This window comes from Heterocephalus glaber, unplaced genomic scaffold (genome assembly GCF_053883595.1).
Source record: "Heterocephalus glaber isolate CG9 unplaced genomic scaffold, H.glaber_assembly_v1.0 deba00001457, whole genome shotgun sequence".
Lineage (NCBI taxonomy): Eukaryota > Metazoa > Chordata > Mammalia > Rodentia > Bathyergidae > Heterocephalus > Heterocephalus glaber.
Window position 1 is genome coordinate 2,556,288 of NW_028258305.1, and position 72,089 is coordinate 2,628,376.

The following is a 72,089-nucleotide window of genomic DNA, read 5'->3' on the forward strand; positions in this document are numbered from 1 at the left end:
ACATATGTAATATCCAATTACATTTTATAACTAAAATTTAAAAAACAGCTATTAAAAGCCTAGAAGCTCCTTCTCTAGGGGTCTCTAACTTTTTTTATTCTGTCTGGACTTGTTCAAAGAAATCCTGTAAAACAAGGAGATAGATGGGTGACCAGGTTCCCATAGCTCTGCAATTCCATGATCCCATGGTAGTTTGGGCTATGGCAAGAATTGTTTTGATTTCTAAAAGGGAACTAGGAGATTTATGCCTTTCCTGTTGGGAAATTCTACTAATTTATGACCACCATGTTTGTATATACTAAATCATAATGAAGTATATTAAATATTTTGTTTTTAAATTTTGGTTGAGCGAGGTGCTAGTCATCCAAATTAATGACTGTTCACGGGTGGCATACATTCTTAGAGGCACTGAAGTGGATGTGTAATATTTGAATGGTGGAAGCAGATTGATGATTGTTGTGTCCCATGTGAGAGTCAAGTATTCCAGCAAGTGCTCAACGCATTCACTCTCTGATCATAAACTTGAGTTGTTATGATTGTCTGTAACAGTTGTACTTTAAGCCATGAACAAGTTATTTTAAAATGATGATCCATGTTGGTCCCTAATCACTATTTTTGAAAGCCTTAAAGCTTCTATAATATCATTGTTGGGCCAGCACATGGCCATGTAAGTGATGGAAATGCTTCTATGCCACATTATCTATTTGCATAACCATCAGAGTAAATTCATTTATTATTAGAACATCTTTGCTGTCACCTCATAAAAATAATTGTTTACTTTTGGTCTTGAAAAAATTACTCCAAGATTGCCATTGTATTGTTTTCACATGAGTGAGAAGCCCCTGGCAGTAAACCATTTTTCAATTAAAATATTTTATATTAATTAGTAGATTTTACTTTACTTTCAGGGTACTACAGGATAATGTTAGATACTAGAAGTGTTGAAAAAACAGAAATGGCATATGACTTGGTTTCTACCATCTTGGGGAAAACATTTTTAATATGACAAGAAAGCTTTACACACAGGAACATTATCTTATATTTAATTTGCTCAAAAGGACCTAGGGTCGAGTCATATCTTTAGCATTTTCTGGCTGTTTAATACTGAACAAATCCTTTTTCACCCATAGAGTCTCAGTTTCCTCATCTTCAAAATAGTCATGATACAATTCACCTGCCAAGGCTGATTAAGAAGCAAATCATCTTAATGGGAAAAACGCTAGTGCTGGGAGAACTACAAAATGGCTCACAATTATCAGTCAACTGAGGCAGCAGTGGGTGAGGGGACTCCTTTGAAAGGAAAACCTTAGAAACAGCAGTTATCAAGGAACCCTCTCAAGAGGCCATAGAACAGGTCTAAGTAAGTAGGATCATGATAACTTTAACAGGTTTCTCTATTTCATTCTCTGTCTGTTAGAAGTTGTTTTCATTTGGATCTTAAATGTCCACAAAAGTCTTAGTCCCTAGTTTGTGCCACTAATGGGAGGTAGAGAACCTTTAAGAGACAAAGCTACTGGGAAAAAGTTAGGTCCCTGGGGATTTGACTTCAAAGGGAATATTAGGACCTCCATTTCTCCTCTTCTTCGTTCTTCTTCCTGGCCACCATGAGGTGAAACTCTAGTATGTGTGTCTTATCATAATGTGCTGCCTCACCACAGACCCAAAACCAAAGAGAAAAATCAACCATGGACCAAAGCCTCTAGAATCCTGGGTGGCAATAAAACTTTTGTTTTTGATTTACCTCAAGTATTTGTTACAGAAACAGAAAGCTGACTAACACGGAGGCTGTGGCCCTAGGACTAGACGGATGTTCTTCTCAGATCTGGTGAGAGAACACTGGGAAATGTGTCATTGATTGCTAGCCCTGTGAATTGAGTTATACTTTTGGGATCACTTGATTTAAGAATGTACCTATTATCACCTGATTCATTTTCATACGGTACATCATCCTTCTTAGTAAGACATAAGTTTCATGACAACAGAAACTTTTGGTTTTTCACTGATAAATCACGTGCTGAAAACAGAAACAGTATAGGTCTTAATATACATTTGAATAAATGAATCAATTTCATAAATAAATTAAAAATACATAAATTTTTAAAATGTGGTCATAAAGTAACTGTCAAGTAGTCTTTTAAAATGTTCTACACCAGGCAGCATTGTACAGTGCTTCCTCAGATAGAACAAAACCCACATCAAATTAAAAATAGAACCTATATCTTTCCACTTTTGCCAAAAAGCTAAGGAAAAATAATCTGTTGTACAGAAACTTAAAATGCAATGCCCTGTATACTTTGAGACTATAAGTACCTAATGAATGTACAAATATTGTCATTATGTCCGGTTATCAATTTTGCCTTTAAGAGGTGCTGCTATGGTCAGTGAAATAAGCTGTCTTGAGCATCTAACAGTGTAGACTTGGTTTTCTTTGTCTGTGGCCATTGCTTGGCTCCTTCATGAACAAGTAGAAAATGGTATAAGAAGAAGATAACATTCAAATGAATCACTTCTAGTTCCTGTTATTATCATCTCTAAAGAAAGGTTTGTGAGGGAGGAATATGAAACTATTGTCTAATGGGCAATATCTAATATTTAAATAGTGTAAGTGACACTCCCTTCCCCCACCCTCATCCCAGCACTGTCTAGATAATTTTCCTTCTATTTGCATTTATATCATTTATTTTCTTGAGTTATTATTCACTTTAGTTATTCATTTATTACTATCTATGCCCTCCTACTAAACTGTAAGCTCCATGAGAGCAAAAATTGTTGTCTGATCCACTACTGAACACAAGCACCCAGATGAGCATCTGATAAAGTGTAACTACATAATTAAGTATTTGTTAAAGATATAAGTGAATAGATTTTTCATTTGCATACTATAAGATAAATAGGACCCTTTATACATCCGGATTGAAATTACAAATCAAAGCTTGCAGAGTCATATTTATCTGGTATCTTCTTTTAGCTATTAAACAATGACTCGTGTGTGTGTGTACCTACTGCACTCAAGGTCTTCAGTATGCCACTTTACCACAGAGGTAAGCCTCAAGCCCTAAACAATTAATTTTTATGTAGGAAGTTTCTTCTTTTAAAATTTAGACTGGCCAAGTGTGGTTGCCCACACCTGTAATCTCAGCTTTCCCACTTGGGAGGTTGAGGCAGGAGGATTGCCACAAATTCGAGGCCAGCCAGGGCTACATAGTGAGCTGAAGTCTAGCCTGAACTACATAATGAAACCCTGTCTAAAAAAACAAAAAATAAACAAATAAAAAACAAAAATAAAAACTTATAGAGTGACTATGAAAACATATATAAGCCAGAGTAGAGTATTTTTAAAAAATATGTAGATTCACTCAGGGGATCAGGAGATAACTTTGAGATATTTTTTGGAGTACTGACTTCCTTTATACATCTAAAATTATAAAAAAGCATTTTAATGTGCACTTTTAACTATGGATGAACAATCCTTTTGGCAGAAACTAGTATCACATATTAATTAACTTTGAAAGAACTAAAATAAAAAATTGTCAGTGTTTTCAATCTATTCCCTGGAAGAAATATAAGATAGAAATACTTCAAATTTCAGGTTAAAGCTCAAAGGCACTAAAACCTGCATTAGCTTTTGTTCTGCTTTTCTGGATGGTTACTTCCTTACTTAAGAAGGTTGTGTTCTCTTGTTTAGTCTGCAGCCACTTCAATGGTTCTGTTCTCTTATGCTTTCCTCATTCTCCACTTCTGTGAGAAGATGTTGTGGTCCAGTGATCTGCAGAAAGTTAACAAGTGTTGAACAAGTGTGGAATCCATATGATTCCTTCAGTCCATTAGTTCCCCTAGAGTGAAGTATCCAGTTTCCTTCAATAACTACCATCCACTCCTTGTTCAAGGAGATGTTCCTGAGTAAAACACTGCTGCGTGGCTCACAATCAAAGAGGCTTGTTAAATAGGTTATTGAAGGGTTTTCCCGGCGAGGTGACTGCAGTGCCATATTTCCTCCACAGAAGCAGGTAGTCGACGAGGATGTTTATTCACTGGCGGTCAGGCTTTTGTATTATGAAACTTCTAGCAGATGTGATAAGCAGTAAATTGCATATCTATCATTTTTCCCCCAGAAAGTGCGCGCGTGTATGAAATCAGCAGAATGGTGCCTCTCTGTGATTTATGGCCCACTTTTGACCACTTCTTATCAGGTTCCCACAAGCCCTTTTCTGATGCTGCTCATGTCTGAATGACAATAGACAAACTGGTGCCATTATGCACCAAAATCTCCCTCTGCATTCTAGACACCAAGATTACATCTAGGGTATTGATTTATTGCTGCCTCCACCTCCCCCCCCCCCACAGAGACCAGTTTGTTCAGCCTGAACAAGATTGACTATTATTAAACAGAGCCAACAACTGTATGTGAACTTGGTAAAGGAATAATCATCTGCTCCCACCTTTCTAACAACCCGGGTGTATGAAGAACTGTGTGTGTTTAAATATTTACACTGTTTATTTGTCTCTACTTGTCTCTTTTTTAAGTATGCAAAAATAAGATAAAACAAGCCTTTTGAGGAAGGGAATCTTTGCAGTTTCTCAGATGTGAAGCACAATGTGCTTCTTTTTATGAACCACACTGAAATGATTACAAATCTCTGCTTTGGTGTGTATTTCTGAAACACCTACTGTATCTGTAGCAATGCGGTTTTATGACAGCTTTAACAGTTTCTGCAAAATTTATATGTTCCACCAGTAGATCATTTTGGGGAGAGATATAAATTTTACAGCACATCAGAGTTTTATATCACCTACAAACGTCTGATGTAGGATTCACATTAAATAGGCCCCACATCCACTCACAGTTTTCTATTCTTCAGGGTATTTATGTTTGCCTGGCAAAAGGGCCCTTCAACACTTTTCTCTTTACAAATGATCATTCCTCCTCCCTCGTTACTTTTCAGTTTAACATCATTCTGACTGACTATTTGTCTATGGGAGATTCACCCACACTCTCATCAATTTACATAGCAGACAATCTCTACACAATCCCTGCTCTCTAACTCCCACATGTGGGGAGGGTGGTGTTTCTGGAGTCACCAAAGATCTGAATGAGATAAATGAAAGTCAAAGAAGGGAATCTTTTTATGTAGGGTTCTTATTTTTTGGACCTGCACTTGTTTCTGGTAGTCTGACAAGTAGCCCTGGAACAAAATATTTAAATTTATAGCTGCCTTAAGAAATAGGGACATATTGTTGCTCAGATGATGAGTAAATACTGGGACCATATTCACAAACACTTAAACTAAAATTAGGAAAAGAGCAAGTTAATTAAGAATCAAAGACATAATTGCTTCTTTGTTGAGGATCTTATCAGAAAGTTACTTAGGAGACAAAAGATAACAAAATGCTGGCAAAGATGTTGAGAAGGAGGGTCTGTTATATACTGCTGGTGGGAGTGTAAATTACTATATAGCCATTATGGAAAATAGTATAGAGGTTTCTCAAAAAATGAAAAACAGAACTATCATATGATCCGGTAATTATGGCAATGGGTACACAATCAAAGATATGAAATCAGTGTTTTCAAAAAATATCTGCACTTCTATGTTCTCTGCAGCATTACCCAAAGTAGCCAAGATGTGGGATCAAACTAAGTCTCCATAAATGGATGAATAGATGAAGAAAATGTGGTATATACACACCATGGAATACTTTTTGGACATAAAAAGAATGAAATCCTATCATTTCTGATAACAAATGAACTTGGATTATATAATGTTCAGTGAAATAAGCAAGGCATAGAAAGACAATACTGCATGGTTTTATTCATATGTCACATCTGAAAAAGCTGATATCACAGAAATAGAGAGTAGAACACTAGTGAAGATAGGAAAAGGAGACCAGAGGGAGAAGGATTGGTTGGGTCATGGGTACAAAATCATCACATAGGAAGAATAACTTTTGATGCACTATTTTATAGAATGATGATTATAGCTAATGATATTGAATCATGTATTTCAAAATCAAGAGGGTATTTTGAATCTTGTTACCACAAAGATATGATAAATATTTGAGATGATGGATAAGCTAAATATTACAATTTTATCATTAGATAATATATGCATGTATCAAAATATACTGTACATTTATTATGTGTTGATTTAAAAAATGTTTAAAGCCACTTTCTAAAAAATGTTTGCCTCTTGTCCTCACTGAGTTAAGAACTTCTGTCTTTGACATTCTTATGAGCTCTATTCTTGGTGCCTGATACTGAGTCATAATGGATTTTTTTAAAAAGTAAGGGTCGAAAAATTCTTATAGATTAGAATTAAAATGTCCCCCAAAGTCTCTTGTGTTTGGAAGGTGGTTGCATTATAGGCATGCTATACTCTTCAGGTAATTCATTCATAAATAATTAGTTGAGTAGCTGAATATGCTGTTACGAAGCAGGACTTTGTTAGAGGTGAATTACTGGAGGCGTGACCTGGAAGGGAGTATTCTTGTTCCACCTTCCTCTTTTCTCTTTCTGCTTCCTGGTACTATGGATTGAGCACCTTTTCTCCACCATGCCCCTCTGCCATCCTGTTTCTGAACTGGAGCCAGCTGACCAATGGACTGAATCAATTGAAACTGTGAGCCAAAATAAACCTCTCCTTTAATTTACAGATGTCAGATGTTTTGTCCCAGCAACAAAAAAGCTTACTATTATAGAAGCATAGTGACAATGTATTGTTCATCTATTTCACTGCAAAACTGTCCTCACTCTCACCCCCTTCCTGAAAGGTTTCCTACTTAATCTTTTTGGCTTGAGTAAGATCAGGCATAGAACCTCAACCCAAGGCAATGGATAATCTGTCTTAAATCTAGGCTGTCATTCTCCTTGTGTTGATGGCATCATAATCTTTGCAAATACCATCGTCTCAGGGCAACCAGTGGCCGTCTTTGAACCATATGGAGAGAGCTCATTTGAGACTAAAACCAACAAAGCTCAGAAATGGAGACAAAGTTCTAAAACATGTATGGGATCTCTTAACACACCTCTGCCAAAACATGGTCCAACTCTTAAGAGTATTAATTTGGGGCAGTGAATGTATACCTCCTTTTGACTTAAGTCAACACAAGGAGAAGAGTAGATAATAACACAGGAGGAGTCAACTGAGATAAACCACATTATACTTTGGGCACCTCATGGCTCATTGATCTGATGTGTCATGTGTGTGTGTGTGTGTGTGTGTGTGTGTGTGTGTGTTTCTTGTTTTGTGTGACACAGTAACTTTCCAAATAGCTTGTTAACAATTTGATGGTAGTATTAATCTTATGTATTGATATTTTCTTTGAATTTAGTAATAATAGCTAATATTTATTAAGTATTTTCTAGGTTACCTGTCCGATCTTAAGCATGTGTATTTCATGTCATCCAATCAATCTCAATAATGTCAATGGAATTAGTATTTCTGTTTCATATATGGCCAATTTAAATCTTGGGGAGATTATGTTACTTACTCAAAAATCACACAGTTAGGTGGTATAGCTGAGATTTACACAAACATCACCATTAACCTCTATACGATATTCCCTCATGCAATTGCTTGTATGTAGTATGCTCAATAAATGGAGGGCTCATTGATTGTAATCATGCATGAGACTACAGGGATGGAAACTCATACCCTTAGTGTAGAATTAGGCCTGACTATTAGCCATGTCCTACTTCCCTTCTATTTTCCATGTGGTGGAGCACTTGTGAGCAGGCCTACCATCAAGTATTAGACACAAAACTACAGTGGAAGCTCAATTATCCAAACAAATCAGGCCTCAAAGGTGTTCAGGCATACAATGTGTTTGACTAATACAGTTTGAAGATTTAAAAAAAAAAGACACAGAACAATCAGAGAAATTTTCAATTTCAGCATGTCAGGGCATAAAAGGTAAAGGAAAATGGCTTTAGGAAGTAATTTGAATAATGACTCTGTCCAAATAAAGGATCTTCAGATTACTGAGTTTGTACAGCACTTAATCTACCATAGAGAGCTGTACTCTAGAGCATTTACTTCAGCAGTAGATGCCCCCTCTCAAAATTCAGTTCAGTAATACTCACTCTCTAGCTTCCTGTATCTCATCTTTAGTCCTGAGGCTCTTAAATATTTTTGTCTTTTTCTAGATGTGGAAACCCTTTGAGTTTTCTTTTTCTCAGCATGCTAAATTCTATAGTAGCTAAGAATGAAATCTGTGGCACTTAATCTCCTTCTCTAGGTTGAAGACATTTTGTATCTTCTTTTCTATAGAAGGTCTAGGAACAGTAACAAGAACAATTAGTTTGCTTGTGAAGTTCCCCTACAGTGCCTCAGCATCCCATCAAGTGACATACTTGAAGGTCATGATGCTGATGTGACCCGAGTCTATCACAGGGAAGGACAAGAATATTGGAAAAGACCACTCTGGCTTTCCTGACATGGAAGTCTGTGATTTGCTTTATCCCTGTCCTGTCCTGTTCCACTTTGGAGGCATGATATAAGCCATATTTAGGGTAACAAAGGAGGGAATTTGGTCAGTCCTTACTTTGAGGACTATGTAGAGATTACTCTAACATAGAATAATTTGTCAGGGTGGAATATCTGATTGTACTGGAAATATTGCACTACAGAATTTGAATAGAGTCATGTACCACATAACAACATTTCAATCAATAACAGACCCTATACAATGTTGGTGACATAAAATCATGAAGCAGCTTAAAAATTCTTATCACCTTGTGCCACCGTAGTTGTAGTAACACTGTAGCACAACCTATTACTCGTATGTTTGTGGTGAGTCAAGTGAAAAGAGATCTACTGTGTTCCCAGTTGTACAAAAATTAGTATATACAATTGTGTGTACTATGTAATACTTGATAATAAACATCTGCTACTGATTTATGCATTTACTATATTATACTTTTATTATTATTTTAGAGTGTACTCAATTTATTAAGCAGTTTATTAAAAAGCAAAATGTTAACATTGGCAGATTCATACATCTTATGCTTACCATTCTTTGACTACTTCATTTTCTCCTGTAATTGATTTAATCTTGTGTTGTTTATCATGGCGCTAGAAGCAATAAATTATTAGACATATATACACGCACACACAAACATACAGGCACACATAGAGGCTAGGTATATGACTTTCTTTGCAGACTTTTGTAAGGTGTGTCTATGATATCCACACATGATGAAATCACCAAATATGTGTTTTATAGAAGAAATGGAGTCATTAAGTAATGCATTGTAGGGAACAGGGAAAGGGAACATTACCAGAACCCCTGCAGTCAGTTCTGGTCTCTTGTGAGACACGACAACACAAATCAAATTAAGAATAAAGATAGGAAACAAAACTTAGAGAAGAAACTGGGCTCTGGGTCTGATCATTGCTGCTCTGTGAAGCAAAGATGAAAGCACCTCAACCTTGCCACTATTTACTGGGTTCATAGGGAGTAACCAATGACTCAGAGGGTGGTGAAAATCCAAAATTGACAAGGATCTTATAATTAGATAAAGTATTAGATACCTTGGAGGGTGGTGGTAATCCAATGACCATGAGGATCATATGCTGATGAAGATCTTATGTTGATTAGGTCAGTGAGATGAGCAAAGACATTCTTTTTTTATTAAATTATTTTATTGGTACATTGTAGGTATACGACACAATTACATTTCTCAATGGGAATTGTACCTTTACATAATGCACCTTGGTTCTTATTTTTTCCCCATTCCTAGCCCTCCCTTCACCCCCTCCACCCTTCCCTATTTACAAAGATTTTATTTCCATTTTTTTCATTTCTCAGCATTTTTCCTTTCCCTTTATTCCTTTCCCCTGCCCCTCCCACTACCTCTACCGCTTTGGACCTTTTCTTCCTATTTTGCATTATCGGTTATTCATTCTAATCATTGGTACATTTTAGGTATACAATATAATGACATTCATCATTGGAAATTTGCACCTTTACATAGTCTCTCTTGGTTCTTATTTTTCACCCTTGCCCAGCCCTCCCTTCAACACCTCCAGTCCTCCCTATTTACAAAGATTTTGTTTCTATTTTTCCATTTTCTCATATTAATCCCATTCCCTTCTATCCTTTCCCCTAGCCCTCCCACTTCCTTCCCCTTTGCCCCTTTTCTTCCTATTTCACATTACCTATTATACATTTAGTCCCTATTTACACTTTCAGTTTCTCACATCAGAGAAACTATTCGGTATTTATTCATGTGTGTCTTATTTATTTCACTGAAGAGTATTGCCTCAATGTGCATCCACTTAGCTATAAATGTCTCTAATTTCTCATTTTTTATGGCTGAGTAGTACTCCATTTTATAAAAAAAAACACATTTTCTTTATCCAGTCTCCAGTTGATGGGCATTTGGGCTATTTCCAAGTTTTAGCTATTACAAACTGTGCTGCTATGAACATGGGCACACATATATCACTCTGGTATGATTCTTTTAATTCTTTGGAGAAGATCCCCAGCAGTGGAATAGCAGGGTCAAATGGGACTTCCAGTCCTAGTTCTTTGAGGTATCTCCATACTGATTTCCACAGTGCTTGCCCCAGTCTACACTCCCACCAGCAGTGGAGTAGGGTTCCTCTTTCCCCACAGCCCTGCCAGCATTTGTTATTGGTTGATTTCATGATAGCAGCCATTCTTTCTGGAGTGAAGTGGAATCTCAGCATTGTTTTCATTTGCATCTCCCGAATGACCAGTGATATTGAACATTTTTTCATGTATTTATTTGCTATTTCTACTTTGTCTGAGAAATGTCTGTTCATTTCAGATGCCCATTTTTGGATTGGGTCTTTAAATTTGGGAGGTCTGATCTTTTTAAGTTCTTTATAGATTCGAGATAGTGACCTTTGTCTGAGGAAGAGCAGGCAAAGATTTTTTCCTACATTGTGGGTTGTCTCTTCACACTGCTGGTGGTTTCTCTTGCTGTTCAGAAGCCTTTTAATAAAAAGAGATCCCACTTGTTGATTGTTTGTGCTAGTTCACGGGCAACTGAGGTTTTGTTCATAAAATCTTTTCCTACACCGATGTCTTCAAGGGTTTTACCTAAACTCTGTTCCAACTGGTTCAGAGTTTCTATTTTAATATTTAGATCTTTAATCCATTTTGATTTTAGTTTAGTGCATGGTGAGAGATACAGGTCTAGTTTTAATCTTTGGCAAGTTGAAGCCCAATTTTTCCAGCACCATTTATTAAAGAGGCTATCTTTCCTCCAGTGAGGGTGTTTGGCTCCTTTATCAAAGATGAGATGGCTGAGTGTGTCTGGCGTTTTTTCTGCATCTTCTAATCTGTTCCACTGGTCCTCAAGTCTGTTTCTTTGCCAGTACCATGCTGTTTTTATCACAGTAGCTTTGTAGTAGAGTTACAGGTTGGGGATTGTGATACCCCCTGCCATGTCTCTGTTACCTAGAATTGCTTTTGCTATTCTGGGTCTCTTCTTGTTCCAAATGAATTTTTGGATTGTTTTCTCGAGGTCCATGAAGTATGCTGCTGGGATCTCAAGTGGAATTGCATTAAATCTATCTAGCAGTTTTGAAGTATGGCCATTTTTACTATATTAATCCTTCCTACCCAGGAGCAGGGGATGTCTGTCCATTTTCTGATATTATCTTCAATCTCTCTTTTCAGAGTGCCACAGTTTTCAGACAAGGGATCTTTGATTTCTTTCCTTAGGTTGATTCCTAGGTATTTCAGTTTTTTGGATGCTATTGTGAAAGGAATTATTTGCCCTATTTTTCTCTCAGTGAGTCTGTCATTTGTGTAGTGGAAAGCTATTGATTTTTGTGTGTTGACCTTGTAACCAGCTACTTGAGTGAATTTGGTTATTAAGTCTAGAAGACTTTTGGTGGCGTTCTTGGGGTCTTCTATATAGAGTACCATGTCATCTGCACATAATGACATTTTGACTTCTTCATTACCTATCTTTATTCCTTTTATTTCTTTGTCTTGTCTAATTGCTGTGGCTAATGTTTCCAGAACTATATTGAACAAGAGTGGTGATAGTGGACATCCTTGTCTTGTTCCCGATTTTAGTGTGAAGGATTTCAATTTTTGACCATTTAGTATGATACTGGCTGTTGGTTTTTCATAGATGGCTTTGTAAGTTTGAGGTAAAGACCATCTATTCCAATTTTTTGTAGAGTTTTTATCATAAATGTATGTTGGATTTTGTCAAATGCCTTTTCTGCATCTATTGAGGTAATCATATGGTTTTTGTCCTTGGCTCTATTGATATAGTGTATTACGTTGATTGATTTTCGTATACTGAGCCATCCCTGCATCCCTGGGATGAATCCCACTTGATCAGGGTGTGTGATCTTCTTGATGATCTCCTGCATTCTATTTGCCAGTATCTTATTAAGGATGTTTGCATCTATGTTCATTAGTGAGATTGGCCTATAGTTTTCTTTTTCAGTTTGGTCTTTCTCTGCTTTGGGGATCAAGGTGTTGCTTGCATCCAGGAATGAATTTGGGAGTATTGCTTCCTTTTCAATTTCATTAAAGAGTTTAAACAGTAGTGGCAGCAGTTCCTCTCTAAACGTCTTGTAGAATTCAGTAGTGAAGCCATCAGGGCCCGGGATTTTCTTAGTCGATAAATTTTTAATTACATTTTCAATTTCATTGGTTGATATTGGGTTGTTCAGAATATTTAGGTCTTCTTCGTTCAACTTTGGTAATTCATATGTATCTAAGAATCTGTCCATTTCTTCTGTGTTTTCCATCTTATTGGCGTATAGGTTCTGGAAGTAGGTATTGATGATCCTCTGGATTTCTGCTGGGACTGTTGTAATTTCACCCTTTTCATTCCTAATTGCATGGATTTGGGCCTTTTCTTTCCTTTTTCTGATAAGGTTAGCTAAAGGTTTGTCAATTTTGTTGGTTCTTTTGAAGAACCAACTCTTGGCTTCATTGATTTTTTTGTATCATTCTCTTAGTCTCCACTGCATTGATTTCTCCTCTGATCTTTATAATTTCCTCCCTTGTATGAGCTCTGGGGTTGTCCTGTTCTTCTTTTTCTAGAAGCTTGAGGTTCAGTATTAGGTTGTTTAATTGGTCTCATTCTGTTTTCCTAATATGCGTTTTAACAGCTATGAATTTCCCTCGTAAGACTGCTTTCATTGTATCCCATAGATTCCAATATGTTGTATTGTCATTGTCATTTAATTGAAGGAACTGTCTGATTTCTTCTTTAATTTCCTCTGTGACTCTTTGGTTATTCAGAAGTGTGTTGTTCAATTTCCACGTGTTTATGAATTTTTTGAGTTTCTTTTGCTATGGATCTCCAATTTTATCGCACTATGTTCTGATAATATACAGGGGATAACTTCAATTCCTTTGCACTTACTTAAACATGTTCTATGTGTGAGTATGTGTTTTATTTTTGAGAGTGACCCATGTGCGGCTGAGAAGAATGTGTATTCTGATTTTGTGGGATGGAAGACTCTGTAAACATCTGTTCAGTTCATTTGTTCAAGAGTTCGATTGAGTTCTAGTATTTCATTACTTATTTTTTGTCTAGTTGATCTATCTATTTGTGACAGTGGGGTGTTGAGGTCCCCCACTACAATTGTATTAGTGGATGTATGACTTTTCATGCCCATTAGTATTTGTTTTATATAGTTGGGTACACTAGTGTTTGGTGCATAGATATTTATGATTGTCATCTCTTCCTCTTGGATTGTTCCCTTTACAAGGATGTACTATCCTTCTTCATCTCTCTTAATCAGTGTTGGTTTGAAATCTACTTGATCTGCAAAGAGAATATTCACTCCTGCTTTCTTTTGGGTTCTTGTCGCATGGAGTATTGTTTTCCACCCTTTAACTTTCAGTCTATGAGTTTCCTTTTGAATTAAGTGTGTTTCTGGTATGCAGCATATTGTTAGATTTTGCTTCTTGATCCATTCTGCCAGTCTATTTCTTTTGATTGGTGAATTGCGACCATTAATGTTGATGGCTATAACTGAAACATATTGACTTGTCATTGCCATGACTTTTTCTTTTTGTTGGGTTCTCCCCCTTTACATTTAATTTCTTGTCATGACAGATGGGTTCATTCTGCTTTGCTTCCTGGGGTTGTCATCCTCAATGTCTATTCCTAGGATATTGTGTAAAATTTTTGCGAGTGATGGTTTGGTATTCATGAAGCTCCTAAGGTGCTCTTTGTCATGAAAGTATCTTATTTCTCCATCAATTTTGAAAGATAGTTTTGCAGGGTACATCAATCTGGGTTGGAGGCTGTTTTCTTTTAGGGCTTGGAATATGTCACTCCAAGCTCTTTTTGCCTTGATGGTTTGTGTTGAGAAGTCTGCTGTGGTTCTGATGGGCTTTCCTTTGTATGTGATTTGTTTCTTTTCTCTCACTGCTTGTAGAACTTTGTTCTTCTGTTGTGTTTCTGGAATCTTAACAATTATATGCCTATGTGTAGATTTTTTTTGATCAAGGCTATTTGGAGCCCTATGTGCCTCCCTTATCTGTATGTCAAGCTCTTTTCCCCTGCTTGGGAAGTTTTCTGCCATTATTTCTGTGAAGAGATTTTTGATGTCATCTCCATTCTCTCCTGTTTCTTCATTGAGCCCAATCAGTCTTCTGTTATTCTTCTTTGCATCATCTAGCAGCTGCTGGATTGATTTCTCATGTTCCCTTATAATTTTGAAGCAATTTTTCTTTTCCTGGTCACTAATTGCAATCTTATCTTCTATATCTGAAATTCTGTCCTCACATTGGCTCATTCTGCTGTGTAGACTTTCAATGGAGTTTTTCATGTCCTGGAAATCTATTTGCATCTATTTTATGGATTCCATTTGTTTCTTATGTTGGGATTCCATCATGTTCCTCAGCTCCTCTCTAGATTTATTAATCATGTCTTGCACTAGGGGCACAATTTCTCCTGTTATCTGAGCAATTATTTCTGATTTCATTTTTTCCAGGCCCCCTTTTGTTGCCATTTCAGTGGGTCCAGGTGGTTGAGTATCAGAGTGTTCCATCTCATTTCCCTTTGAGGTTGCTGTAGGTGATCTGGAAGTCTGGTTTTGAGGCTTATTTACATGTTTTCTCATTTTGACTGGGGCAGGAGGCTGTTAGCGCCTGCACGGATTACCTCCTCTGAGCTGGGAGAGGTGGGACAGTGGATGGGAGCAGCAGTAGGAATGGTGGCCCAAAAGCCCTTTCCTGTGGGCTGGGAGCAGCGGGAGGGATGGTGGCCAGGAAGCCCCTTCCTCTGGTCCAGGAGCAGTGGGATGGTGGCTCAGAAGCCCCTACCTCTGGGCCAGGAGTGGTGGGAGGGATGGTGGCCGGGAAGCCCCTTCCTCTGGACCAGGAGCAGTGGGACGGCGGCTCAGAAGCCCCTACCTCTCGGCCGGGACCAGTGGGACTCCTTACCGTGGTCTAGTGTTCTGGTGTCCTCTGCGGAGCAAAGACATTCTTAAAACTGGATGTGGGGTGAGTCAAGCAAGACCATTGAGGTCCATCTGTGTCCAGAGGCAGAAATGGAGTTATGTTTTGGCATATCATAGCCTGCCCCCAGGCAAGAAGACTAGGCCTAATCATAATTTAATTGTGAAAAGATTTTTCCCAAAAATTATGTAGAATCACTCCCAACAATGCATAACTTTAGCTGGTCCCACTATCCAAATTAAAGGGAATGACTGAAACCTAAGAAACAAACCAAGATCCTAGAAAACAAATGAGGGAAAAAACTCTACCAGGAGCTGAAGATACAGAGGGTGTCTGGCAGGTGGATATATCCCCAAATAGGAGATTGTTCTAATCTGACTTCAAAAACAGCAAAAGCTACATGTGGGTTCCTAGAAAACTTAGGCCACAGTATCTACCCACACATACTTGTGAAAAGGAGGGCCCAATAAAGGAGAGAAGCTTTACTCTGCTGCCTACAGATTCTGTGACTTAGATGACATGGTAAGAATTGGAATTAAAAGCCTGTTTTACAGAACATTGGAGATTCCATAGCCATGTCCGAATAGGATATGTGAGAATGCCTAGTAACATATCCAGTATTTAATAAGACATAAAATGTCAGCCCAGTTTTTCTCAATGGGCTTTTCATTTTTACTCAAATGTTCAGGCTTACTCCATATATGCTTCTTGTGTATACACACATTCAATCCTTTTCTTCTATGTCCCCTCACCCTCCACACACAATGGCACAGATTTCTGGAATTAGCTTCTACATTGATTAAAAACTCAAAAAATATAGGCAGGGGCAATGAACAGTGATCATGCACAAGACTGCTTCCACAGTCTGTACTGGGATTCTTGATTCAGAGATGTGCTCCTGGACTCTTTATATGGACTAACATTCCTTCAAGAACAAAGACAAAGCAAAAGAAAAGAAAACAGAAGGAAAATAGAAGAAACAAGATATCTCACCCATGAAGTTTGTTCTGTTGAAGATAAAATACATTTTCTACTTCCCTTTCCATTTGCAAAGATTATTTAAATTTGCTCCAAGATACCTAAAGCCCTTAAAGGAAAAACAAATGTAACTCCAAAGCTTTTCCTCATTGTTTGTTACTAAAGGTGAGATTTTGGACATAGACTGCCTTATTATTATGGAAGCACGGGAATGATTCTTGTGGATATTCATTTGCAAATAGGAATTCTAGAAGTTTTTTCTAGAAAACATAAGAGAAAGACAAGAACTCTGAAGAGGTGGGAAGAAGTGGAAAGGAAGGAGAACAACTTCAGCAAAAATTGCAACTTGAAAAAAAAATTGCAATTTGTCAGATAGCTGATTCCTAGGAGAAATGGGGAATTAGGGATTAAACCTAGGAATGCTGTTATCTGCTATTGTTCCACATACCCTTATATTTGAATGAAAGTATATTTCCTATAATAGCCTGTTATGGCTTGTGTTTAGATATCCCCCCAAAGCCTCATGCAAATGAGGTGGGGTTACTTTGGAGGTGGTTGAATCCAGAGTGTATGATACTGGGATTAAGGGCGTGTAGTTACTAAACCACCGCATGTGAGTGATTGGTTTGGCAAGGCACTAATCCTGGTAATCTGAGTAAGATAAAAGGGTCAGAAAGACACTGCTAAACCTTCTTATTGCTTTTGCTGTCTTCCACACCATGAACTGTTGCCCCTCTATCACCTTGCCTTGGAGCCAGTTGATGATGTACTGAAACCTATAAGAACTGTAAGCCAAATAAACCTCTTACCCTTTAACTTTGAGTGTTGAGTGTTTTGTCTCAGCAACAAGAGAAAAGTAAATATACCCTATGTTAGTAATACTGTGGGCAGTAAATGGATGGCAAATGCTCAGTTTTGGGACAGTATAAGGAAGGGAGTTGTGGCTTTTATGCATACTTGCTTTGAATCTGGTAAGGCAGCAGCAGCAGCCATTTGAAGAAAGGCAATAGTCCTACCATTCCAGGATCCTCAGCCATCTAATTTAGGGTTAGAGTCTAATTCCCTAAAACCTGAAGTAATCTCATAGGGATCCTTGGAAATCAGTGAGAACAGAGAAGTGGGTTCTGTGTAAACTGATTATGGAAAGAAGTGCAAGATAAACTATTCTTTCTCTAAATATAAAAGCAGATGGGATGATGGAATGATAGAGCAGTAAGCTTGATCCTGCTAATATATGTGGCTTCGGACAAACCAGATGGCAGATAATTGAGTTATAATTCATCCAATAAGTGTTTATTGAGCACCTGTTATGTGGTAGGCACTGTGCCAGGTGCTAGGGATATAAAATCCAATTACGAAGACAGTATCCTCAAGAAATGTACATCTAGAGAAGAAGAAAAGCACGTGGGTCAGCAATTAACCAACAGTGAGATGAATACGATGATGATTGTAACATTGATTACAGCTATCACTTATCTGGTGTTTACTCTATCTTCAGCATTGAGCTAAGTGCCTTTCATGTTCAACAACATTTACCCTTCTTAACAACTCAATGTGCAAAGTCTTTTTAGCTGGCCTATCTTATATAAGTGGAAATGGAGATTTAGAGAACCTTAACAGTTTTGCCCAAGTTCATAATGCTTATCTATTTTCCACTTAAAATGTGAAACTTTGTCTAACCCCGGAGCCTATTCGCTCCACAGGGAGTACTGGAAATCTGGGGGAAGAGCAGATGAATCAGTTAGTCATGAAGGTTTTAAAGAAAAAGAAGTGATAAAATTTGACTTAATGTCAAAATGTGAGTTCTAGCATCCTAAAACACATCAAGGGATGGGAGTGGGAGAAGGGTACATATGCAAATTTCAAGCAGAATGAGTGACCTGTGCTGTTTAGCAGAGATGGTCACACCATGCCATGCTGAGAGCACTTTGGTTTGGAGGGTGCATAGAGATGAAGGTGAGAGTGTGTGTTGGGATGAGAAGAGGAGACCATAGGAGAAAACCTAGAACCTAGAGAGGGAAACAGGTTCTAATTGTGATGGGCCTGGGGGGCAAGTCACAGGGTTTAACATGTCGTATAATGGCTTGAAATCCATGGATGCATCTTCAAGAGTAGCATGATGTAATCAGAATCTACTGGAAATAGAAGGATGGGAGTGAGTGGAGAGAGAATAAGTCAGTCCAATTAGGAAAATGATGCTCATACTGATATGACCTGTTTGATCACATCCAAAAAATGAGACCAAAGGCTGTTTTAGAAAGCAAGAAAGTAAACCACAAGGAAGGCTGATATAGAAAATGATTCCCAGAGACTCCTACAGTTCATCGCTTTCCTTAACAATTCTCAGATCAATAAACACCTAGGAAATTTTAAAAGTGAGTGTCATCTTTTAAGCAAACTTAGAGATCTGGCTTCCTGCCTAACATGGTTCTTCATTGCTCCAATAGATCTAATTTTGAGACCAAAGAAGGAAAATGAACTTAGGCAGCTGAACTGCATACATTTGGATGCATTTGTTTGTTTGCCCTGGAGAACAAACTTTCTGCACTTAAATCCCATCCTTCTCATCCATTTACTTCTGGGCAGGTGGGTTGTTGTCATACTGTCCTTTAGTTTTCTTGTCAATAAAATGGGATTAGTAACAGTAACCACTTTGTAAGATTGATGATGATTTCTTAAAATAACAAGTACAACGCATTGAGCATATTACCCGGTAGACAGAAAAGTTTCCAAATAACTGTGGGCCTGATTTCTGGGGGTTCTCCTTTTCTTGCCAAGCATGAGAGCTGACTGTCTGTGTCTGAACCCAAAGCCCTTTGGCATAAAAAAACATTTTCCAAGAGTTCTTCAGGCTCTGCAGCCCCCTTGTTGCATTCTTCCTGCAGAAGAACAGGAAGCTCTCTCTCGGCTCCAGTGCACTTACTATTCAGGATGACTTCTCACCCTCGATGAAATCCAGGCTTTTGGAACAAGTTCAGAGAGCTTCTTTTTTTCCATGAAGCTGAACAGTTAAGCTAAATATAAGTTCATTCTGGTCAAAACAGCAAGAATAATGGAAACCTATCTTTAAAGATGTGTCCTGGACAATGGGAAATTGTTGTTTGGGTAATAAAATTCCGTGTTGCCTTCTTTTGGCTAATAAGCAGAATCAAGGAGGACTTCTAATCTGAAGGATCCATCATATTTTGTGTCTTCTTAATTTACCTGATAACCTAGGAGTTGCCCTCATGCATGGTTCATGGAGTCCTGGATTGAATGGGTCAAAAAAAGAGGTGAGTTTGAAACTCCAGAAAGGGGCTATTGAGGACTCAGATAGCTATAATCTCCAGGCATAGACACAGAATCCAGAGACTTGGAATAAAAAACCCTTAGTAAGGTTAAAAGTACACAGAGATTCTTGGAGTCCACCATGCTTACTATTTCTCTGCAGTAATTACCACTCATCTCAGGAGTATGTCCAAATTAGCTGCTACAGGTCACAAATCCTAAAGGTCCCAAGTGTTCTTTAACTCTATTTTACATCAGGGAGATCTCCAGTTCGGCCATGGGTTCTTATTTAAGTAGAGGACTTGACAGGGATAACTCAGCTTTGTATCTATTTCCCCAAGAACTGGATACTGTGAAATCAATGACATATTTGTCATTGATAAATAATCGATGGAATTTTCACCAACCAAAAATTAAGGCTTGAAGAGGCCAACTCATCAAGTGATATAAACCTTACTCTACAACCAGGAATAGGTAAGTCACCATTGGAAGCTAGGGTTGCACCAGGTGAAACAAGGATGCACATGAAATGATATCACCTCCATGATCTCTACTTCTACATCATTTTGTCCTAAGCAACAGACCAGAAGGAAAAAGAAACCCACTGGCTGGTAGCACAGGTTGGCAGAGGCTTCCTACCTGAGAAATTGTACCAAAAACCTTCTCACCAACACACTATAGCTGAATGTAGCTAACCTAAACTCAAATGAGAAACAGACAGATATCTGTTTTCTATGGAGTCTGAAATGTTCCAAAACCTTCAGGGAAATTCACTCTACCTAAAGGACTGTGCATCCCAGAAGGAGAGGCCTGCACACCATTGAAAATCATCTCTGTAGCCCATTGCAGTTTATTCAAATCTCTATGTATTCTTTAGGACCTTTGTGTGTCTTAAGTTTCAAGAGTCATCTTTTAATATCTGCTTCTAGAACATGAGTTTGCCTAGAAGTAAAGATCCTTGCTTATCGCTAGCTTCTGTGACACTCTCACCACTGCATGTTCATGTCTCCTCCCACAGTCACATTCATGTGGAAGTGGACAGCTCATCAATGATTCATCTTATTCACTATTTCATATATTTCTCTGCCATCACTCAGCATATTAAAAACTTATGTCACCTCTAAATCTCTAGCCCCTAACCTCTAACTATAGTCCATGTCACATTCCAGCACTAAGAAGCTCTTTCAATTTTTGCCTAACTTTTTAAAACACCTGTTACACGCAGGAGCAAAGCACTGGGAGTACAGAAATAAGCATGCCAACAAGCCCTAGGCAAGAGCCCTGAAGAGCCAACCATATGGCCACTGGGAAGTTACTGTACAGATTGCAACCATCTTCTGTTCAAAGCACTTTACTTCATAGCTATTCTTTTTTTTTTTGCTTAAATTCTTTTATTGGTACATTTTAGGTATACAGTATGGTTACATTTATCATTGGGTGCTTGTACCTGTACACGATGTATCTCAGTTCTTATTTTTTTCCCCATTACCTGTGTGCCCTTCACCCCCTCCACCCTTCCCTATTTACATAGACTTTATTTCCATTTTTTCCTTTTCTCATAATTTTTCCTTTCCCCTCTTTCCTTTCCCCTTCCCCTCCCTATTCTTACATCTTTACTATTTCTCTAAAATTCTCACACCACTGACATTTCAGGAGGTACCATAACAAGAGAAGCTAAAAGTCTCTCAAGACTATAGGTTGTCAATGTGCAAGAGAAGAGCATAAACATATGGCAGCTTACCTGGACTCCTTAGAAATGGCATTCAAGGGGGGACATTTACATGCTACCAGACTCTATGGAGAACCAGAAAAAGGCAAAAAAATGACCAAAACTCATCTAAAGCTGACAGTCTGTAGCTTCTAATCTAACTCAACTGCTCCAATTTACAAACTAATCTAAAATGTAATGGAACTTTACTAAAGTATTATAAATGATAATTAGTGCATTGAATTTGAGAGTTATTTAAAAGCAGTTTATGAAATCTTGAAGCTGTGTAACCTAAAATGACTAGAAAAGCCTGTTGCTGTTGCTACTGTTGTTGTTATTATTAGTATTATCATTATGTCAGCTATTCTTGAAAAGTATTAATTCATATTCCAGATTTGGGTATAGACAAAGGTTTTCTTCACCTTAGGAAACTCACAAGCTAACTGCAAAGATGTAACACACATCAAGCTCTCCACAATTCACTGTGATAGGAGTAGATGAAGCTGTGTAAAATTCTGCACACACAAGCAGGAGTGTCTACAGAGGAGTCAACGGGAGGTCACATAATCTGTCCCTAAAATGAGAAGTAGATATTCACTAGGTAGTTGAGAACATTTCAGAAAGAAAGGCAGAAACAAAGTTATGAGGACTAAAAAGGAAAAAAGTATGTATTAATAAGGGCATAAAGCTAAGCTGTTATAATAAAGAGACCAAAAAACAAAAAAAGGCGACTCAAACAAGACAGCAATGTATTTATTTCTTTGTCCAAAGTAGGCGGGCAGTCTGGAGCCAGTAGACAGTTCTACTCCATGAGGTCAGCGGGGTTTCAAATTCCTTCTTTCTTTGTTTTCTATTTTCCAGCCATCACAGGCATTAGGACTATGTGCTAGCCCATGGAAAAGGAGGAAGAGAAGAAAAAATAGGCAATTTCCTCATTAAATGGTATGACCTAGAAATTGTTCATTTGCTGAATTTAATCCCACCAAGTGTTAACAAAGTTGGAGAAATAGGGTTGCTAACTTGTTCACCATAGTCAGGTAAAACTCAAAAGATTTTTATTATGAAAAGAGGAAAGGAAATATGTATTAAATTGACAATATTTGCTGTAGTGTTTAAGTATTCCATGTAACACTTATTGTATAAACATCAAGAAATGATGTCTTTCAGTTTGTCTTGTCTAATGTAAGGAAAATACATGCTATAATCCAGGAAGTGTGAATATATGGAAAAAATAAAACTAGAGATGAGGAATTTAAAAGTGGAGACAGCAGCTTATTAGTATTGTTATCAGTACTGTATAAACCAGGTATAATGGCTTTCTAGCATCTAAGAATTATTCTCACTAGTAAAAGGAAATGAAGGTTATATTTTAAATACAATTAGTATAGAAAGATTGCCAGTTCTCAGGTTATATATTATATCAAAGTGATTATAATAGAAATCAGATTAGAATGGTTTATGTGGATTATCTATGAAGTGAAAGGAAGCTCCCACTCAGTCAAAAAAGAAGCTAAGGATGCATTATATGGCTTGCTTTGTGATGTATATTTCATATTAATAGTAAGCAAGACATCTTATCAGTTACAGTACACAAATCTTTTTTGCTTCAATTACCAATTGGATCAAACTGGGCTGATATAGCTATATTATGTAATCATAGGAAAAAAGTCAAAAATAGAAGAACATGTAAGGTGGATGAGATGTTAATTGTGTAATGAATGTGGTACATGATATAATTTCTGCTTTCCTGCAGCAAACATAGACCTTAAACTTAGGTCACACTACACCAAGATGTACTCTAATTATTTAAAGCTAGAAAATCCAACTCTTGTCAAAGAGCTACAATTATAGTCCTCAAAGGCAAAATTATCACTCTGGAGGTCTCTAGAAATATTTTTTTTGAGAAAAGCATTACTTCTGGAGTTTTCCTAGTAATTAGATAGTGCCTCCTTGCAAAGGGAATTCCAGCTAAGAAACCAGCTTGATGCTGATGGTCACCAGGGTATCTCAATCAAGTGTATTGCCACAATTTGAGTAACAGCCCCCTTGTTGGCCATAGATATATTCTGGAAATAGTGATGCTTGGAATGGTATGTGAATGTCTCTGCCTACCTCTCCCTTGTTAAATAAGGACCTACTGGAAAATTAGCTAGCAGGTGAAAATTAGGAAGTACCAGTGACACATTTTTAGCTTTATACCCAGAAGACCAGCTGCTCCACGGTGACCCTGCTTTGGCAGGCTCCACTGGCAACTGGTTAAATGTGTTGCTCTTGGCAAGAACCCACCAGCTGTTCCCACCTGTGGTCATGCAGGATCTGTCAGTTATTCGTATTAGATCTGTAAATCTGTGGGATAATCTGACCTGCTACAAAGAGCCTCATACATGGTGTATTGGTACCAAATGTAGTGAGTCTCTTTCTGGAATGTGGTTATTTCACACACAGCTTTATATTCTATTTCTCTCATACCCAAAAATCTATGTATGGCTCGGGCAAGAAACTAATTAACTGGAAAAGTTAGTCTGCAGGATAAGAAATAAGCAAGTAATAAGTAAGTTAGAAATCAGAGCACAGTCCACTACTCAAACCTGCTAAATCAAGAACCTGTTACTTTAATTCACTTGCCTCTTACCTTCTTTGCATGGCAGTTTAAACCATATAATTTGCTAGTGAAAGAGTTACGTCAGGTGCACAGAGTGAAATACTAAGAAAAGTCACCCCATTAAATAGCATCTCACATCATAGGGTCATAAAAATTAGAAGTGTAGAGGATCTATGGCATGAGGTCATTTTTGCCCAGCACTATCTTCTCTGCTTCTGCCCAAATAGGACTATTTCCTATTGTCGTCACTGGTTCTTTGTCCCCTTAAATAGGAAATAGATTAAATATGGCATTTTCTCAGTGGTCCATACAGTGTTATCATGAAAGGTCCCAAAGTAATTGACACTACCTTTCTTGAACCTGGGAGATGAATCCTCATTCATTGGCCTTTTCACTATAAATACAGAACCTGTCCCAGCTGACATCCTCATATTATTGGACAGACTTTAATCTTGGCATTATACAGACCCAAAGTTTTCCTCCGCCAAACGCTATTTGCAGTTCTGTCCCAGATGTAACAACCTAATCAAAATAGAATTTCATAGAGCACTACACTGAGGATTGGTTTCTAGGGGACTGCGCAACAGGTATCTGGATGTTTACTGCCTTCTTTTATGAAACTTGATACAATGCAATTGGCAGAGTGCACATTGAAAACTGGGACTTGACTCACAAGTAATGAATTGTAAATAATAAGGTTTAGTAGAAGCCAGAAACATTTTCACATACTCAAATGCCAGGGTTCTCAACTATAACATCATTGATGTTGAATTAACACAGCTCTTTCTACCTTTCTATGTTGTCCTTCTTAGAGACACATATCATCAACTGGACTGCATCCAGACCATGAATACTGCCATGCTTAGAGTGGCTAACAAACCTTTCGTGAGCTCCAGAAACACACAAGCTTTTCAGAGCCACAGAAATAGTCCAAGGACAAATTAGAAGTGAACAAATGCCAACATTTTGAGTTGAAATTGTTTACAGAAACCATCCACTTGGGAAACATGAATTCACAATATATTTTACAATTTTAAAGACAATGTTACCCAATTGTTTTTTTTAAAAAAAGTAAAAAGAAAAGGTTAGGTGTGGTGCTGCAGTGTGTAATCCCAGAAGTCAGGGAAGCTGAGACACAAGAATTAAAAGCTTGAGTCCAGGTTGCAGAATTTAATGTCTATAAAAAAAGGACTGGAGATATAGCTTGGTACAAAGGCCCTGGGTTCAATTTCCAACAATGCAAATACATATTTATAAACATTGAAAAATGTATATACAAATATATAATAAAAATAAAATATAAAGAAGAATGTGCAGCTTTAAATCCTCGGCCTATCACTGGCTAGTGGCATGGGTGCAGCTTAGTATCCTACTCTTCTGAGCCTCATTATATTCATTTGTTAAATTGGGTTTTACGACATCTACCTTCAGTCTTTTATCTTTTAAATGGCATTTTATAGAATCAAGTTAAAATGCTACAACCACGGAATTTTTTAAATAGTAAAATGAAAATAAATATGTTATTAGTAGCCTTCTTATTAGCATTAGATTCTAATCTAACTTTTAAATTTTATTAACCTGGAAACTGAGGCTCAAAGATTCTAGAAAATTCATTCAAGGCACCAGATAGCATGCCCTGAAGCCAAGCCATTTGCCCACTGGGTGTACTTCTTTATGTAACACAGAAGAGTCACAGTATTCAAATTTGCTTGAAGATATGTGCTAGATAAAAGTGTGGTATACTCTGCCAAGAAAACAAAAAAGCCCCAACCTTGCTCACATATCCTGGTGCTGCCATCATTTTGTCATTGCTGTAAAATATTATACTTGCAAACTGGGATGTAGCAGTTAATTGAGTTTTTGCAGCAGATGGTGGAAGTTTATGAATTGAATCAATTAATGAATAAATAAAAACAAACTGTTGCTCTCATTAGTGTTCCCAGAATATGTAAATAGCATACATTTATTTTCATAGTTCACAGATGGAGATATTGAGGCCCACTGAGGTACTGTTTACTCCTGGGCAGGTGACTAACAGACAAACTAAAAAGAAATTTCAACAGACTATTAGGGTGTTTTTCCTCTTTCTTTCTTATCCAGAGCAATACTTAGCAGAGGCTGTTTATAGTCTTTTTTCCTGTCTTCTTATCTATCATTTCATAATCCAATTTGGCCTTGGGACAGTACATGTTGCACAATCTGTAAGCAGCTTGGATAATAGTCAGGTCTGTGACCTTCCTTTTCTGAAGGGTCTCACAACCAGAAGGCCAGAGACAAAGAGAGACTGTAACCTTGGAACTAGTGCCTGAGAGAGAAGATAGATGCTTCCAAAGATTTAGCAATAACTCTCCATGTCCCCATTTCTGGTAGAATTTCTGTGAAAACAGGAGATTGCTGAGTTATTCATGGTTTAGCATTTCAAAAAATCCTAACATCTAAAGGAGCTTTCCTTCTGTCCAAGTGTAACTTTAGGAAGACCTCACAGTTACACTTGTTCCTTAGGTCACTGTGGTGGTATAGACATAGATCCAATACCAAAACATTTTATGAGACAGTTTCATGCTATATAGCATTTCATTGATGTTTAGCACCATATTAAAATGTAATTTCAGGCAATTAATATTTTATTTACAAACTCATAAATATTTATTATAAATGACCATTGAAATAGCAGCTCATGAGCAAACATATCTGTTACATTTATATTAAAAATTATTCAGAGGAATATTTAAACAAATCATTAAAAATGTCAGCTTTCTTGGGAAGTCCAGAACAACCCCAGTTAGACCTCCCTATTTATCTGAGGGGGCAAATTTGATAGGATGCCACTAAAACATGGAGAGATTCATTCTAGTTCACCGGTCTCATAGTTGGATAGATCCTGCCTTTGTGCCAGGGAAACCTAAAAGCATTTCAAAATCTTTTCTTAAAATTGTCAGAAAAGATAGACTCATTCTGGATAAATGCCCCACTCTTACCTGAAATCAAAATATGTCATGTCTCTAAATATATCTGATTAAGGATCTGCAGCTTCTTCAGCTATTTTAATCAGTTTCCAAACACACAATTGGCAACCCTATTTTTCAACCAGAAAGAAAAATGATTATTGCCTGCATTGATCTGTTGTAGAGCACATCACCTTACCTTACTCTCTTCTGAAAATATAATTAAACCATTCTATTTTGAGACCGATGGCTCACCAAAGTGTAAGTATCTAAGTGTACATTTTCCTCTTTTATGGATCTGCAGCTTAGGTTGAAAAAAAAGTAAATAGGAATGAATCATCCTAGTTGGCTATACCTGATTTCTTTCTGTTGAGAAGCATTGCAATCTCCATACATCATACATTTTCATCTCAATTACTATACTATTTGATTAGACTTCATTTAATCTCATATTTGCATTATAGCTATTGCACAAACACATTATCAGACTTGCATATGTTTGAAGGTTTAAATGTACAATGACCGATTTGAAAGAAAAGTTGCAATTGTCTCATATATTTCTATGGACTGCTCTTTGCAATATTTTGTGGTTGTCACAACAAGTCTCTCAGTTATGCGTAGTTTAATTGCTCCTGGCTTTTGGCACAAGATGAGTTCACTCTACTACATTACTGAGTGGTTTGAGACAGTATCACGATATGGAAGGGTCATCTTGTGAATTTTAAAGCCATCTAACTCCATTAGCTGCTTTTAATGATCTGAAATCTATTTTTGAAAACCTGCATTATTATTTGTAGTGGAGAATGTCATATAATGTAAAATAAGATGCACAAGATATTTTATGTAATCAAATCGAGACAGAGATGGGCAAGCATTATGGAATAGAAATGAGAAATCTGGGAAGACATGTTAGATAGTGATCTCTGATGGGCACAGCTTTGGAAGAAAATCCTAATAACCTGAGGAAATCATTTTAAAGACTTTGAGAAAAACAGACATACTAGAACAGCTAGTTCTTTGCCTGGCATGTTTTCCCCCAGAGCCATTGTAAACAATCTCGAGTGCACTTAAATGTTAACAACATTGTTTTGAAATATTTGCCATAGGATCATATGCCATAATGGCTTGTCCACTGGAAGTGAGCAGTATAATATAATTAAAAGCCACAACTTCTACATATCTGGTGCTAATTAACCACTTGTAACCTGGTTACTAATGCAAATTTGAAATACTTATCTAATTTCCTTTCTTCAACAAGAAAACCACAATTCAATATTGTTGTTTCACTTCAATAACACAAACTGCTATAATTCTCAAGGCAGTGAGACCTATCAACCTATTTCAAAAACATCTAGCCATCATACCATGAAAATTGTGCTGTTTGGCCTGTTGCTTTGATTGGAGGAGGGAGGTCTGACTTTTATTCCAGAAATGGTGCCTATATTTGAGACTCAACTTTTTTATTTTCCCTTTAATCACACCCATAATGCAATGCTTTGTAACTGTACCAATGTGTCACCTATCCTCTATTTATTACATCTTATGGTTTAAATATCACCTCTGACAAACAAAAGAAAAGCAAATGTTCCTAAATTTCCTGAAGGGCTGAAACATCAAGCCTGGATTATTATTGTTTATGTCTCAGCTTTAGCAGCTCCAGTGTCTCCATGGTCTGCTGTGTGCCGGGCTGGCAATGATGGATGGCCATTACGGCAGCTTATTGGAAATGGCTTGATTTATGACCTGTTCTCCTGCCTCAGTCTAATGGCTTCATTTCTTTCCTCCAGTGCGTGATGCCACAGCCAAGGTCATTGCGCCAATGGCCTTTTGTTGTTAGTCTGCTGATGACCAGTGTGCCCAGGAGTCAGCCTGGGGAGTGGTGAAGGTGGATAAGAAACAGGAGGGGGCAGAGGCAGGGGGTAGGGGAGTTTCAACCTTTACATTTTAATTTTTTTCATCTCAGTCTCTGATAACTGCAGTAGAACAGTAGATTAAATGCTGTCTTCTATTTGCTTCCCGTGCTTGCCAGACAAGGAGCTGCTTTATGATCCTCTGTGGGGAAGTCTATTACTCACCTCTACTTTAAATGACCAACATCAAATATATACAGCTCCCATTAAAGCTGAGATCAATAAAAATGCCATTAAGATAGTAAAAGTTGCTGATATTAGTGAAGCCCCCAAACAAAATATTTGATTTTCTTTCAGGTTGTTAGTGAGATGGAATACGAACATATAAGTGAAAGGCGAACTGGCCATGCCTATGGTCAATAATTTATCTCAGAGATTCATTCTGCCTCTCACCCAATATTTCCCTCCTGTCTATTGATTCCCCATCATTATTTGTCATAAGCTGTCCTAACTCAAGGAGAAAATATGCCCTGCTAGTCCAAGGGGAGTCATACCTGGAGAAATAGAAAGGAATTTCATTAAAAGCAAGAAAGAACTGCTGTGGCTTTGAGAAACTCCAAAAGCAAGTTGCCAAGACTTTTGTTAGAGCCCTAAAACAAATTGTAAGGCACATTCCACAGAGACATTAGGAAGGGTTGGATGCAACTTGTTCTAAAAATGGTTCAAGGGAAACAAAAGACCTTTCTTCAGGGGATTTGAGCTTCCAAAATTAGTGTGTGCATGTATGCAGACATACACAGGCACATATATTTGTATGTATGTGTTTCCTTTCATATTTCTCCTTTCATTGGAATGTTCTAAGTCAATTTCCCAACTGGGCTTTTCAAAATATACAGACTAGAACTTCAGAGATACATTAATAAAGAGTACACAATTTTATGCCAATATCATTACATCAAACTAAATCCCTCATGATATGAATAGGACTTTGGAAATGGGATTAATTTTTTTAAGCATGGCTTACTTGCTTAAAAGCTAGTTTTCATAAATGGACTATATTTTATTTTAATGGAATACATGTTTGTGATGCAATATTCAATGGAAGCCTTTGAAATTGCCTTGAATAATGCCTTGATAGCTTGCTTAATGCACCTCCAAGGGTGAATAATAAATAATTTTTAAGTGAAATCTACCAGGATTGGCTAATTCCTCTCAACAAATGCTTTTATTTTAATTTTCTCAAAATTTAAGTCAATTTATTCTGGAACATAAATTTATGGCATTTTAAAACTGAAAGGGACCTGGAGAAATACCTTGTCTTCTTCCTTTATTTGGTAATAACATGAATGCTACCTTTATGTCTAATAATTATTATTAAGCTAGTGATTACTCTGTGCCAGGAATTATACTAAACAAGTTACATATGCATGACACCTTTACGGACTGGATGATATTCCCACTTGATAGAAGCATAAAGAGCTTAAGTAACCTGCCTAAGATCATATAGTTGTTCCAGTGGCATCAAAATCCACCCCATCTTTGTTAGACTTCACAGCTAATCATAAGTGGAATAATTAAAATCAACTAGATGAACCTGACCAAGTCACCTAAACCCATACTGCAATGCCTTGAATTAGAAACTACTAACATGGATATTTGGAGATAATTTTGAGAGTACTTTTACTTTGAGATTCAATACAGAGGAGTTTGCCTTCAATTGCCCTTAAAAGTGAAAAACAGAGGGTCACATAATGGAAGTTTTAGAACTGTTTTCCTTTTATTTCCTGCAAATAAATGAAAATTATCAGTACTCATAATTCTAAATGTCAGAGCCCACAATATGCCTAGGTGTATGGCATGCTATTAGAGAGATGAAAATTATAATTTACTGGGATATTTGCTAACTTCTACCTTTTGTTTTTTTATATTAGTTAATAAATGAGAAATTACATATAATGTCTTTTCTTTCAATATTTACTCTGTCGCCCATAAAGCTATATCTTTTTTTAACAGCCTCAGCTCCAAAATTTGAGTATCCCTTTCAAACCTCCATTTAAATGCTTAGACAAAATTTACTTCTGAAGTAAAGCAAACATGGCTGTGTTTCATACTGTCAGAAAATGGGGAAAGAGGAGGGAAGGCTCAGGCAATGTACAGAGAGCCAGTTTCACCACTCTAAGTAATGAGTTGTTTTATCTACTCACCAGTCGATTATAGGGTACAGTATTTACCTAAATTCACCATATAACAAACATTAGTGATCTCTCTATTCAGTCATGTTGCTCACTTCACTCAGTTGAGTAGTTAAAAAACAATTATCAAGCAACTCCTTTTATGAGGAAACATGCATGTCAAAACCTCATTCAACATGCCATTTAATTACTGTCCATCATGACACTGAGCATGTAGGAAGATCAGTTAGATGAATGTCATTTTGCCTTACAAGGTTTCTACAAGAAAGGAAAGACAAAAAAATGGAGATACAGAAGAACAAAAGGATGAGGGAAGGAAGGAAGGAGGGAAGGAGGGAGGGAAGGAAGGAAGGAGGGAGGGAGGGAAAGAAGGAAGGGAGGGAGGAAGGAAGAAAGGAAAATGGAGAGAGGAAAGGGGGGGAGGAAAGGGAAGGGTAAGGAAGGGAATAATTATAAGAAAGTAATTCTGATATAAATTATATCCAAATAATAAGAGAGTAACAATAGTTATTACACTGTGTATTATTATCTTCAAAGGAGATACTCAGTACAAAACATAAACCAAAAAGATTCTGCAAAAAAGAAGCAGATAACACAAGCTTTCTTTTTAGTGAACTAAGATAAACTATTAATATAAATGAAACAAAGAGCATATATATTGAAATATTTTTAAAATAACAGAATATGTAGTTTGGGGAAATATTTGCTTCTCCTTTCTCTCATCTATTTTGCTCTTTATTTGTATATATCTCCACACATATACAAATATATATATTGTATTTCTCAATGTTTGTCTCTTGTGACTGGTTTATTTTACTTGGCATACTGCTCCCAAGATCCATCCATGTTGTAGCCATGACAAGACATTTTTAAGGCTGAATAATATTCCACTATATGTACGAACCATATTTTGTTTATCATTCATCTATTGATGAACGCTTCAGCATTTCAGTTGCTTCCATCTCTTGGCTATTGTGAATAATTCTGCTGTAAACACAGGTGAACAAATTTCTCTTCCAGACCCTATTTTCAATTCATGTGTGTATATATATATATAGATAGATAGATAGATAGATAGATAGATAGAGAGAATTTGTATTGATAAATCATATGGTAGTTTTATCTATAATTTTGGAGAAACTGTCATTGCATTTTCCATAGCAGTTGCAACATTTACAATCCCACCAATAGTACACAAAACTTCCAGTGTCTCCATACCCTCACTAACACTTATGCAGGTTTTCTTTTTCTTCTTTTGATAGTAGCAATCTGTGTTTGTCCAATTTTCTGTTGCTGGGACACAATCCTCAACACAAAACTTAAAGGAGGAGAAGTTTAACCTGGCTCATGGTTTCAGGAGATTCAGTTCATGGTTTGCTGGTTCCAAGGCAGAAAAATCATGGTGGAGAAATATGGAGGACAAAAATAGTTAGTTCATGGCAGGAAGGAAGCATGGCAGGGGAATAGTGCCAGAGAGAAGAGAGGCCAGTGACTATATATATTGTACTCTAATTCAGCCCTCTGTGACTCATTCAGAAAAGTGTGCTAAGCTAATCTATTTAGCATTTCTTATTCCAGTCTAGCTGACTTTAGGATGAATGATCACATTATCCTAAAAGATATGAAGTGATATCTCTTTATGTTTTGATTTGCATTTATTTATTAGTGATGTTGAACACTTCTGCCTATACCTGTTGGCCTTTTGTACAGTATATTGTTTTTAAAGAAAAATTTGTTCAATTCCTTCCCCCATTTTTAATTGGAATATTTGTTGTTGCTGTTTTGTCCAGAATTATATAGTTTTGATAGTGATCCATGAAAAGGGGTTATTTGTTGATTGTGTCTTTTAATGTACTCAAATTTTTAATTTAGGTGTAATTATAATTGCTTGATTTTGGTTTTGCTGCCTTTGTCTTTGATGTTAGATACAAGTAATCCTTATCACATCCAATGCCATGAAGCTTTTCTCCTACATTTTCTTCTGGGATTATTGGGGTTCAATATTTAGATCTTTAATCTATTTTGCATTAATATTTTGCTTATGGTGTAAGATAAGTTTTAACTTCATTCTTTCATAAGCAACTATCCAGTTTCCCCAGCACCATATCTTTTTTTTTTCTGTTTATTAGTACATTTGCTATACATAATGTTTACATTCATTGTAGGGAGTTGTTACATGTACATAACACATCTCAATTCCTTTAACTTTCCATTCCTCTCTTCTCCCTCTTCCTTATCTCTATCTATAGATCTCCTTCTCATTTCTTGAAGAGATAATCCTCTGACTTATTGTCTTTCACTTTTACATAGCTCTGAATGACCTTTATTCTCTACATCACACCACCTTGTCCTCTACTTCCTAAGAAAAACAACTTTGTCATTCCTTCCTAAGGCAATTGATTAGACTGTACTCATCTAGATTATCAATTTTTTTGGTAATTAGGTTGGCTATGCCAGTAAGTGTCTTCAATGATAATTTAGATTTGTTTTGTATAAAGAAGGAATAGGCAAGCCACCTTGTTATCAGTATGCTGGTGTCAAATTTGCTGTGAAACTCAAATGTGTAATACTACATTTTGTTTTATTTCCTTTAAATTATTGAATATCTAATGTACCATTCCATCTCTTAGAATTTCTGACAAATTAAAGCTCAAGATTATGTGGGGTTTGCTTATTTAGTATCTTGAAAGCTAATGCGATGCCCACAAACATAAAAAGAAAGGGAAAAAAAAGGGCTGTCTTATCTTCATTCCAACATGTTTACCGAAGTTCTTCCTTGTGTGAGTGCATGAAGGCCTTTGAAGGCAAGAATTCCTGTTGATTTTACACTGAACTTGAACATGATGCTGTTTCTCAGATATTGACACGATTAATAGTAGTCTATATATATATATATGGAAAGCTCATTATGTGACAGACATTGTTCTATGTATTTTCCATGAATTAATTCATTAAATTCTCATGTGTACTCCATGAGATTATATTTTTATTAGTGCTATTTTTCAGATAAGTCAACCAAAGCACAGAGAATTAAATGGAAGAAGGGTCAGTAGCTCCACTGGTTAAGATCTGAATCAAGACACACTGGTTTCAGAGTCTGTCTTCATGAAAGCATTTGATTTCCTTCCTAACAACTAATTTCCTCCTATTAAAGTCTCAAGGCCTTCCTTGTCACCTAGATGGCACTACTGAGCAGTGAGGCCTGGGTCCCTCTTCTCACAGAAAGTGCCTGTTTCTCATCGTGGGCACAGGTGAAGGAGGATCTTCTCCACCTTTCCCTGTAGAATAGGCACAGGAGGTTTAAACTGATAGGAAACCAAAGATATATAAAGCTTTCTGAAAGCAACTCTTTGATGCCAATACAAATCCAACCTTCAGGTCCTATCCCCAATAAACAGAGCAGAAAGACTTCTTCAGTAGCTTAGGATGAGAGCAAGGAGGAACATACAGGGCCAAGACTCAAACTAAGAGCCCCATGCTTTTTCTATGTAGTGTATTATAAATCCTTCCTATTAAGGACCTTTGTTCTCCTGTCAGACCTGGGACTGGCCTTTCTTGTTTATTTATTCATAAAACATAATACATAAATCTCAATTCACTTCTTGAAGCATTACACGAAATAGGCAGTGTTACAGTTTTCTCATAGTCTTCAAATCATGAATTGGAAGAATAGTCCTGCCTGAGTCAGGTAAGGTGGAAAGCCCACTCCAGCAACCAGAGTCTAGTTGCTGTTATATGTCATTGGGACATTGGTAATTGGACTTCAGTGCTTTACCTGCTGTGCCTACAACATGCTTCTTGCTGACTTTTGCAAAATATGAACACTTGCACAATAAAAGTAAGTAGCAGGGAAGCCACAAACAGCATCATAGGGTAAAAATATGAATGTGTGTGGTTGAGAAATAGGCTCAAAAATAAGGTCAAAACACATTTTGTTTCTGTTTTCCCTTTCCACATTCTTCTCCATTAATCACCCACATATTCATAATACTGGTTAAAATACTTCAGATTGTTTACACCAAATTCTTAAGCCAAAGGAGTTAACATAACATCTATTAAAGACTCAAAGTATGTTTCAAGCAAGTCATTGGTCAAGGTTTGGTTGACCATGATTATTTCAACATATTTGTTTAGCCTTGAAGTTTAGATTTTTTCACTTGATATGTGAGTATATAGTATTTGAAATGTAAAACTAGGGCATGGATCTGTGATCTGGAGGGTATTTATAACCCTATTGGTTGCTTATCAATGACAATGACACAGCTTGCCAGTTTATGATAAAGACAAGCTTGGTGAAGTAACACATTGAATTAATGAGTGTATCATGAATAAAAGCACTGGCAATGATAGACTAGGGGAAAAATGGATTTGAAATAACACATACAAACCATTTACTAAGTAAACAACATTATGGATCATTAGATGCAATGCCACTAATGCAATTACTTGGAAAATGAAAGTCAACAAAAGTTGAGAGGCACAGAATAGTGGAGACAACAATCCATTCAATAAGGTTCAAGAAGTTCTGAATTAAGCATCAAGAGAGAAGGTTGTATTTGATATCATCTCAAAAAGTCAAAATTCCTTTCTACATATTAGTTCTGATTAGTGGGCTTCAGTTTCTGGTTTTATATTCTTTCTGCTTGGCAAATGAGTGAAAAGTCATCTAGAAGAATAAAGTGCTCAAAATCCCCAGACGCAGGGCAAACACCAACTCCTTGATCTCTATAGCACCTGTAACATAAAAAGCATTTGAGGATTAAGAAAGTGATACCTTAAGCATTAAACAGAATGGCAAACCTAATTTGGTGACCTTATTAAACACAGAGTGACAGCAAATCCACTTTTCACTGAAATTGCTGAAACTGTCAAGAAAGTTAGGCTTCACTCCACTCTAGATAGAAACATCTTTAAAGGGAATTTCACAGTTCCTGACCTCTGTGAAGGAGCCTGATGTTAAGTCTGTCTTCCAGTGATCGTGGCAAATGGAAACTCAGAATCATCTACCTTCCCATTAGCAGCCAGAGACATAGGCTATGATTTGGTGGGACTACAGATATTAAAAGACATTATCATTCTGTGTCATATACAATAGTGGTTGGGAGCTCAGGCTCTACAGAGTGGATTAAAATCCTGAGTCCTTTCCTTAACAACTGCCTGAACTGAGGAAAATATTTAATCTTACTAAGTTTCAGCTTCCTTATCTATAAAATGAAACTAGCAGTTGTGCCTCCCACCTAGAGCACTGGGTCTCAATAGAGAAAATTTTGTTTTCTAGGGAACATTTGGCAACATCTAGGCACTTTTTTGGTTGCCACAACTGGGGTTGAGTAAGGATATTACTGGCATCTACTGGGTAGAGGCCAGGAATGCTGCTAAATATTCTGTAGTATAAAGGACATCCTACAACAAATAATAATCATGCTCAAAATTTCAACCATGCCAAGACTGAAAAAGCCTGCCCTAGGGTTGTTTTGATGATCCAATACAGTGATCCATGTAGGAACTCCATCATAGTAATTCTTCTATTAGTACTACAGTTTTACTTTCATAAGACACTACATAATCTGTCTATAGTTAAAGCAATTTACTATTGCATATCTATTTTATATAATTTGCATTTATGTGTAATTTGCCAACAATATAAATTATTGGTACTCTATATCCAGTCTTTGTCATGTATACACTTATCTCAGTATGCTGTTGTGCGGAACAAAATGATTCTCCATCTGGGAGTCTTACTGTGCACAGTACTGGGAAGACGCTGCAGAAATCAAGGCTGAATTCCATACTCAAGTGAGCTTCAGAAATAAGCGGTGAAGAAGCAGCAGCCGTCATGCTACTGTCTCTGCATTCTGTTCTCTGGGTGCTTTGCAAAGAAGAGAGAATGCCTCTCTCTCTCTAGGCCTCAGTTTAACTGGTCTATTTCATGGCTGGACAAACATAGGTTTCTCAGCCTCTTTATATCCTTGAATAAATTGTAAGTATCTAACAGTGTGACTGAAAGCACAGTCAGAGTGCTGCTGCCAGTGCAGTGTTTAAGAAGACGACTGCTCCTACAGGGGCCTCAACAGATGGTGAGATTGGTGATGGCGTGACCAGTCTCCTCAAGCCCAGAGAGAGCAACTCCTGAGCAGATCATGTCCATGCATCTGTTGTCTTTCATACTTCATTCTCAGATCTTGGTGTGGTCTCATGTTGAGCAACAGTTTTAGGGTCTTTACTATTGAAAGAGGAATTTCTGTGAAGCCACATTTCCCCAAATAGCCTTTTTAGTTCTGATAAAGCCCAAGGTTCTACAAATCTCAAACTTAGAGAGTTCTGCTGGTGACAGAGCTATTTCTAGGGAGCTTCTCAGATGCCTTTCCAACCCACTGGCGAAGCCTGAGAGCTTTTCCTCTGTGGGGTGCATTTCTATAGCACTGCTGCCTGCTAAGTTTCCTATCTTAGCTTCAGTAAGAAATCCAACAAATCCCCTCAGCTCCACAAAGTGCTGCTACCATGGGGTATATTTCTGTAGAGACACTGCCTTCCAGGTTTGTTCTCAGTTTCAGAAATTCTGCCTTTGAGGGATTCATTTGTATGAATTCATCCTTTAAGTTATCTTTCCAAATCTTCATTGAGGATGAAAGTCCAACACCAAGTCTTCCAAAGCTTGGAGAGCAAGATATTGAAGAGGAGATTCCTTGGTAGCTATTGCTTGGGGGGTGCTCTCTCCAGTTCTTTGGAAAGGCTTGAAGACAAGCAAGAAAATTCCCCAGGTTTACAGAGTGCTCATAAAAAATAGAGCAATTTCAAGAAGTACTTGCTGCCCAGACAACTTCCTAACCTTGGGTGGGGAAACCTAAACATGAGCAAGAAATCTCCTCAGTGTCAGAGAGCTCTCCTCAAGTGTGAAAGAATTCTGGAGAGCAACATTTCAAATGCCATTCCCAGACATCGGAAATTCTAGAATATCAGGAACAGATCTGTCTCTTTAAATTTGACAAATTCTATTACTGAGCAGATTTGAGGGTAGCTGGGTTCCCACAAGAAGCCCCACATCTCTATGAACCAAGAAACACAGCCTGATATGATTTGGATCTAGAATGCCCTCCTCAACCCATGTGTCAAAGGCTTAGTCCCCAGTAAATCAGTGTTCAGAGGTGAGACTTTGTGGAGCTGATTGGATCAGCAGGGCTCTAATATCATCAATGAATTAATAGCTTAATGAGCTATTGGGAGGTAGAGGAAACTTTCAGAGATGAGGCCTAGTTAGAGGAAGCAGATCACTGGGCACATGCCCATGAAGGTATATTTTGTCCTTATTCCCTTTCTTTCCTCTCTCCTTCCTGGTCATTATGAGGTAAGCAGTTTTGCTTCAGCTGTACTTCCTGCCATAATGTTCTGCCTCATGACAGGGCCAGATACAGTGGGGCCAAGTGACCATGAACTAAAACCTCTGAAATCATGAACCAAAACATATACTTCCTGATTTATGTTGATTCTCTTAGATTTTTTTTAGAGTAATGGAAAGTTGACTAACTCAACTCCAAAGCCCTCATTAAAAGTAGTCAAACTCTTGCCACCAAATCTGTGAAGTTCCACCATTTCTCTTCCCTGACAAACATGCATGTCAAGTTCTATAATTCTAAGAAGGAGCATAGAAATAGAAATTGTTCCATAATCATACTGTCAGAATTATTTGATAGTGACCAAAGAGAATGCCATAGAAGATCTTTGTATAAACTAACTCAAAGAATCACTGAAATTCTCAAAAGTTGTCATCAAAATAATAATGGCTGTCCAAGTTCACCCAACAGTGACCCAACATTGAAATCCTTTCAGTGTGACTGAGAAAAATCCCTTCCTTCAGAGAAACAAAATGATTTTACTGAGCTTCTTTCACTCTCTTTTCCCCCCATTTAACATCTATAGCTAGAGAAGGGTACACCAGAAGAAGACCTATGCAGAGGCCTCCAGACCTCAGAGAATCTCATCACTATATCTGATTTGGCAGAGAAGCAACTGGAATGTGTTAAACATGACACTACAGCCAAGAAGCAACCAATTTGAAGACCCCTGGAAAGTCTCTTAATCTACAGGTAAATTATGCCATTGCAGAGTCAGTGGATGACCTTGGTTTTGAATTCTTCTGTGCCAGGCCAAGCTGCTCCTGCTGTTTTATACATCACACTTATGACCCTTTCCCTGCCTTTTCCTGCAGATAGGAAGTGATCGTTTCACTTTTGCATCCTAAATTTTACTAAGTATATCTGAAGCTCTTCTTCCACCAACAACACTTCTCAAATGTTTATGTCAGAGATTCTTAATATTTTAACATGCATTGGAATCACACAGTGTGCCTGTTAAAAGACAGACTGTTGGATCTCAAACTCAATTTCTGATTTATCAGGTCTGGGTTAGGGTCCAAGAATTTGAAACTTTCTGTGAAGTTCCCAGTGAATACTTTTCCTACTGATTCAGGAACCATTGGTATGAGGACTACTGCTTCAAGCCAATACTGGACTCACCACTTCTTGTATAATAATTTTCATTGTCATGAATTAATTGTTTCTCAATCATGGCCTATGAATCACCTACAACACAATTATATGCATGTGTTTTTTAAAAAACAATAAACCAAAATTTATACCTTGCTCAAGACCTAGTGATTCAATCTTCCAGTGAGGAGTGGACCTCAGGAATCTGAATTTTTAGCGAGTTTTCTTAAGTGATTCTGATGTACTATGAAACCTGAAAACTACTCATATATGCCTTAAATATTGGCACAAAATATATTTTTATATTTTTATTCTCTGTATTATATCTTTGTTAAATTTAGAACTTTTACAAAGAAATTCTGGTATAAAGCATTATATTTTTAAGTCTAAATTGATAAACTTATAATATTATAACTGTTATTATTATTATTAATTATATACTTCCAAAAGGGAAGATAAACACCTTGTGGTCAGTTTCTCTGTACATTTTTCTGGCCTCTAATATCCAAGAGAAACCTAAACACAAACTCAATAGACAGTTGTTTAATGGAAATAAACAAATACATATTCAGTTGTCCCTCAAAATTTGTGGCTTCTGTATTCATGAATCCAACCAGTTGCAGATTGAAAATATTCAGAAGTAATAAATTGTGTCTGTACTGTACATGTACACTTTTTCTTTTCACCAATTCATAAAAAATATAACAATTATTTGTATACATTTGCATTGTATTAGGTATTATAAATAACTGAGATAAGTTAAAGTATATGTGAACATGTTCACAGGTGATATGCAAATACCACATCATTTTCTGTAGAGGACTTGAGTCATCTACTGGTTTTGGTATGTGCAAGAAGTTGTGGAACAAATCCTCCTTGAATACTGAGGGATGACGTATGTATGTGTGGGATAAGAATTTAAAAAAAAGAAATATATATGTATGTGTGGGGTAGAAGAAATATATCAGAAAGAAGTTGTATTTAGAAGCAATATAATAAATTCACAGAAATGTCACAGAGCCAAGATTTCCATTTGTCTATGAAACACAGCCTCAATGAGCCAGAAGAAGTTTTCTTCACCGTTTGCAAGGGTATCATTTCTTTCTTGGAAGTCTATAGGAAGGACAATCTATGGAGCCAAACCCACATGCTCAGAAGTCCTTTTCATATGAAGCAAATGGCTCACAAATAGTTTAGAATTTCTAAACTATTTTGGACAGGGGGGCCTCTTAATTTAAATTATGTCCAAAAAATATGTTAAGTGAATTATAGCTTTGCAAAGATCCAAAAGAAACTGATCATTATTTAATCCATCTCTTTCCCATGTAGTTTGGAGTTTTATATCACTTAGAGTGCTTTGATCACATGTAATAGACAAAATATATAAATAGAAAAAAGAGTAGTAATATCACAAAATAAAAAGTCTAAAGTCAGAGCCCTTACAGAGACAATTCAGTAACTCAACAGTTTTCAAAGACACAGGTATTTCCTTCTGTCTGCTCTGCCATCTTTAGGGGGGTTTTTTTGGTACAGGGATAGAACTTGGGTCCTTGCACTTGAGCAGCAGGCAGAGAAACCACTGAGCTAAATCCCCGGCCCTTCTAACATCTTTAGGACAATGGAGAGTTCTCCCTCCCTTGTCATAAGTTGGCTGCAGCAATTCTGAGAATTATGTTTTGACATGATCACCTCCAGAACAGAAAAGCATTTTTCTTTCTGCAAATATTTTGGAAAAATATTTTTCAGAATCCTTCAGCATACCTCAGAATCCATTGGCCAGAAGGGAATTGCATGTGAACATGTAAACCAATCACATGGTACTAATACACTGCTAGAGCTAGAAAGCATACCACTTTCTAACACACCCATGTGGCTGGGAAGAAGTACCTCTTAAACCTACATTCTTCCAGCAAGGAGAAAATAAGGCAATGGGAATGGCTATTAGGCAAATGACTAACAGTGTTAACCATATTGTTTTCTAAGTGATGAAAGTCTAAAATATTGAATTTAAGCATTGCATTTAACTTGTGATGAAAAGTCTCAGAAACTATTTCTTCAGAACTAAGCACTGTCAGTAAGTAAACACCAGCAACTCATTATATGCCTAAGGTTCTTGTGCTCATACCTATAAAATGACAATAAATACACTAGGAGCAACCAATCAACAGGTGTTGAAGCATAATGCCACCTAATGATTTTTTACTATATTCTAGGGAATATGCATTTTTATTTCTCACAATGAGACTATGAAATGGGAACTGTTGTTATACTCATTTCTACAGATGCAGAAACTGACCTTTAGAGATTTGACCTTTATCCAAAGTTGGACAGCCAGCATGAAGTGGAATCAGGCTGGAAACCACGAATGAGTGTTCTCTGAGCGAGTCTCTTAGGCGTATCTAACTTGTAGAGCTTTGGAAATACTGGGAAAGTAGGGTGCCATATGTTTAGCAGAAATTTGACATGATAAGAGCTAAAGTAGAAAAACAGATGAACGAATCATGGAATAAGGAGAAAAAGAAAATATAAAGATGATCATGATTCTATCAGAATTTTAAGATAAAAACATAGGACCCTTGAATATCAAATGAAAATGAATAATGTTTTAGTAAAACTGTGTTTTAAGCATTATGTGGAACTTATACTAAACATACTTTGTTGACCATCTGAAATTCAAATTTCACTGGTGTCTCACATTTGGATTTGTTCTTTCTTTTTTTAAAATTAATTTTATTGGTACATTTTAGGTTGTGACAATCCTAGATGGGATGGGAAATGGCTATCGAGTAGGAGCATAGGAGGTGAGAGGGATAGGTAGGTAGGGATAATTTTCCAGCTGTAACATGTGTGTGTTTGTGTTTGTGTGTGTGTGATGTATTCATGTGAGCATTTTACTTTGTGACATACCTGCAATGGAAAGAAGGGGCATCTGATGAAAGGGGGAAATTGTCCAACCTACAGATATAAGCATTGCTGCCAAGGAGATGAGAACCGGAACATTTGCCTTGTGATTACAGTGGTGACTCATTGTGTGATCTTTGATAAGTCACATTTCTGTTAATCAGTGTTCTATATTAATACAGGTGAGATAAAAGTATCTACCTTATTTCCATCGCAGATGAAAACAAGGTCACTTGAGCATTGCTTATAAATTCCAAGATTGAAATATTTTTGTTATAATGTCAATGTGAATGAAAAACCTAGAAAACTTTGTTGAAGTTGGAATTTTCTCATTTCTTCAGAAAACACTCACTAAATAATGATTTCAACCTAATGTTGGATGCACTGATTATAGTCTACATTATGTTTCTAAGCCTTAATTCACATACCTGAATGTTTCTGTCTCTGGCTGAGTGCATTGCCCTCTAACTGAATCTCCAGAAATTAGCAAATTCAGACTTCAGCTGTCTCTTTTCTGTGTTTAAAAGGAAGAATAATGAAACTTAGTGATTCCCTGGGATTTATTTTTTTCACAATGCCAAAGCAGCACACCACCAGCAGAGTTTGAGCTGTGAACATGGGCTGATAAAAGCTGGTTTTCTTTGCTGGTTGCCTTTGTATTGATTGCCAAATGAATGGGACTTTAATTATTTTTAGAGATAGAATTCATTACATTTCACAGGGCCTGTATGTCTTGCTAAGAAAAATAATATAACTCAAAAATCAAGAACGGTGGAGGGCCATGGGGTAGTCTGTTCAGTGACATTACCACAGACCTTGGAAACATCCTCCAAGTTATCAAACAGTGGCAATAAATAAACACAGGGGATAGCCCCACAGGGAACAGAAGTTGAGAAGATTCTAAATGACACAGGAGTGTATGAATTTAGCGACTCCAGATTGGAGACTGGGCACCACAGGGAGTTTTCTAATCTAAAACATACTTATAATCAGCAACATGAAAATCCCCAAATAATCATGCCTTCTAGGTAGTTTGCAAAATACTTCCCCATCCAATAGCTCATTTTGTTCTTACTGCATCAATGAGAATATTGAAGCTTATAAAAACACAGTGATTTACTCTAACACATATAAGAGGAAATATTCAAAACAAGGTCTACTGAAGGAAGGGTCAAGCCTTCCTCCACTATGCCCAGCAATATTTTCCAAGTGGTGTAAATTCATATTTGCCCAAATGTGGCCTCATTCTCTTATCTTCAGCTGTTGAACTTCCCACCACTAGCATACCCTTTGAGGTCAGATAAAAAAGAAAACAAAATTGTATATTGTATAAACAAGGTTAGACAGAGAGAGAAATAAATATGGGTCAATTCTCTCTGGATATTTAATCTTGATTTTCATCTTGGAAAGCAAAGATGGAAAGCATAATTTGTTGGCATTCATTCATTCATTCAACAAGTGTAAATTAAACTTCTATAAGTCAAATACTATGTTAGACATTATGTATTCAGTAATATAGAAAAGAGCCAGACCATGGTAATTGTCTCATGGGGTAAAGAACATGCCAAAAAGTACAGAAAAATGAGTAAACAAAAACCTTTCTCATTCCCAATTCCACAAAGTGCTATGGACGATTATAATAGTGTGTTTTAAGAATAAACATGAAGATAACTTCTCCAATTTAGAGCCCACTCATGTGAACTGAAAAATAGAGAGGATCTACAGATGAAGAGTGAGCAGGAAAAAATTAAGTGGAGCTCTACTGGAGAGAGAGAACATAGCTCTTTCTAGGAGCTGAAAGAAGATTCCTGCAGTTGGACTAGATGGGGGAGAAGTGAGAGGGAGAAGAGGATGCAGTAGTGGGCAGAAGCATGAAGGACTAGCCTAGGCCTTCCTGTAGAGCCAATAGGAGCAGGTAGGCCTGTTCTGAGTAGAGAGAGGGACCACTAAAAGGCCAGAAAACATGAAAAGGAACAAGATGAATTGCAAGAACAGTAAAATGTGCTTGTGATGCACCTGGCATGCTGATAGGTATTTTATTTCTCACACTGAAGTCTCTGTCTGCCACTAACCCTACTGAAGATAACTAATTCCATATCCACATTCATGTTATGGTAAACAGACTTCAGCTCCACATGGGAACAGGAAAAAAACCTGAGCTGCCAAAAATATTTTCCTAAGCCCTTTATGGAGTTTGTGCCAGAAGTTTAAAGGTTTCTGATTAAGTCATGGCCACCTCCAAAGGCTGTTCTCTGGTGGAAACTCACCCCTCACCACAGTCGCACATACGCCATGTTAACTTGTTTGCTATTTGTGGCTGAGTAAGCACCCAACCTGGGCAGCAGATCATTAGGAGTAACTGATTAACAACCTCTACTGAAGAAATTTTGGAGTTTTGTTTTGTGCAAACTGAAAGGGTGTTTGCTTTATGATATTTTAATTAGAGTGTAAATATTGCAGCCCATAAATTTCTTGATTTATAGCTGACAGGTGTGAAAGTTTGTACTTGCAGTAAAAGGCCCCAAGTTTTGTGTTATCTCCAGCCTCTCTTTCTTACCCTTTTCTCAGGCTCTCCTGGCAGTTGGCTGTTTAGAGCTGCTTTCTCTCACTAGGTTTACACACCAGGGCTGTAAACAGCAAAATCACCAGGGTGGAAGGTTATCTTCTGATTTCCTCTCAATGTTCCCTTTGGCACCTCTTATCTCCTGTCATTTCTCCCCCTTTCTTTCCTAAAAACCACTGTGTGATCTCAATCTGGCCAAAAACTTTCCCACTGTAACTCCCCTGTTCAAAGTCCCTTCCCATCTTCTGATTTTTCCTCTGACTACATCAACATGCTCCACGACCTCAGTACCTTTACCTGCTAAGAAATTCACTCATTTAACAGATATGACTGAATATGGCCATACGACCTGGCTTGTTTCAGCTTCTAGCAATCAGTGCACCAGTTATTACTGTCATGAAATATGCTCTAAAAGGAGAAAACCAGAAAACACCCACATGGCTAAATCAGTTAAAAAGATTATTTCAGACTCTGAGAAGTGCTATGAAAATGATGAAATTGGGATATGTGAAAGAGAATAATTAGAAGTTGCATTGGTCTCAAAGGCAAGAGATTTAGTTAGTTTCTTCTTCTTCCCAGTATGTGGGCCTTCATTGTTGTCCCTTTTGGAAGACTGTCTTTATTCTTCTTGTTCTCATGTTGTATTTGCTTCTTTGTCCACATGACCAAAAATGACAACCCATAATGCATTATACATCGATTCAGTGCAAATAATCAACATAGGACCAATTGTCTGCCTTGGGTCCCTGTTCTCAGAAACTATAATCTCATTGGTACAGCTTGAGTCAGGTTTCATGTAGTTAAAATTGGTCTTGAGCCATCAGCTGTGTCACTTATGAGTATGATCCAGGTCCCTATCACTGTGGGCAAAGGCGTGTTTAGAGAAGATGGAGCATATGAGCTCGGAATACTCATCAATAGATCCCTGCTGTAGCTACATTCTGGATTATTTATAGGAAAGGAAATAAAATGTAAATAAAAATTCATTCCTTATCTTCAGAGAACTTACATTATAATTGGACACTAAGATATACACTCACAAAAGTATTGCTCAAGCATAATATAATAACAAAGGTTACTTTTAATGAAGGTCAGACATTGTTACAAGAACTCAGAAGAGGAGACAATTAATATTATAGTAGATTACTGGGTTGGACAAAAAAATGCTCCAATTGGGAAATAGATCTTAAAAATCTGAGACTGAAAGAACAAAAAAACCAGAAGTAAGCTTCTTTGTGGTTTTCTTGAGGTATTACAAAGAACCAGAGGGAATTTGTAGTAGTCATTAGATGGGTAACCAGGTAGTAGTCTTGCTCAGAGACAGCTGGTGGTTTATAGCGGCTTCCATTCATACAGATAAGCAATAGTCTAGGGAAGAAATGATAAAGTCTTGAACTGAGAATAAGTGTTGCAATAAAGAAACAATGGAAGTTTTAGATTCAAGATGTTATAATAAGCCATATGAAGTATGTCAATTTGTTTGTAAGCTCAGAATTTAAAACTTTTTTATCTAGAGAAAAACACCTGAAAGAAATCCCATGGTAATTTAATATGTTCTCATAGACCTCCAGGGAAAGAAACAATATTATTTTCCAAGATGTTTTAAACTTTAAGATTTAATTCCTATAGTCATAAATTACTTGATGTCTGAGGCATTTGCTCCTATGTTGGGTGATAATACTTAGGCAGACACATTTTACACCTGTAGTAATCATTAATTGTTCCCCCTTCCCATTGAACTGGTGTCCTAGTTTGGATAATAAATTAAAGGTCATCTTACTTCTGGGACAATTTGGGTAAAACAAATGATTTCTATTATTATTTCAAATATCCAGAAACAGAAAGCAAAACTTTAAAAACTGTCTGAAGTAGAGTAGGTGACTTAGAAGTTGAGTTATTAAGTGAATTGGAAGTTTCTAAGTAACTACGCCAACTCCTTAGAGGTTTGGAAAGCATTACAACAGTCTTCTTGTGTCATTTTGTTTCTCTGATCCTAACTTTGTGAAGCAAATAACCTAATCTTAAGTATTCAGTTTGTATTCTCATAGCTAAAAAAAGAGACAAGAATACATTACGGCCTTGTAGTAAAATGAACATTTATTATTATTTTTGGCCAAAGAAGCATATTTTTGACGGCAAACAAAGATAATGCAAGGTATTATCAGCTTTTCAAGCAATAAAATAAAAAAAGAAATGAATAAAGGATTTGTGTGTCATTAAACAGAGTTTTAGTGTCAGTCATAACAGTTCTTAGTGGAAAATGTTTAATATCATGTACTAAATTCCTCATAAATGACTATTTGATAAAAAGAAAGAAATGTCAATTAGTAACTTATACTACAATGTAAAAATGCCCTCCAAATCCTGAAGAATGAAGCAATCTAATTGAGTATATTCTATGTACAGTATTAGGATTTTGATAAACACAATAAAATTTCAAATACCAAATTGTTCAGCCAGGAAGACAATCGGATAACCTTGGACAAGTTGATCCTCACTGATTATTTTTCCCTGGAAGCTTAAGTGTGAATAAAATGTTCTGGCATTTCACTCTCTCATCAGTTTTACATACTGGGGTTTTCAAGTTTCTCATATCCTTCTATTGTATTATCCTCCTTTATCTTTCTTGGAGTCTATTCCAGGAATTACTCATGCATAAAGATTATGTGAGAGGGCTTTGTCTCTAGTGGATTTTTTTAAATTGTCAAATTTTCAGTAAAAGGGATAATAACTATTGAATACTGATTGATCTAAGTTTTTCACAAATGCTACAGTAATTTCTAGATATAAGAAGCAATTGAAGCATAGTTTGTAAGACTGCTTTAATTATCACTAGACATTTTCCAAATTATCCCTCCAAACTGAAATCTTAATAGATATAATATTCTTCATTTTAAATAATGGAAGGTAAGAAAAATGTGCCTCATTGAAAATGCAAAGCTGGTCTTCAGTTGAAACATTTTTTTATCTTCTTCATTAATTTTAATCTCCTTTTCTGTGTCCCAGACCAATCGGCAGATTAGAGGTGGTATGTCACATGATGGTAATGGATACAAGAGTTAGAGACACACTTCTGAAGCCCTAAATCCCACCTGCGCTCTTTCTATGTTGGTATACTTGGACAGTTTTTTTTTTAACATCTCTTAGTCCCAATTTTCTCATTTGTAAAACAGAAGTTTAATAGTTTCTATCCCAGTGGGTTAAACACACATTAAGCATCACCATAAAGTCTGGCATAGAATAGAACCTTAATAAAAGGCTACCCTTTTGCATGAAAAAGAAATAACAAGAGGATAAGCAAAGAACTTAGATAATCATGCCTTGAATAATCATAGGCTATGCATTTTTGCTACAGCAGATCTCAGTATCTGCTGACATCCTCAGTATCTTTAATTCCTGATGCATTCTCCAGTTACAAGAGCAAAGTTCTCTCTCTTTTGGCACAGTCTAAACAGTATTCCCCAAGGAGGCAGTTAATTCATTCAGGCCAATGGAAGGCAATCATTAAAAGCAATTCAAAGTTCCCTTTGGGTTTCAACTGGACTGAGGATACAGCCACTTTTTTATTATTTGCTAGAGATAGGGTGACATCAACCTTGGTAATGTATTAGGGTTGACCCCAAATTAGCAGGAGGTGTTTTCATCGAGACACATTTCTGACTACTCTAGTCATGTTGGAAAGACTTCAGATACAGCCTGGTTTACTTTATCATGTTTCTGACAGAGTAGTTCATAGTATAATGGCTCTCCAAGTTCCATATTTCAAGATTATGTTTGGGGTCTTGTTCTTTTGATTCACTGACATTTGTTTGCTGGTTCAGTTATACACAGGTAATTATATGTTGGAAGGTGCACAAATCTTGATCTATTAATGTTGAAAGTCGATCTTGTATGTTTCTTCCCAATGCCATACTGGCAGAGTTCTGGTTTTTAACAAGAATTTCAGATTCAAGTCAGTTATATATTTAGAATTCTTAAAAATGTGCTTTAATTACCAAGAACACTCATCTCTGTTCAGAGAAAATACTGTTTTGTAGAGTGAATAGCTACAAAAAACTAAGAGAAATTCATGCTTGCTTTAACTGATGGTGTAACATCAAGGAATTTTGACAAATACCATTTCCTTTTTAGCTTCTAAGAACATTATTTTATTATAACTGCTCAGCTCTAGAATATCAACAGAATGCTAATCTGAACAGCCAAATTTTCATGTTCTTCTTGAGTAAATCCAGTTGTATAGAAAATTCAGGTAAAACTTTAGTGTTGGATACCCTCCACAAAACTGAGATGTATCTGAAAGTGTTTGGTGTTCTTTATCACAAGACCTATCAAAACTTTTTTCAGAAGCATGGCTTTGTCCATTGTATTTTGCAACGGGCCTCTATTCTAAAGGATTTCCAAAGAGACCATTAGAAATGTGAATACCACTCTACCCCTACCTTTCTGATTCCTTATAGTTTGGATCTTAAATATCTCACAAATGCTATGTGCTAAAGGCTTGGAAGCCAATCTGTAGCACTCCTGGGAGGGAGTGGAACCTTTAGGAGCTGGGACAGAGTGGATGAAGATAGGTCATTGAGGATGTGCCCTTAAAGAGGATATTGAGAGTCTGTCCCCTCCCCATCTCTCTTTGCTTTTCAGCCTCTGAGTTGAGCAGCCTCCTATGTCACACATTTTTGCCTTGAATTACTGTACTGTCATAGCCCCTAGCAGTGTTGCCATAAGAATGCTGAAATCTCTAAAACTGTGAGCCAGAATAAACATTTCTTCCTTTAAGTAGATTTCCCTTGGGTATTTTGTAACAACAATGGACAGCCAACTAATACAGTTCTATTCATCAGAGTCAAGACTTTAAACTGGAATATGAAATATTGCATATAAAAAGATTAATTATAAGATTTCTTTGGTATCTGTCACACATTTGAGATCACTGAGGGAATAAATAGAAGACACTGTTTCCAATATGTTTTTATTTTATAAAATAAGGAAAGGAATGTGACTAGTTAACTATTTCTCTTCCATTGTCATGAAACCTTTGGTGAAAAGGGACAGCTTTAGCTCAAGTCTCACAGATCTTTTTAATCTAAGTAAAAAGAAATTTTTTTTGTATTTTTTAAAACTCTCGTTGGCTGTCAGAAAACCACATGACATGAGGTACTTGTTTCCAGTAATAACACTGCATGAGAAAACACATTTTGTCACTGTACTCAAGGCAAAAGTTGTCAAATGTAAAGTTAGAGGTATTTAAATAAACTTTTAATGAAATACAAGTGAAGATCTGTATCATGTAAGATATCTGCTGGTAAAGATTCAGCAGTGATGACTTATTTCCCAACTTGGATAACTAATGAACAATTAAGTATTGAACAATAGAAACAATGAGTTTTGATAGTTTTTGTCCCATGCATATTATCAGACCATAACACAATGAAATTGGAGAAACCACAAGAATTTCATAAATACATGGAAATTAAATAACACCCTCCTGAACAACCAATGGATCACAGATAACATTAAAGAAGAAATTAGATAGTTTCTATAATTAAATGACAGTGCCAATACAATATGCCAGAATTCACAGGATACAATGAAAGCAATCCTATGAGGAAAATTCATAGTAGTGGATGTCCATATTAGGAAACAAAGCAAGCTCAAATAACCTAATGTTGAACCTCAAGCTTCCAGAAAAAGAAGAGCAAGACAAACCCAATGCTCATACAAGGGAGGAAATCATAAAGATCAGAACAGAAATCAATGCAATGGAGACTAAGAGAATGCCACCAAAAATCAACGAATCGAAGAGTTGGTTCTTTGAAAGATTAAATAAAATGAACAAACCTTTAGCCAATCTTATTTTAAAAAAAGAAAAGGACCAAATCCATGCAATTAGTAATGAAAAGGGTGAAAGTACAACACACTCAGCAGAAATCCAGAGGATCATCAATATACTTTGAGAACCTGTATTATAAAAAGATGAAAAACACAGATGAATTGGACAGATTCCTATATACATGTGAATTACCAAAGTTGAACCAAGAAGATATAAAAATTCTAAACAATCCAATATCAATGAAATTGAAAATGTAATTAAAAATTTACCAACAAAGAAAAGCCCAGGTCCTGATGGTTTCGCTGTTGAATTCTACAAGAAATTTAGAGAAGATCTAGTGCCACTACATCTCAAGCTCTTTAATAAAATTGAAAGGAAAGCAATGCTCCCAAATTCATTCCTGGAAGCAAGCATTACTTTGACTACAAAAGCAGAGAGGGACCGAACCAAAAAAGAGAACTACATGTGAGTCTCCCTAATGAACATAGATGCAAAAAATCCTTAATAAGATACTGGCAAACAAAATGCAGAAGATCATCAAGACCCCAACCAAATGAGTTTCATCCCAGGGATGCAGGGATGGTTCAACATATGCAAATCAATAAATGTAGTACACTGCCTTTAACAAATTCTTAGAGTTTCTGTGATCTCTCTGTGTCTTCTGGCCTCACTGCTAATCTTACCTGTTCTTTCTACCTGTCCCTCGCTCCCCAATTCCTTTTAACTCCCCATCTCAAAGGGGAAAGATCCTATATTGAATAGTTTATTCATTATAAACTTATGTTGGGTTGGTCCTCAGTTTTAATTTAACTCACATAGTTAAAAATGATAGATTAATAACTACCACAAATTGTCATTTTCTAAGCTATGCTTGATGCTATGGAATTGCTGACTATGTCATTTGGGCTAACATGTTGTGATTGATCTAATTAGCTTTCCTTCATGGTATAAGAAAAATATAAGAGCTTGAGAGTCATTAGAGTCTCAAAAGCCAAAAAACACAAGCTATATCTGGAAGATACCTCTGAAAAGCAGTCATTCCACAAGGGTTTTAAACACAAGCAACAAAAATATCTACATTAAGCAATCTTGAAATATCAACCCAGGAATTAAATTAAGGACAGTACCAAAAACAAAAATGAGAAGACACTTAAGCAAGGCACAAAGGCAGGCTTCCACGCCACAAAAAGGAAATTCTGGGGGAAATGAGGTGGAAAAGTCTGATTGATAAGCAACCACTTGGACACCTTGAACTGATAGCACAGGAAGTAACAAAGCAGATGCATGAGGCTCTAGAAAATTTCAAAACAGAAATAATCTCCCAGATAAATACAGACATGGTGAGCAGAGTGAAAGACATGATTAGAAGCTCTAGAGCAGAAACAGATAAGAAAATAGATGAAATCAGAAACATGCTGGAAGCCACGAATGCCCAGCATAAGAAATGGAAAACATGACAGCTCAACATAAGAAAGAAATGGAATCCATGAAACAGGTTCATACAGATATTCAGGAGATTAAAAACTCCATTGAAAGCATGCAGAGCAGACAGAGAATCTGAAGACAGAATATCAGATATAGAAGACAGGATTGCAGTTAAGGGCCATGAAAACAGAGATTTCTTAAAGATAATAAGGGACTATGAGAAATCAATCCAACAGCTGCTAGATGATGCAAAGAAGAATAACACAAAACTCATAGGAGTCCACGAAAAAACAGGAGAAAATACAAAGAACATAAAAAAAACTGTTCACAGAAGTAATAATAGATAACTTCCCAGACAGAGGTAGAGAATTGGACGTACAGATAAGTGAGGCATATAGAACTCCAACCAGCCATGACCAAAAAAAGTCTACACCTAGACATATAATAGTCAAGATCCCAGAAACCCAACAGAAGAACAAAATTCTACAGGCAATTAGAGAAAAGAAACAAATCACTTACAAAGGAAAGCCCATCAGAATCACAGCAGATTTCTCAAAGCAAACCCTCAAATCAAGGAAAGACTGGGGTGAAGTATTTCAAGCCCTAAAAGAAAATAATTTCTAACCTAGACTGTTGTATCCTGCAAAATTATCTTTCAAAATTGATGGGGAAATTAGAAACTTCCATGACAAAGAACACCTGAGAAATTTCGTGAACACCAAACCAGCCCTCCAAACATCTAAGCAATATCCTAGAAAAAGACAATGAAGGTCACAACTCCATGAGGCCCAGCAGAGAGAAGGCACCATGCAAGGTAAGACACTAAAGCAAAAGGGGGGAAAATAAGAAATAAAAGAGCCAAAAAGAATAAAACATCATGACAAGGATGAGTCAATAGCTGTCAATTATAACTATCAATGTTAATGACCTCAACTCACCAATCAAAAGAAACAGACTGACAGAATGGATTAAGAAGCAAAACCCAGCAATATGCTGTATACAAGAAACACACCTAACTCAAAAGGAAATCCATAGACTGAAAGTAAAGGGATGGAAAACAGTTCTGCACATGACAGGAACCCAGAAAAAAGCAAGTGTAGGAATCTTATTTGCAAACAAAGTAGATTTCAAACCAAAACTAATTAAGAGAGACAAAGATGGTCACTACATTCTTGTGAAAGGAACAATCCAAGAGGAAGAGATGATAATCCTAAATATTTATGCACCAAATTCAAATGCCCCCAACTATACAAAACAAATATTAATGGACATGAAAAACCAAATAAGCACTAATGCAATTGTAGTGGGGGACCTCAACACCCCCCTATCACAAATAGACATATCAAGTAGAAAAAAAATTAACAATGAAATTCTAGAAATAAATGAAACTATTGAACAAATGAACTTAATAGATGTTTACAGAGTGATCCACCCCACAAAATCAGAATACACATTCTTTTCAGCTGCACAAGGGTCATTCGCCAAAAGAGACCACATGCTAGCTCATAGGACATATCTAAGTAAATGTAAAAGAACTGAAGTCATCCCCTGTATAATATCAGACCATAGTGCAATACAATTGGAGATCAATAACATAAGAAACCATAAAACTCCCACAAACACATGGAAATTGAACAACACTCTCCTGAACAACCAATGGGTGACAGAGGAAATTTAAGAAAAAATTAGACAGTTTCTACAAGTAAATGATAATGCCACTACAACATACAGGAATCTGTAGGAAACAATGAATGCAGTTCTATAAGGGAAATTCATAGCAGTGAATGCCCATATGATGACAACAGAGAGAACTCAGTTAAATAACTTAATGCAGAACCTCAAGCTCCTAGAAAAAGAAGAGCATAACAAACCCAAAGCTTGTACAAGAAAGAAAATTATAAAGATCCCAGCAGAAATCAATGCAATGGAGACTAAGAGAATGATACAAACAATAAATGAATCAAAGAGTTGGTTTTTTGAAAGAATAAGTAAAATTGATAAACCTTTAGCCAACCTTATCAAAAAAGGAATGAAAAGGCTCGAATCCATGCAATTAAGAATGAAAAAGGTGAAGCCACAACAAATCCAGCAGAAATCCAGAGAATCATCAATATCTACTTTGAGAACCTGTAGTCTAATAAAATGGAAAACACAGAAGAAATGGTCAGATTCCTAGTTACATACAAATTGCCAAAATTAAATGAAGATATAGAAATTCTAAACACCCCAATAAGAATAAGTGAAATTGAAAATGTAATAAAAAACTTACCAACAAAGAAAAGCCCAGGTCCTGGTGGCTTCACTGCTGAATTCTACAAGACATTTAAAGAAGAACTATTGCCATTACTCTTTAAACTCATCAAGGAAATTGAAAAGGAAGCAAGCCTTCCAAATTCATTCCTGGAAGCAAGGGTAACTTTGATTCCAAAACCAGGGAAAGACCCAACCCAAGAAGAGAACTACAGACCAATCTCCCTAATCAACATAGATGCAAAAATCCTCAACAAAGATACTGGCAAACAGAATACAGAGTGTCATCAAGAAGATCATACACCCTAACCAAGTCAGATTTATCCCAGGGATGCAAGGATGGTTCAACATTTGTAAATCAATAAATTTAATACACAGAGTCAAGGACAAAAACCACACGATCATCTCAATAGATGCAGAAAAAGCATTTGATGAAATCCAACACCCATTCATGATAAAAATGCCAAAGAAAATTGGAAGAGAAGGTCTTTATCTCAACCTGATTAAGGCTATCTATGAAAAACCAACAGCCAACATCATACTAAATGGTCAAAAACTGAAAACTTTCATGCTAAAATCAGGAACAAGACAAGGATGCCCACTATCACCAATCCTGTTCAATATTTTTCTGGAAACATTAGCCACAGCAATTAGAAAAGAGAAAAAAATAAAAGGAATAAAGATAGGAAAGGAAGAAGTGAAACTGTCATTATTTGCTGATGATATGATACTTTACATAGAAGACTCAAAAAACTCAGTCAAAAGTCTTCTAGACCTAATTGACAGATTCAGTAGAGTAGCTGGATATAAGGTCAACACTCAAAAAACAATAGCCTTCTTATATGCAAATAGCAGAACCATTGAGAGAGAAATTCAGGAAATAATTCCTTTTACAATAGCATCTAAAAAAATGAAATATCTAGGAATCAACCTAACAAAGGAAGCAAAAGACCTCTACACTGAAAACTACAGCACTCTGCAGAAGGAGATCGAGAGGATATAAGAAAATGGAAAGATATCCCTTGCTCCTGGGAAGGAAGCACTAATATAATGAAAATGGCCATACTTCCAAAACTGCTATATAGATTTAATGCAATGCAAATTGAAATTCCAACAATATACTTCACAGAAGTAGAGAAAACAATCTAAAAATTCATTTGGAAACAGAAGAAATCTAGAATAGCAAAAGCAATTCTAGGCAACAGAGACATGGCTGGGTGCATCACAATCCCCAAGATGAAACTATACTACAAAGCTACTGTGATAAAAGCAGCATGGCACTGGCAAAGAAACAGACCCAAAGATCAGTGGAATAGATTAGAAGATGCAGAAACTACTCCAGACAGACTCAGTCACCTCATCTTTGACAAAGGAGCCAACCACCCTCATTGGAGGAAAGATAGCCTATTTAATAAATGGTGTTGGAAAAACTGGATTTCAAACCTGTCAGAGATTAAAACTAGACCCATATCTATCACTGTTCACTAAACTAAGATCGAAGTGGATTAAAGATCTAAATATTAAGCCAGAAACACTAAACTTGCTGGAAGATAAGTTAGGTAGAACTCTTGATGACATTGTCAAAGGAAAAGACTTTATGAACAAATCTTCAGTAGCACTGGAACTGGCACAAAGAATCAACAACTGGGATCTCATCTTATTAAAAAGCTTCTGCACTGCAAGAGAAACTACCAACAGAGCTAAGAGACAACCTACAATGTGGGAAGAAATATTTAGCAGCTGTAGCTCAGACAAAGGTCTACTATCAAGGCTATATAAAGAAATGAAAAAATCAGACCCCCCAAATTCAAAGACCCAATTCAAAAATGGGCATCTGAAATGAACAGAAAAAGAACTAAAACCAGCAAGTAAATATATGAAAAAATGTTCAACATCACTTGTTATTCAAGAGATGCAGATGAAAACAACACTGAGATTTCACCTCACCCCAGAAAAAATGGCTGCTATCAAGAAATCAACCAATAACAAATGCTGGTGGGGATGTGGAGAGAAAGGAACCCTTCTCCATTTTTGGTAGGAATGTAGATTGGTGCAACCACTATGGAAATCAGTATGGAGATACCTCAAAGAACTAGGACTACAGGTCCCATTTGACCCAGCTATTCCCCTACTGGGAATCTTCCCCAAAGAATTAAAAGAATCATATCACAGCAATATATGTGCATTTATGTTTATAGAGGCACAATTTGTAATAGCTAAGGATTAGAAACAGCCCAAGTCCCCACTGACTGGAAACTTGATAAAGAAGATGTGTTTTTTTTTTTTTTTTTTAATAAAAGGGAGTACTACTCAGCCATAAAGAATGAGAAACTAGAGATATTTATAGCTAAATGGATGCATATTGAGGCCATATTCTTAAGTGAAATAAATAGGAAACACATGTGTAAATACTCATAGTTTCTCTAGTGTGAGAAATTGAAAATGTAAATAAGGATGAAAATGATTAAAATGAATAATTGATAATTAGAAATAAGAAAAGGTCCAAGGGTTTGGGGATGGTGGAAATGAAAGGGGAAAGGGGAGAAGGGGAAGGAAAAATTATGAGAAAAAAATGGAATCAAACTTTGTGTTAATAGGGAATGATGGAGAGGGTGAAGGGTACACAGGTAATGGGAGAAAAAAATAAAAACTAAGATACATCATGTTCTGGCACAAACACCCAATGATAAATGTAAATGTATTTTATACCTAAAATGTACCTATATATATATATATATATTTTTTTTTTTTTAAAAAAGCTTCTTTGAAAAAACATCACAGTTCTGAAAAAAACAGACCCAAAGGTTAAGGGAACAGATGAGAAAAATCAGAAACAATTCCATACTCAGCTACCTCATCTTTGTCAAAGGAGGTAAATACTCTCACTGGAGGAAAGATAGTCTCTTTAATAAATGGTGCTAGAAAAATTGGGTTTGATTTTGCCAAAGAATAAAACTAGACCCATATCTTTCACCATGCACTATACTAAAATTAAAATGTATGAAAAATCTAAATATTAAAACAGAAACACTAAATCTGCTGGAAGATAGGTTAGGTAAAACTCGTAAAGTCATTGAAGCATGAAAAGACTTAACAAAACATTGGTCACATGGGAACACTCAAAAATAATAAACAACTGGAATTTCATCTTATTAAAAGTTCTGGACAGCAAGAGAAACCACCAACAGAGTGAAGAGACAATCCACAATGTGGGAAAAAATTTTTACCAGCTATTCCTCAGACAAATGACTACTATCTAGAAGATGTAAAGAATTTTTAAAAAATCAGATTCCCCCAAATTTAAAGACCCAATCCAAAGATGGACAGACAATTCTGAGTGAACAGACAATTCTCAGATGAAGAAGTAGAAACAGCAAATTAACATCTGAAATGAACAGATATTTCTCAGATCAAGAAATAGAAACAGCAAATAAACATAGCTCTACTTCCAGCACAGAGGAGGTGAGCCAATCCCAGCACCCAGGAGGCTCCTGGGTGGCCATAGGACCTCTCCCATCACAGAGGAGGTGAGCCGCATAGGTGCCAGCAGCACCACTCACCCATCGAAATGAGAAGACACTTAAGCCTCAAAATCAGACTTCAAGATCACCTACAGCAACTCCAAAGGGAAACAAGATGGAACAATCTGATACTCAAGCACCTGGTCTCCCTGAACTGGCAACAAAAGAGGATCTGGAAAAGATGAAATCAGAAATAATTTCTCAGATAACAGCAGAGATTGTGACCATAGTGCAAGACATGATTAATAAATCTAGAGAGGACACAGATAATATAATAGAGGAGCTGAGGAACATGATGGAATCCCAACATAGGAAACAAATGGAATCCATAAAACAGATGCAAACAGATTTTCAGGAGATGAAAAACTCCATTGCAATTCTACACAGAAGAATGAGCCAATGTGAGGACAGAATTTCAGATATAGAAGATAAGGTTGCAATTAGTGACCAGGAAGAGAAAAATTGCTTCAAAATTGTAAAGGAACAAGAGAAATCAATCCAGCAGCTGCTAGACGATGTAAGAAGAATAATATAATACTGATTGGAGTCGATGAAGAAACAGAAGAGAGTGCAGATGACACAAAAAAACTGTTCACAGAAGTGATGGCAGAAAACTTCCCAAGCAGGAGAAAAGAACTTGACATACGGATAAGTGAGGCATATAGGACTCCAAATACCCTTGATCAAAATAAAATCTACACATACACATGTAATAGGATTCCAGAAACCCAACAGAAGAACAAAATTCTACAAGCAGTTAGAGAAATGAAACAAATCACATACAAAGGAAAGCCCATCAGAATCACAGTAGATTCTCAACACAAACCCTCAAGGCAAAAGAGCTTGGAGTGACATATTGCAAGACACAAAGGAAAGCAGCCTCCAACCCAGATTGATGCACCCTGCAAAATTATCTTTCAAAATTGATGGAGTAATAAGATACTCTCATGACAAAGAGCACCTTAGGAACTTCATGAATACCAACCCAGCACTCCAAAAAATTTTAGACAATATCCTAGGAAAAGACAATGAGGATCCCAACCCCAGGAAGCCAAGCACAATGAATCCATTGGGTGTGACAAGAAATTAAATGCAAAGGGGGAGAATCCAACAAAAAGGAAAAGTCATGACAATGATAAGTCAATACGTATCAGTTATAACTGTCAATGTTATTGGTCTCAATTCATCATTCAAAAGAAATAGACTGGCAGAATGGGTCAAGAAGCAAGATCTAACAATATGCTGCATACAAGAAACACACTTAATTAAAAAAGAAACTCATAGACTGAAAGTTAAAGGGTGGAAAACAATACTCCATGTGACAGGAACCCCCCAAAAGCAGAAGTAGCTCTCCTCTTTGCATATTAAGTGGATTTCAAACCAAAATCTGAAAATCTTCTGGTCCCAAGCATTTCAAATAAGGGATAGTCATCTTGTATGTACAAATCTATTGTGAAGATATGTTTTTATTCCTCTTAAGTAAGAACTTAAGAACAGAACAGTTGGTTCTTAACAGTAATACAAGTAATTTCTGTATTGTTTTCCAAAATAGTTTTATCATTTTACATTCACATTAGGAGTATTAGAAAGTTCTAACTTGTTCACACCTAAGCTGACATTTATTCTTTTAAAACTTTTAACTTCATCTCCCTAATGAGTGTATAATACGATCTCATTATTGTACTGATTAGTATTTTTCTGATTCTAGTGTTGCACACCTCTCCTTGTGCCATACTGACTATTTATCATCTTCTTGTGTCTACTTTCTGATTGGGTTGCCCATTAATGAGCTGTAAGGGTTCTTTATATATTCTGGCCATAGGTTATATGTAATATAAATATGGTCTGTTTAAGGACTACTTTTTATTTTCTTAATGATGTCATTTAAAGTTCTAAATTTTGATGGAATCTCATTTATCATTTTGTTCTTTTATACATCATGTTTTTCATATCCCAGGAAATTCTTGCCTATCCTAAATTCATGAACATTTTTCCCTTATAATTTTGTCTTAAAGTTTTATAGTTTGACTCTTTCATATTTAGGTTCATAGATCCTTTCAAGTTATCTGTATGTATGGAAATAAAGGGTTGAGGTTAATTTTTTATGTACAGATAACAGGTGTTCTAGTACCATTTGCTGAAAACAGTATTGTTTCCTCTGCTCTTGAGTTGAGTTTATGTTCTATAAAATGTTAATGTTAAATAATCTTTCAAAACTCAGTGGACCATATATGTGTGGTTCTATTTCTAGATTTTCTGTTTTATTCCAGTGATCTATATGTCTTTCCTTATGCCAACACTGCCTTGATTACTGTAGCTTTAGAGGAAGTCTTAAAGTTAGGTAGTAAGGGCTGGGGATTTAGTTCAGAGGTTCTACCACCTGCTTCACAGGTGCAAGGTCCTGAGTTCGAGCCCTAGTATCCCCCCCCACAAATTGGTAATAAATGTCTTCCAACACTGTCTTTTCTATTCTTTTTATTTTCTAGGTCCTTGTACTCCTACATAACTTTTAAATTTCAATATCCAATTCTTCATTTATATCAAGTATACATAGACCTGAATTTTTATATATACCATATGTTTTCTAATCATGCTAAATTCAAATATAGGTTCTAGGGGTTCCTAGAGATTTCTTAGTATTTTCTCTGTAGATGATCGTTTCCTCTACATATAAAGATTTTACTTCTATCTTGCCAATCCTATGCTAATTGTTTCTTTTTATTTCCAGACTATTTTGATTTGGGCCTATGTTTCAAAGTTTAATGGACATATGTAGAGTATGTATATCTGCCCTTGTTCCCCACCTTAAGGAGAAAGAATTGTATCTTTTCCATTCATATAAGGCATTTTTGCTGAAGTATGGAGTACATGTCTTATCTGTTGAGAAGTTTCTGTTCTTCTTCTAGTTTCCTGATAGCTTTTACCATGAACAGCTGTAGAATTTAGTCCAATACATTTTCTCCAACTACTGACAGGATCATATGGCTTTTTCCTTTCCTCTGTTAAAATTATTTATGGGAGTGGTTCTTCCAATGCTGAACCAACACTACCATCCCTATAATAAAACCACTTTCTGCATACTGCCAGATTTGACTTCTAATAGTTTGTTTTGTTAAACAAATTTCTATCTATGTTCATACTTTTTTCTTCTATTATCTTTATCCAGTTTTAGTATTAGCACAATGTTGATTTCCTAAAATGAAGGGACACATATTCCTTCTTTTTTCTGCTTTAAATGTTTGATATAATTTATCAGTTAAAATGTATATGAGCCTGTTGTTGTCATATTGATAGGTTTTCAAGATAGGATTATACTTTCTTTAACAGGTGCTATTCAAATTTTATATTTCCTCCAGAGTCAGTTTCATTAATTTGTCTTCCAAGGTAATTCTTAGAAGTTGTAAATTTTATTTCAAAAAGGATTTTTGTAATATGCTTTCTATATCCTTTTAAACTCTGTAAAATCTGTGATATTGTCCTCTAAATTTTGATTTTGTAATTTAAAAAATGTACAATTGTATTTTGTTATAGGAAGAAAATGTCTAAAGAAGTAGAGGAAGTGGGAGGTGTAGGGGAAAGGGAAGAAGGGAAAAGAAAAAATATGAGAAAAGGAAAAAAATGGAAACAAAGTCTTTGCAAATAGAGAAATGTGGAAGGGGTGAAGGGAGTGCAGGAAATGGGGAAAAAATAAGAACCAAGATACATCATGTAAAGGTATAAGTTCCCAATGATGAATGTAACTGTATTTTATATCTAAAATGTATCAGTAATCTTAATGAAAAAAAATCTATTGGGCCGGAGATTTAGCTCAGTGGTTTCAACGCCTGCTACGCAAGCACAAGGACCCGAGTTCGATCCCCGGTACCAAAAAAAAAAAAAAATCTATCATTTCACGGATTACAATAATTCAGGCTACTTCATACCAAGAGATTAAGGTCTAATACATAATCAATGTGAAGCAGATGAAATATTCATATTACAATCAATTGCTATTGTACTTTGGCTCAGGAACCCAATTAAAATTGTTTTGTTCACCAATGATCATATTTGGCAAATTGACATTAATTCCAGAAATTTTGTAATTCATTTTAATGTCTTGAAGTGTTTTTCTGCTTTTCTGGTTCCAAATTTGCTTGACTATTTCTATTCACTTGGTTTTCCTAATGTATTTTAGAGTCACTTTTGGACGTTTCTTTATACTTATTTTCACTGAGATTCTATTGAATTATATTACTTGTGGTATATTTCATATCCTGTAATATTTATGATAACAGCTCCTTTTACAGAGTGGTGCTTGGACTGTCGCTGTGTAGTCAGGTCAGGAATTATGCACTTCAGGAAGGCATTATGATTTCCTTTCACATATTTTTGCCAGCATTTTCTATTGATATTTAACTTTGTTATTATCATAAATTGAGTCTCATAGATTTCTTTGCTTTTATAAATTGTTTTACAGCTTTCTTACTATTATGAATCAAGTGCTAGTTTTATATTACTAGAGAACTATTTTTTGTATATTTATGTTTTATCCTGTCACCTTATAAAATATTTTCTGAGATATAATCATTTTTCAGTTAATTCTCTTTATATTTCCAAGATATGATTTTTAAGATTTTCTTATACAAATTTTCAGCACATAAAGAAGGTGACTTTTATATTTCACAAATTTGTGTCTACCATTTACAGTCTACTATTACCATTATTCGGTACATGCTTTTTTATATATATTTTTCATCTATCAATTCCTTTTCCATCTAGCTATATATTTGAAAATTTGAGGCATTTCCAAATTAATCATAGATATCAGTGAATTTGCTCTTATATGCTTTATCATTCACAGGTTTAAATACATTCCTACGCTTATTCTTTTGAAATTAATTTACATACAATGAAATGCACAAGTATTAAATGAAATTTAAGAGAATTTTGACAAATGCACAACTTGGCAGCATAAATATATCACTTAGAAATTTACGTCATTACATTTTCTAGGCAACCTGTACTTTCACATTCCCAGAGGCAACTGCTGTTCTGAATTTTTCTATCATTGATTTATTTTTTTTTCTGTTCTAAACTTTCATGTAAATAAAATTATACACTACGTACTATTTGTTAAATATATTTTCACTTATTGTTTGGCTAATGTTAAAATTTGAGTATTTTTTCATGTGCTTATTAACTATTCATAAAATTTTTTGTAAAGTGACAGTCAAATATTTTGTCTTTAAAAATAAATTGGATTTTTCTTTATATGAGTGACTTATAAGAGTTCCTTATGCATCTTAAATGTCAGTCCTTTTCCAGATTTATTTTGCAAACATGTTTCCCAGTCTTTGGCTTACATATTTAATTTTGGTAGTGTCTTTTGCTAAAAAGAAATGGTTAGTTTTGTTTAAATCTCTTATGTCATATTTTCCCCTATTTAATATTGCTTCATATATCTGTTTAAAAAAAAAACCTATGAGTATTCCTAAGTCATGAAGATAGTTTCCTGTTTTTTTTTTTCCCAAAACCTGCATGAGGTTAGCTTTTATGTTTTAACATGCAATCTATCATGGATTAATTTTTGTGTGCTATATAATGTAGGTATCAAGTATCTCTTTATTTCAGAGGAAAATATGGAATATATATAATATATATAATATATATATTCTAGTATCATTTGGTAGAACAACTTTTCTTTTCTCATTAGATTGAATGACTGCCATAAATCAAACAAGATAAATGTAACATATGCCTGCTCTATTTTAATTATTTATTTATGATCTTTGTCATTTGTGTACTGTTTTGATTACTACAATCTTATAGTAAGTCTTGAAATTAAGTCATATTATTTTTCTAACATAATTACTTTTCAAATTGTGTTGGATAGTTTAAGTCTTTCAAAGTTTCATAAAAATTTTAAAATAAGTTTATCAATTTCTACAAAAAAAGATTACCAAAATTGGTGAAAAATTATGTTTATTGCTGTTAGAAATAGTTAAATGAATGGTACATTCACAATATGAAATATTATGTACAAATTTTTATTCTATGTACTATTTATATTTTGAAATATAAAATAATCCATTACTCATTGCTGAGTAGAAAATAAGTTGTAAAATAATATTTACATGATTATTTATATCTGTTTCCTTTTAAACTTTCAGAAAATAGCTCAGAAATATAAACTAAGGCCTTGATAGTGATTGCCTATACAGAGATGTTTATTGGAGGAGTTTAAAGGGAGGTAAGACTTTACATTTTTATATTTCTTCATATATTTGGATAGTTTCCCCCATATATACAAACACATACAGCACACAAGAAGTAATGTGCTAGGTAATTCTTGAGAAATTTATTTTAAGAAGAGAAATTGCCATTAAAAGGAAGAAATGAAAGGGGAAGGAGAAAGAAAAGGGGGAAAAGAAAGACGGATGGAGAGGAAAGCAGGATATTACAGAGTGAAGGAGAAATAATGGAAAATTTGACAAAGATTCAGAAAATGAAAGTTAAAGCCATGGAGATAGCTCAGTAATTAGTTGTGAGGGTGTCTAAACTGTCCCAGTCAGTAAGCTTGGACTCTGGAAGGGTGCTCCCCTGAGCTCATACTTAGAAGGCATACATACAACAGACATACACAACATGCCCAAGGAGTTACAGGTGTTTTGTCACTCAGGATCTGGTATCTCATACTTCCCTACCCAGAATGATATTAGTCACCCATTGCAGTAAACATCACTGTTCAATGCCCAGAAGGAAATGCTTTTCTAGTTATTTTCCTGTTTCTTCAAAACAAAGGCAGCCACATTTGGATGTGATAAGTTTTGTGGGTAGGGTTCTTGTTATTTTCAGATAGAGACTGTATCAAGTGCAAGGAGGATTTAAGCAACTAGAGCATTTAGTCATGGAAAAGACAAATTTACTTGACAAATGCTTCCTTTAAGAAAATGTGAATGCAATAGATTCTTGCATAACAATGTATCATTCCCAAATACCCACTTTCTTGTGTACTCTTCTAATACTAAGTCCTACAATTTAGGATTTTGAAAAATAATGCAATATTTTAATTATTTCACATGATGGCTAGAGCAACATTTTTCAGAATTAAACAATACACAATTTTCTTAAATTTATGTATTCGTGTGTGTGTCTCCATTAACAATCATGAAATATAGTAATACTGATTCCTTCCATTACTGTACAAATCCAGATACTACTTAGGTGGTAAAAATTGCAATATACACATTTTATGAAGAAGATAAAACAATTTATAATAATTTTTATCACAATTTATCTTAAGCTGTCCATTTAAATTTTTTAACATGATATACAAATATTCTTATTTAATTTCTAAATATAATTGTTTATTTAAGAATTTTATTGGCAATTCAAGTTGCTGCTCCTCAACACACCAAAGTTTATACAACTAAAATTAATAAAAGCCTTTTTAATAACTACAATGAATCATGAAAGGTTGTCAAAATTGGTATTATTGTCAGTTGTATATAAATTATGCAAAACTGATATTATAGTAATATAATCAGTGGTTGTGCTGAAGTGAAAGCTAAGAAACATATTTTCATGGAAAACATATGATAATTTTTAAATTATTTATGCCTTAATATTATCACTCATCCAACATCATTGGTCCAGCAATAGAACATTTAGAGATGTGCAATCATAGTTGAATAGATTAGTTTTAATGTTTTGCTAACTTTCAATGAAACAAAAACATTAGCTTCAGATTTTTCTTATTTGTTGTAAATGAACATATATCAAGGTCAAGAATGAGATATATGCTATTTAACACATTGTTAACTTGATTTAGAGTTTTAAAATATTTAGTCATAAGATGTATGTTCCTTCACTTGTGGAGCATATTTGTGCTTTATGCTAGTTTCTTCAGTGTAAGCTCTCTACTTAGCTTTTTCACTTTTCCTTGACAGCTATCTGAAAAATACTGCACACAGGTAACAAATCTGTTAAATAATATAGAACTTTTTTTCCATTTTACAAATTTGTACCCTGATTTGGATACTTTTGCTCTCTCTCTGGTTATAGCCTCATATTATCCTTTGGGTAAGAGAATCCTGCACAGAGAACTTGGCCCTCACCCTTACCTGTGAGATACATCCTATTGAGGGCACTTGAAATGTTTTTGGTTCCAAAACACAATACCTCCTGCCATGGGAGTATAGATAGGACCATGAATATTTTCTCTTCTCATCTCTATGAATTCACACACTTCTGTTGTGCAGAAATAAAAGCACTGAATAGAGAGAGTCATAACCTATGTTCAATGAATTCTAGTTATATTTTATTTGCTACCACCCTTAGAACACATGTTGTTTTGGGTTTTTCATTTGTGAAGCAAAGGTAGAAAGGAAGGTGGAATAGTTTGGTTTCTTCCTACCACAAATCTTATTATGGAATAATATGTAAGTTCTCTATCTCCACCAGTGAGATAAAGAGATATGGAACCCCATTGCTACCACTGAAACAGAAATTGAGAGATCCTGAGCTGAATGGCTTCAATGGCAGTTCCTAATCACCCTATTAACTGCTTCCATGTGTAGGTATGGTAAGACAGTAGCATCATGGTGGATTAAATGATTTGCTAAAATAACTAGGCTTCTTTTCTGAGCTACTTATTTACCGTACTGTAAAATAATTTTCCCTCTTAGTGCCCAAAGAAGATAAATAAAAATTTCTGTTCTGGTCATCTGGGATTTTCTCCAAAGAACAGTTAGTAAGTTATTGTTTTGATATCTAATATCATTTATTTTTGCTAAGGTAGCCACATCTTCCATACTTTCCTGCAAAATGACTGATTTTACTATAAAATCTGCTAGATGTGACACTGCTAATTCTCCATGTAGTCAGGGATAGTTTGGTCTGTCTTCCCACTTCTTGGAAGTCCCAGTTTGCCAAAGATATAGGTTACTGGAAGAGAAAACCTGAAGCCCACAGTGAAAAAGAATGGGAGTCCATCACCCAGTGATGTACCCAAAGTTTGTCACTGAAGAATAATTAGACTTTGATGAGAGGAAGGAAAGGTAGAGTCTTTGACAGGCATTTGTGAGCTTTTAAAAAAATTTTTCACTAGAACTTGGTTCAGGGGAGAAATGAGCTCTCACAACTAATATCAACCATGCCAGCATCACTTTGAAATACATAAATATCAAAACTAAGCTTAGAGACCCCTGGATAGAAAAATACATGCCATGCCATAGGGAATTATTTTGTGTTGATTTATAAGAGGAGAGACCCAATTAATATCTGCCTCAATTCAAAAAGAAACATCATTTAACTAAAACAAGAGCTCTCCTGACTCTGCTGATCATACCTGAGCTAAACATCTTCTCTGGTGGACAGAGGCCCCTCAAATAACATTTCCCTGGAATATGAATCATTTTTGCTCATAGCTAGACAGTCATCAGTGTATGAAATATAGTACAAGTGGAAAGCAGTATATCCATTAAGATGATGACAAAGTTAGGTTTATGTTAAGATCTCTTGCTCTTGCCTGAGGGGAAGAAAGGAAAGAGAGAGACGATAGAGGAAATTTATTTGATTTTCCTAAGGCCTTCACGAAAAATACAATTCTTCAGATTCTTTAACACTGTCTCATCTTTGTCCTCTGGATATCAAATGATGCTCAACATTGTATAAATATTCTTTGGTCATTAGTTAAATCATGCTGAGCTGGGTCTGGGCCCAGTCTCAATGCATTTGCAAGGTAAACATCTATGCTGTGATTATTGGGATTTGTTGTGAAAATGTTTTCTTACTGTGTGGTATTACCTATGCTTTTTAAGACCAGAGAATTTTATCTTATCATCAGTTCCTATTTACACAAATTCCCACATGAAGTTAACTCTGACAGGGTTTGTGGAATATCTAAAGAACTGTATATGAAAGCATGAATCTTTAGGAAGAAATATCTTGCAATATTTAGATGTGAACAGAAGTATGACACAGTAATGACAGCACTTTTAAAAACAAGTGATAACTCTCTTTGCCCTTGTTTTGCTCAGGGGTCATAGCAGTGCTAGGTTGTGATTAATACTTTCTTGTCTAATTGACTCCTGCCATTTACCCCCAGAGCTGGGCTATAATAGTTTAAAACTGATTGATTGGGCCAATTGTTCAATATAAAAAAGCTATACCCTGGGTCCTGGGAACACTTGTAAAGACATAATGCATTCACTTTTTTAAAAAGTGATTAGGCAAACTATAGAGTATTATTATTATTATTATTATTATTATTATCATTATCATCATCATCATCATCATCATCATCATCATCATCATCATCATCATCATTTTGGAACTGGAGATTGAACCCAGAACCCTGCACTTCACAGGCAGGCAGCGGCACCACTTAGGTAAATCCTGGCCTCTAGAGGAGTATTATTTTTCTAAGTGTAATGAAAACTCTTTGAGATATAAGGCAGTTACTTATAAGCTATTTTATAAGACACTGTGTCACACTATATAGAATGTAGACTCTGCAAACAGGCAAAGTGTGTTTAAATCCCAGGTTTTACTAGCTGTATACACTTGGGCAAAATACTTAACCCCTGTATCTCAGTTTTCTTATCTGAAAACTGAGGATAATTCGAAGAGACTGATATAGGGATTAAAATAATATCTTTACATAAACATTTAGAATTTTTTTCCCTTAAATTTTATTATTGGTACATTTTAGGTATACAACACATTTACATTGATCATTGGGAACTTGTACCTTAACATGATGTACCTCGGTTCTTAAATTTTCCCTATTCTCTGCCCTCCCTTCACCCCCTCCACCCTTCTCTATTTATAAAGACTTTGTTTCCTTTTTTTCCATTTCTCATAATTTTTCCTCTCCTTTCTTTCCTTTCCCCTACCCCACCCAGTTCCCCTACTCCTGTGGACCTTTTCTTCCCATTTCGCATTATCAATTATTCATTTTAATGATTGATACATTCTAGGTGTACAATACAAAGACATTCATCATTGGAAATTTACACCTTTACATAATCTCTCTTGGTTCTTATTTTTCCCCATTCCCCTGCCCTCCTTTCAACCCATCCATTCCTCCCTATTTACAAAGGCTTTGTTTCCATTTTTTTAATTTTCTCATAGTAATTCTATTCCCTTCTTTTCTTTCCCCTACCCCTCCCACGTCCCCTTCCCCCTTGCCCCTTTTCTTCCTATTTCACATTATCTATTATACCTTTTAGTCCTTAGTTACACTTCCAGTTTCTCACACTAGAGAAACTATTCAGTATTTACACATGTGTGTCCTATTTATTTCACTTAAGAGTATCACATCAATGTGTATCCATTTACTATAAATGTCTCTAATTTCTCATTTTTTATGGATGAGTAGTACTCCATTTTATAAAAACACCACATTTTCTTTATCCAGTCTCCAGGTGATGGGCATTTCTGCTGCTTCCAAGTTTTAGCTATTACAAATAGTGCTGTTATGAACATGGGTACACATATATCACTGTGGTAGGATTCTTTTAATTCTTTGGGGAAGATACCCAGCAGGAGAATAGCTGGGTTAAATGGGGCTAGTTCTAGTTCTCTGAGGTATCTCCATACTGATTTCCACAGTGGTTGCACCAGTCTACACTCCCACCAGCAGTGGAGCAGGGTTCTTCTTTTCCCACAGCCCCGCCAGCATTTGATATTGGTTGATTTCATGATAGCAGCCATTCTTTCTGGAGTGCGGTGGAATCTCAGCATTGTTTTCATTTGCATCTCTCGAATTACAAGTGATGTTGAACATTTTTTTCATGTGTTTATTTGCTATTTCTACTTCTTTGTCTGAGAAATGTCTGTTCATTTCAGATGCCCATTTCTGGATTGGGTCTTTAAATTTGGGAGGTCTGATCTTTTAAAATTCTTTATAGATTAGAGATAGTAGGCCTTTATCTGAGGAACAGCAGGTAAAGATTTTTTCCCACACTGTGGGTTGTCTTTTCACACTGCTGGTGGTTTCTCTTGGTGTGCAGAAGCTTTTAAATAAGAAGAGATCCCACATGTTTATTGTTTGTGCTACTTAACGGGCAACTGAGACTTTGTTCATGAAATCTTTTCCTACACCAATGTCTTCAAGAGTTCTATCTAACCTCTGTTCCCCATTCCCTGCCCTGGTTCAGCATTTCTACTTTAATATTTAGATCTTTAATCCATTTTGATTTTAGTTTAGTGCATGGTGAAAGACATAGGTCTAGTTTTAATCTTTGACAAGTTGAAACCCAATTTTTCCAGCACCATTTATTAAAGAGACTATCTTTCTTCCAGTGAGGGTGTTTAACTCCTGTATCGAAGATGAGATGGTTGAGTGTGTCTGGAGTTGTTTCAGCATTATCTAATCTGTTCCACTGGTCCTCCGATCTGTTTCTTTGCCAGAACCATGCTGTTTTTATCACAGTAGATTTGTAATATAGTTTCAGGTTGGGGATTGTGATACTCCCTGCCATGTCTCTGTTACTTAGAATTTCTTTTGCTATTCTGGGTCTCTTCTTGTTCCAAATGAATTTTTGGATTGTTTTCTCAAGGTCGACGAAGTATGCCACTGGGATTTCAGTTGGGATTGCATTGAATCTATAGAGTAGTTTTGGAGAAGCAGGGGATGTCTTTCCATTTTCTGATATCATCTTCTATATCTCTTTTCAGAGTGCTATAGTTTTCAGGGAAAAGGTCTTTGATTTCTTTCGTTAGGTGGATTCCTAGGTATTTCAGTTTTTTGGATGCTATTGTGAAAGGAATTGTTTGCACTATTTCTCTCTCAATGAGTCTGTTGTTCGTGTAGAGGAAAGCTATTGATTTTTGTGTGTTAATCTTGTATCCAGCTACTTTACTGAATTTGGTTATTAAGTCTAGCACACTTTGGGTGGAGTTCTTGGGATCTTCTATATAGAGTATCATGTCATCTGCAAATAATGACAATTTGACTTCTCCATTTCCCATCTTTATTCCTTTTATTTCTTTCTCTTGCCTAATTGCTGTGACTAATGTTTCCAAAACTATATTGATCACTTAGTATGATATTGGCTGTTGGTTTTTCATAGATGGCTTTCATCAGATTGAAGTAGAGACCATCTATTCCAATTTTTGTAGGGTTTTTATCATATATGCATGTTGGATTTTGTCACATGCTTTTTCTGCATCTATGGAGATAATCATATGGTTTTTGTCCTTGAGTCTATTGATGTAACTTATTACATTGATTGATTTGCATATTTTGAACCATCCTTGCATCACTGGGATAAATCCCACTTGGTCAGGGTGTATGATCTTCTTGATGATCTTCTACATTCTATTTGTCAGTATCTTATTAAGGATTTTTGCATCTATGTTCATTAGTGAGATTGGCCTATAGTTCTCTTTTTTGGTTGGGTCTTTCTCTGCTTTGGGGATGGAATGAATTTGGGAGTATTGCTTCCCTTTCAATTTTATTGAATAGTTTAAACTGTGCTGGCAGTAGTTCCTCTCTAACTGTCTTGTAGAATTCAGCAGTGAAGCCATCAGAACCTTGGCTTTTCTTAGTTGGTAAGTTTTTAATTACATTTTCACTGTCATTGATTGGTGTTGGGTTGGTTAGAATTTTTAGGTCTTCATTCAACTTTGGTAATTCATATGTATCTAGGAATCTGTCCATTGCTTCTATGTTTTCCATCTTATTGGTGTATAGGTTCTCAAAATAGGTATTAATGATCCTCTGGATTTCTGCTGGGTCTGTTGTAATTTCACACTTTTCATTCATAATTGCATGGATTTGGGCCTTTTCTTTCCTTTTTCTGATAAGGTTGGCTAAAGGTTTGTCAATTTTGTTGATTCTTTCAAAGAACCAACTCTTGGCTTCATTGATTTTTTGTATCGTTCTCTTAGTCTCCATTGCATTGATTTCTCCTCTGATCTTTATAATTTCCTCCCTTGTATGAGCTTTGGGATTGTCCTGCTCTTCTTTTTCTAGAAGCTTGAGGTTCAGCATCAGGTTGTTTAATTGGGCTCCTTCTGTTTTCCTAATATGCATATTCACTGCTATGAATTTCCCTCAGAAGACTGCTTTCATTTTTTCCCATAGATTTCGATATGTTGTATTGTCATTGTCATTTAATTGAAGGAACTATCTGATTTCTTCTTTAATTTCCTCTGTAACCCATTGGTTATTCA